Consider the following 72,089-nt stretch of genomic DNA (forward strand, 5'->3'; position numbering starts at 1 on the left):
ACAATTCTTGCAAACACACCATCATGGTTAGCTTGAGGATGGTCCAAGCTGGGCCAGGACAGGCTGTCAGTGATAACTGCTGACTGTCTGGCAGCAATTTCCTTCAACAGCTCATATGCTTCCGTATAAATAAGGTGGTCTATGATATCCTTGAAAAGACATTTCTGCATTTAACAATAAATGTTTTGAACATAAAGCTAAGAATTTTGACACAAGATGTAGCTACATGAACATATAGAATTTTTTATTTTTCATGACACCATTTTTAAACATTCCTGTCAGTTTTTTTGGTAAAATTTCAATATTCACCTAGTGAAGTGTAGAATCATCTTTTAAATTCTTTGCTCATGTAGCAACACAGTTTTACATACAAAGACTTAGTGCGTTGAACTGTGTTTTTTTCTGTTACCATTCAAGAATATTGTGAAATGACATAAAAAAAATTCAATGAAATCTCAACTTGCCTGAATATCTGAAAACATTATCTACAAATTATTTCAATATTCTCAAATGAAATCAACAGAAAAAAAATGCAGCTAAATAAGTATACCTTTCCTGTGTCTTGTACCAAAGTGACATAATCCAGTGATCCCTTCTTCATAAACTTCTTGGTTTAATTATGGTTGTATCCTATTGAAAAAGTAGATACACAATTTAACCACTTTTTAAAACTATTTATGGTCTCTATGTTGTAAATATGTGGTATTATTATCTAATAAGTTTTCTTCGACATTCAGGAAATCAAATCTTGAGGATATTCAAAACAATTGAAAAAAGAGGAATATCCAGAATATTCTTGGCTTTTACAAATATAATGATACATGCATTTCAGATGACCTGTATTTGATTTATTCAAAATACAATGTACTGTTGAAATACACATTTATCAAAATATATACGTGCTTTGCTAAATTAACAAAGAATATAAAGATAAAATATTTTAAATAAAGAAACAATTACATGCACGAAAATAAATTGGGGCAAGTTGTCTCTTGGTTGGAGCAAGTGACCATATGTTTGATGCGAGTTTGTTTTGGGGCGAGTTGGTATTGGGGCGAGTTGTCTGGCGCCAGCTACATGCATTTGATGCCATGAATTACTTAACTGTGTAACTATTTTCAAAAATATTTTGGTTATTCAGTTTATTTATAAAATAGCTGTGCAGAAGAAACTGAAGAAATACATTAACCCTTTGCATGCTGGGAAATATGTCATCTGCTAAATGTCATCCGCTGAATTTCTAAAATTAGCCATTTCTTCGATTTTTCTCAAAGAATACTATCAGAATAGCAAACAGTTTGGATCCTGATGAGACGCCACGTTCTGTGGCGTCTCATCTGGATCCAAACTGTTTGCAAAGGCCTTCAAAATTCGGTTCCAGCGCTTAAAGGGTTAACTATGAGTTTTTGGTTTAAATTAATAACCTACCAGTACCATTCAAATGCATTTTAGTTAATAATAAATGTCATTGTCATATAACACATAATAATGAATATGTCAATAAATGCACAGCATCTTGAATTGCCTGCCAACAAATAATGTTGTCACTGTCAGTTATGAGGAAAGAAAAAGATACTGTAATGTTTAAATGATCTCAGTACTCCAAGGCTAATGATAAATTTAATTTATTTGCGCGAATACTAAAGTTAATTCTGTATTCAACTTGGCTTTTAATTTTAGTCTCTGTCTGTAACTTAAGTGTAAACGAGGGAATCAGTATTTACGCGTTCTGTGATGTATATGCATATACTTATGTAACGAAAACGAATCATTTGATCAGTTATATTATTTTAATCTACTTTTATAAAAAAAAATAATCATACGCACTATTGAGTTTTACAATAAAAAACATATTATACCTTCTTCTTCCGTGTTTGACAATACAGATTACGCCATATTTGTTGTTGTTGTTGTTGTCACAATGCGTGTTTATATTTAAATTTATATTTAAAATCTATATTTAGTCGGGGAATAAACCGATCCAAGGGTTAGTGGTTCGAGCCTTGGTGCGGCTTACTTTTTCTTTTTTATTTTTACTTTATTTTTGTTTTATACTGGAGCACGTTATTTGCGATGTTTAAATTTATGAATTTAAAGCATAAAATGAAAAACTTAAAAAAAATGCAATTTAAGTGTGAACAAGCCACTTTAATTTTGTATCAAAAAGCATTGTTCTTAAATGTGGCATTTTCAATTCGCAATTAGATTTGTAATGACCCTCGTCATGCGAAAATGGGTCTTATTCCATATGCGCCCATTATATAAATAGCCCGCTCAGCTATCTCTCCTTCTGGTAAGGAGAAACATAACATATTGAGTGATTTTATAACGAACAGCATCGCCTATGGCCTGACTGCTCAAAGGCACATGTTGGGTTTAACAAACGCTTGCCGAAACGCATGAGACCCATTTTCGCATGACGGCGCTATTGGCGTGTGATTTAAATGTGTCGAAAGAAAACTGCGTTTAAATCAAATATCAACAAACGATATATTTCGATAGTGAAGAAAGATACAAATAACAAGGCATATGAGGACACATATGAAGTGCTCTCCCGTAGTATATTTTTTATCTACTCACAATAATGTGTGGTTTGACAATGCTAACACACATTTCATGCGGTGAATATGCAACTTACAAGTGAAAAACACAACACATTAGTTTAACTTTTGTTTAATTGAATTTATTTATTTAGAAAAGTAAATTGCAAACTTAATTTCAAAGTCAGCGTATACGCCGACTACATTTTTTAAAGATATTTATTTATCGCCGCTATCTGTTGAGAACCAAAGAACGTTTTCCAGAAATACTCGCTGTAGTAGCATAAACGAGGTTACGAAACAGGTCATTTGTATTGTTATTATAAATTGTTTGTTATATTCGGGTTTAGCGATTATGAAACATTTTTTTGTTTTTGTCTATCGTATCGCTGAAGTTATTGTTGAACTTATGTTCAGCGTTTTATAAATTGAGAATATAAATAAGCGTTAACTTTTTCCCGAATCTATTAATAGCCTCAATTTACGAATGACCTATACTATGTCATTGAGGTGTATGTGAGAGCGTAACCTATTGCGTTGTTATCGCTCGTTGACTTTCCTTTTTTATCGACAGGCGCATCTAATAGCCTCATATTATGAATGGACTGAGCAAAAATACTACGTCAATGAAGACGCTGCAGAAAGTGGACTATTTTATTCATTCATGAACAATCTCCTCCGCGACACGTACAATACGATCATTGTTTATTGATTCTTTTCTATAAAAGCACCGTTCGAAACTATTGCATTTAACACAACATTAATATCATGTTTCCATTTGTGAATGCATATAATTGGAGAACTCAAACCTCTTGCATAAATTATACAACTCTTTCTCGCGCGGATACGCGTAGTAAGCGGGTATTGGGCTCCTAGTAGCTAAGGCGCATAGACCTGAATTTTAGACTTACCACCTTTGCCGGTCTCTAACAAACGATTTAACACGCTCATGTCAATATTGACACCACCATCAAAATGTCAATTTCAATACACATCTACAAAATGGCGTCTCCAAACCATTCGGTGAAGTGTGTCCTTCGATTAAAAAACTTTTTTCTCTATACGAGGTTTAAAATAAGCTATTATTTGCCTCGTCTTTTCGAACGCCGTTGCTACATGTATGTAACGTGTAAAAGCCGGATCAGCAAAATCAGCGTACACATTTAAAATATAAAAAATGGATTGTTTTGCAGATTTTTAGGAAAGTGTGGTATGATAAACAGAATAATAGTTTACTGCCCCATCGTTTTGCAATATATCAGGCTCGGCACGAATAAAATAACGGCTCGGCAAGATTCGCCGTTATATTATTCTTAGCCTCACCTGATATATTACTGTTATTCTCTATAACTAAGTCTTACGTGGGCGTTTATTAACTCTTGTAGAAGAGTTGTTAAAAGTACATGCGTAGCATCGGAAATTCGAACGCTCGCGACATCTTATGAAACTTCATAAATCTGTGTTAGCAATATGCGTATCTATAAAGAATAATTATATTTTTAATATTAAATATTGAAAATAAGTATTTAATTTAACTGAAAAGCATCGTTAATCAATTGTGAAAGCAGTGAATGTTTTTGTTATTAAACGTAACTTTTTTATACTTCAAGGGACATAATAGGTTTCAAAGGGAGATAATAGATCATATTCATGTCAACGTTCTCACATCATTGTGTATAATATGCGGTATATACAACCCAACCAGAAACATTATCGTCGTTATAGTCATTGATAACCATCAAATGAATTACAACTTCTAAAAAAAATAAGAAAAAAAAATAACTTTCCGGCACTTCTTAAAGGTTTTTCCTTTAATGCACGATACTATGAGAAGAACCGATATTATGAGAGTACATTTATGAGGCTACACATCAGTTAAACAAGAAAGATCCAAACAAGTTCTTTTATAATAACTTTCTTATATTTTATATTACCAAAATATATTATTAAAACGGAATTTCATGTTTTGTTTTTATGTTTTGGAGGAATAATTAACATTATATGCTTATTTTACTGATAACATTATTTTTTATTGAACACGCTATATAAATTATTTATTTTAACTCGAATTTCGTTGTTTCATAATTTATTCAGTATAATTATGTGTATTGAGAAATAATCAATAGGATAATTAATATTGAATATATCTGATAAGTAAGAGTCAATAACATTGACTTATTTGCTAACACGTCAATGCCTTTATAAATTGTATTAAGTTGCAGAAAGCAATATTGGTTGACAAGAAACTCAAGAACAAACCAAGAAACATTTGATATTTAATTTCGGATCTCTAGATTTACAAAGAGCCCGCGTATTCGGAAATAACATCAAAGGCGCACTGATTGATGCGTTATTTTTACAATACTATCAGCATTAGCTATATCACTATCTATTTAAATGCGGTAAGTTGTTGAAGTTTTTAGCATAGGTGCAACGCACCTATGCTTAAGGTATATACGACATTTCGAAAACCCACATCGATCGGTTGACCATTATGAAGCCTTACCTGATCAAAAATCTGACGAAATATCCAGGCCCGTACCCAGGCCATGGGCCCAGGGGCCCGGGCCCCCCCCCCAGCTGGCTGTCGAACTATGATTTTTTTTATAATCGGCCCACTGCAATTTGTTCTCTCGTGCAAGGGCCCACAGTACACTTTCCCTCAAAACAAAAGAGCAGCTATGTTTTATTGTCCCTGATAAACAAGGGGATTAACGCTCGCCAATCGAGATAAGCCTCTAGGCAATGTTTTCTTATCGCCTTGTACACACATCCCCGATCATTCCCCCATTGTGATCATGAATGATTCATCTATCGATGGTTGAAGTAACATGTATTTTGATAAGTGCAGCGAATGGAAGCAACTGCTACAGGAGGTCATAGACTATGGTCTGATAATTACCGACTCAAGTTTTTTTCCTTCTTTGAGAAGGCCCTATACGTATTTTTCCCTTCTTAAAGTTTAATTGTGTTTTTTTTAAACCTTTTATTGGGAATTTTTAAGTCCCAATATATACTTTTTGCATTGAGAATAGGGCCCTGAATTTGATCCGGAACAAAAACACTGACAAAGGTATTAAAACTGAGTATTTATAATTTTTGAAAGGAAATCACTGAAAAAGACTACGAGGAGATAGTTAACATGTTTGTTTAAAAGAAAAACAGATTCATAAATTTGCCGAGCAACAGATAAGAATTTGGCAGAATTCAGTATTTAAAATAATTGAGTACCGAGAATTGAGTAATATCAACCTATTAATGGCTCATTGGTAAAAAAATGTCAATTGTAACAACAAATCGATCTCATTATATAAGTTAACCTGATCCAGTGTAGAAAAATATTGTATAAATAAATTATCTCTTTCCTTGAATTTGTTTGAAAACAGTAAAATATGTTAAATTGATTATTTAAGACTTTCATTATTTCCCCCCAAAATTAGGCATTTCGCGCAATGTTTTTCCTCAAAACTGGCAAGGTCTTTCCAAAAAAAATCAGATTACAAAAAACTGTGACGTTATTGATTTGTGAGAAAAAATGGTGGAAGCAATACGAGAGTTGATGTGGATAATCGTCAGTTTAAACCTGTAAGTTTCGGAAATCTAAAGCTTTTAATATTGTTGTGAATTCACACCAATGTTTAAAGCTTAAGACTTCCGAAATGTGCTGGTTTACTTGTTATATTCCATTAATTCATATCACAAAATACGTTTTTTATAAGCATTAAAATTCACCTTGCAAAGTGCCAAATTAAAAAAAGTATATATATAGGGAGGGGGGACACCTCCCAAACCCTCATCGGTTGGGCCCCCCCAGTAAAAAAAATCCTGGGTACGGCCCTGATATCTATTTAATTTAGTATATGGTAATTCTTACAATTTTTTGGGGGGGAAACGTTTTTCTTACGTTTTCTTCCAAGAATATTGCGGACACCGTTTTTAGTGAATTTTTCTAAGACCGTTTTACGTGCTAAAAACCTTCTAAGAAACTAAAACAAATTTCGTTCGTAAAACAATTCTGTTCTTGTTGATAGTGACCTCACACCTAATTTCTATTTCCTTTGTTAACTGTTCTGTGAGAGGTCAAATGTTTACATAACTGAATTCATAAGGCCCTTGTTTAACGATATGTAAAATTTCATCGGTTAATTATAAACAGAAATTAAAACATATTCTCAGCAGGAAGTGGGGCATAAAGCACTTTTATTCTTTGAAAATGTGTAAAAAATGGCGGAGTACGATGAATGTTTTCTGATTTATGACATGGATTCTGACCTGCCTTTCTATGGATTTGATGAAGTAGAGTTTAAAGTAATAGAGATGTGTTAATTGAAGTTAAAATGATTTACTTTGAGCCAGAAATAAACGTTACGAGTAGAGCTAACGGTTTAAATGTGGCATCGGATTTAATGGATTCGCGCAAATTCTGGACGAGTGTTGTGTCTGTAAAATATTAAATGGAAAGCTGTAAATGTATCAAGTCGGAAAAGAAAACGGATGGTTGCATAATGGTATGCGTGAAATAATGTAATTCTACGTATTTATTTTCATAGTTATGTCATTTTGTAACCATTCACATTCGTCACTATTTGGAATTCCCGTTTCTAAAAATAGAACAATTTGGTAACAAGGGGGGCGACTCGTGATGTCAGCAATCGTTAAGGTTACAATATACTAAATAATCGAGTCATGAAGGGCTGTACTCTCTAAACAAATCATCATATTTTCCTCGAAGGCGTTTTATACACTTTAGACTGTTGTTCTGGTTTTATCGTTTGGAGATATTAATAGGGTAAGCATATGTGTTCACTACTAAATCCCTGAAATAGGATAAAGTTGGAGATTAAAGTAAAAATGGCACTGCAAAAGGTAACAATCCACTAGAAAACGGCCGAAAAAAAGGCGCAAAATCAGTCGATTTTGACTAGAGTCGAATTCTTTTTTGGTTTGAACATGACATATCTTTTGTATTGCTTAAATCGATTCAGCTAAGAATGCCCGTCAAGAAAAGGTATGGTTATGGGGGTCTCAATATGCAAAATGTTGTGTTTATTTTCGCTCAAAGTTGTCGCTTTTACATCGAAACATATAAGGAAACTATTTAGTATATTTTGACCTAAACATTTACTTCAGCAGCAACTTCCCTGTATCTTGCAACTATGCTTTCAGCGCCATCGGCGCTCTCGTTTGATATGCTTATACGTTATCTTGATTTATAAATCTTGTTTCATCGTGCCAATATATTCAGTGTTTCGTGAAATTGTGTATAAAAGCAAAACGATTGAAATTATGATACACGGTTATATACATTTTTCGATATAAGTTTTTGCCATTACTTGTGCATTCGAAAAAGCATAATTCCGTCGCATGAACTCGATTTTCGACCGTTATGCATGTATTGTTGAAAAGTCTCCTTTAAATATCGACAAATTCAAAATCTCTAAACTTTTATGGGATGAAGGAACAGTTGTGTAACATAAACTCCCCATACTTATATCTAAGATTTGAATAACTGTCTACATTATGTATTTAACATTCAAATAATAGTATATTGAAAACAAGCCATGTCAATCGGCGTTAATATTGATAAGTCATGCTAATACCTTAATGTGCCACTAAATTGTAGGAGTGATCTGATATAACTATTTATCAAACCACCGCATTGGTATCTGCCTGATATAACGTTGCCTGGTATATTTTTTTATATCATGGTCAACAGATAGTTTTTATATCAGTCAATGTTTGGATGTACGTGGGATTTGCAATAAAGTCAACTAATAAAGTCAACTATTTCTATCAACATGAATCAGGTTCAACAAAACAAACAATATTGATACCAACAACGTACATATTTATTCTAGTTTAAAGTCATAAATCGCAAAACGTTTATTTTAAAAAATCACCACAGCCAGCGCTACAGATGTTAAATGACGTCATCAATGTGACAATAAATCTAAAATATCGATATAGTCATTGCACCCGCAAGTGTTGCACAGAAAGTCTAGACAATATATAACTGTATTCTAATCCTCAACTATTTAAATCAAAGCGCTGAATGCACTGAAGATGTTTAACACGCAATTCATTTTTCAAAATCAATCGCAAGTTGACTTTATCATCCTTATTATTTCATAGAAATAACTTAGACAAAATAAAAACAACATGCTTTTTGGACGTTCTGATAGCATAGAAAGTATGATGAAAATGGTAATGAGAACATAATATAAAGACAATTTGCAGTCTCCACCATATTAAAGGAATATTTTTTTTATATCAAATACCTATCTCACCAAGAATATAAATTCATAATGAAAGTTCCGTGTACAAAACTTTTGATTTTTGACACCATTTACAAATTCAAAATATACAATAATCTTCGTATCTTGTATATGCAGGAATAAAAGTATATAAACATTGCTGTTTATGCTTTTCTTGTTGCCCGAGCAGTTCACACGGTGTCAATAACGCTGACATAAACATAGGTATAGAGCACTAATGCGCTTTTAGGCGTAGCTGTTTGACTCAGTTTTCATCTAAGTGACTTTTACATAACGCATGCAACAGACACGCATGAATATTTTCGAATATTAAATAAGCTGATTCGAGATACAGCATCTGAATTTTTGCTACATCACTGCGTATGTGCTCAATTCAAAGGATGTAGCACTGTTCAGTGTAAGGTATTCCGGACTACTCTCTGCATGCTCAAACGACACAAATTGTGGCCCTGTTACAATTACGCGCTCTCGTTTGATATGCTTATACGTTATCTTGATTTATAAATCTTGTTTCATCGTGCCAATATATTCAGTGTTTCGTGAAATTGTGTATAAAAGCAAAACGATTGAAATTATGATACACGGTTATATACATTTTTCGATATAAGTTTTTGCCATTACTTGTGCATTCGAAAAAGCATAATTCCGTCGCATGAACTCGATTTTCGACCGTTATGCATGTATTGTTGAAAAGTCTCCTTTAAATATCGACAAATTCAAAATCTCTAAACTTTTATGGGATGAAGGAACAGTTGTGTAACATAAACTCCCCATACTTATATCTAAGATTTGAATAACTGTCTACATTATGTATTTAACATTCAAATAATAGTATATTGAAAACAAGCCATGTCAATCGGCGTTAATATTGATAAGTCATGCTAATACCTTAATGTGCCACTAAATTGTAGGAGTGATCTGATATAACTATTTATCAAACCACCGCATTGGTATCTGCCTGATATAACGTTGCCTGGTATATTTTTTTATATCATGGTCAACAGATAGTTTTTATATCAGTCAATGTTTGGATGTACGTGGGATTTGCAATAAAGTCAACTATTTCTATCAACATGAATCAGGTTCAACAAAACAAACAATATTGATACCAACAACGTACATATTTATTCTAGTTTAAAGTCATAAATCGCAAAACGTTTATTTTAAAAAATCACCACAGCCAGCGCTACAGATGTTAAATGACGTCATCAATGTGACAATAAATCTAAAATATCGATATAGTCATTGCACCCGCAAGTGTTGCACAGAAAGTCTAGACAATATATAACTGTATTCTAATCCTCAACTATTTAAATCAAAGCGCTGAATGCACTGAAGATGTTTAACACGCAATTCATTTTTCAAAATCAATCGCAAGTTTGAAATGAACACACGCCATTCAACTTTATAAAGTGTGTGTCATAGCGCATGGGTCGAGTTTTGTGTGCACTTGTTATCATCCTTATTATTTCATAGAAATAACTTAGACAAAATAAAAACAACATGCTTTTTGGACGTTCTGATAGCATAGAAAGTATGATGAAAATGGTAATGAGAACATAATATAAAGACAATTTGCAGTCTCCACCATATTAAAGGAATATTTTTTTTATATCAAATACCTATCTCACCAAGAATATAAATTCATAATGAAAGTTCCGTGTACAAAACTTTTGATTTTTGACACCATTTACAAATTCAAAATATACAATAATCTTCGTATCTTGTATATGCAGGAATAAAAGTATATAAACATTGCTGTTTATGCTTTTCTTGTTGCCCGAGCAGTTCACACGGTGTCAACAACGCTGACATAAACATAGGTATAGAGCACTAATGCGCTTTTAGGCGTAGCTGTTTGACTCAGTTTTCATCTAAGTGACTTTTACATAACGCATGCAACAGACACGCATGAATATTTTCGAATATTAAATAAGCTGATTCGAGATACAGCATCTGAATTTTTGCTACATCACTGCGTATGTGCTCAATTCAAAGGATGTAGCACTGTTCAGTGTAAGGAATTCCGGACTACTCTCTGCATGCTCAAACGACACAAATTGTGGCCCTGTTACAATTACGCGTTATAATCCATCTTCCAGAATTTCACTTTCGCCTCCAAGATGAGAAAACAATCATTAGAGAAATATTACAGTGTCACGATAAGAGAAAATCGTTTAATTATCATACCACAATGTTTGCCGTACTTGGTCAGCACGTCTGGAAATCATTCCTTAATGTGTGGATAGGCTGCTATTATCAACAAGTTTGCTATTTTGAATTCAATTTTGTATCAAAAAGCATTGCTCTTAAATGTGGCATTTTCAATTCGCAATTAGATTTGTAATGACCCCGTCATGCGAAAATGGGTCTTATTCCATATGCGCCCATTATATAAATAGCCCACTCAGCTATTTCTCCTTCTGGTAAGGAGAAACATAACATATTGAGTGATTTTATAACGAACAGCATCGCCTATGGCCTGACTGCGCAAAAGCACATGTTGGGTTTAACAAACGCTTGCCGAAACGCATGAGACCCATTTTCGCATGACGGCGCTATTGGCGTGTGATTTAAATGTGTCGAAAGAAAACTGCGTTTAAATCAAATATCAACAAACGATATATTTCGATAGTGAAGAAAGATACAAATAACAAGGCATATGAGGACACATATGAAGTGCTCTCCCGTAGTATATTTTTTATCTACTCACACTAATGTGTGGTTTGACAATGCTAACACACATTTCATGCGGTGAATATGCAACTTACAAGTGAAAAACACAACACATTAGTTTAACTTTTGTTTAATTGAATTTATTTATTTAGAAAAGTAAATTGCAAACTTTATATAAAAAGGCAGCTTATACGCCGACTACATTTTTTTAAAGATATTTATTTATCGCCGCTATCTGTTGAAAACCAAAGAACGTTTTCCAGAAATACTCGCTGTAGTAGCATAAACGAGGTTACGAAACAGGTCATTTGTATTGTTATTATAAATTGTTTGTTATATTCGGGTTTAGCGATTATGAAACATTTTTTTGTTTTTGTCTATCGTATCGCTGAAGTTATTGTTGAACTTATGTTCAGCGTTTTATAAATTGAGAATATAAATAAGCGTTAACTTTTTCCCGAATCTATTAATAGCCTCAATTTACGAATGACCTATACTATGTCATTGAGGTGTAACCTATTGCGTTGTTATCGCTCGTTGACTTTCCTTTTTTTATCGACAGGCGCATCTAATAGCCTCATATTATGAATGGACTGAGCAAAAATACTACGTCAATGAAGACGCTGCAGAAAGTGGACTATTTTATTCATTCATGAACAATCTCCTCCGCGACACGTACAATACGATCATTGTTTATTGATTCTTTTCTATAAAAGCACCGTTCGAAACTATTGCATTTAACACAATATTAATATCATGTTTCCATTTGTGAATGCATATAATTGGAGAACTCAAAACTCTTGCATAAATTATACAACTCTTTCTCGCGCGGATACGCGTAGTAAGCGGGTATTGGGCTCCTAGTAGCTAAGGCGCATTGACCTGAATTTTAGACTTACCACCTTTGACGGTCTCTAACAAACGATTTAACACGCTCATGTCAATATTGACACCACCATCAAAATGTCAATTTCAATACACATCTACAAAATGGCGTCTCCAAACCATTCGGTGAAGTGTGTCCTTCGATTAAAAAACTTTTTTTCTCTATACGAGGTTTAAAATAAGCTATTATTTGCCTCGTCTTTTCGAACGCCGTTGTATGTAACGTGTAAAAGCCGGATCAGCAAAATCAGCGTACACATTTAAAATATAAAAAATGGATTGTTTTGCAGATTTTTAGGAAAGTGTGGTATGATAAACAGAATAATAGTTTACTGCCCCATCGTTTTGCAATATATCAGGCTCGGCACGAATAAAATAACGGCTCGGCAAGATTCGCCGTTATATTATTCTTAGCCTCGCCTGATATATTACTGTTATTCTCTATAACTAAGTCTTACGTGGGCGTTTATTAACTCTTTTAGAAGAGTTCTTAAAAGTACCTGCGTAGCATCCGAAATTCGAGCGCACGCGACATCCTATGAAACTTCATAAATCTGTGTTAGCAATATGCGTATCTATAAAGAATAATTATATTTTTAATATTAAATATTGAAAATAAGTATTTAATTTAACTGAAAAGCATCGTTAATCAATTGTGAAAGCAGTGAATGTTTTTGTTATTAAACGGAAATTTTTTATACTTCAAGGGACATAATAGGTTTCAAAGGGAGATAATAGATCATATTCATGCCAACGTTCTCACATTATTGTGTATAATATGCGGTATATACAACCCAACCAGAAACATGATCGTCGTTATATTCATTGATAACCATCAAATGAATTACAACTTCTAAAAAAAATAAGAAAAAAAATAACCATCCGGCACTTCTTAAAGGTTTTTCCTTTAATGCACGATACTATGAGAAGAACCGATATTATGAGAGTAATGGACATTTATGAGGCTACACATCAGTTAAACAAGAAAGATCCAAACAAGTTCTTTTATAATAACTTTCTTATATTTTATATTACCAAAATATATTATTAAAATGGAATTTCATGTTTTGTTTTTATGTTTTGGAGGAATAATTAACATTATATGCTAATTTTACTGATAACATTTTTTTTATTGAACACGCTATATTAATTCTTTATTTAACTCGAATTTCGGTGTTTCATAATTTATTCAGTATAATTATGTGTATTGAGAAAGAATCAATAGGATAATTAATGATGAATATATCTGATAAGTAAGAGTAAATAACATTGACTTATTTGCTAACACGTCAATGCCTTTATAAATTGTTTTAAGTTGCAGCAAGCAATATTGGTTGACAAGAAACTCAAGAACAAACCAAGAAACATTTGATATTTAATTTCGGATCTCTAGATTTACAAAGAGCCCGCGTATTCGGAAATAACATCAAAAGCGCACTGATTGATGCGTTATTTTTACAATACTATCAGCATTAGCTATATCACTATCTATTTAAATGCGGTAAGTTGTTGAAGTTTTTAGCATAGGTGCAACGCACCTATGCTTAAGGTATATACGACATTTCGAAAACCCACATCGATCGGTTGACCATTATGAAGCCTTACCTGATCAAAAATCAGACGAAATATCTATTTAATTTAGTATATGGTAATTCTTACAATTTTTTGGGGGGAAACGTTTTTCTAACGTTTTCTTCCAAGAATATTGCTGACACCGTTTTGAGTGAATTTTTCTAAGATCGTTTTACGTGCAAAAAACCTTCTAAGAAACTAAAACAAATTTCGTTCGTAAAACAATTCTGTTCTTGTTGATAGTGACCTCACACCTAATTTCTATTTCGTTTGTTTACTGTTCTGTGAGAGGTCAAATGTTTACATAACTGAATTCATAAGGCCCTGGTTTAAGGATATGTAACATTTCATCGGTTAATTATAAACAGAAATTAAAACATATTCTCAGCAGGAAGTGGGGCATAAAGCACTTTTATTCTTTGAACATGTGTAAAAAATGGCGGAGTACGATGAATGTTTTCTGATTTATGACATGGATTCTGACCTTCCTTTCTATGGATTTGATGAAGTAGAGTTTGAAAGTAATAGAGATGTGTTAATTGAAGTTAAAATGATTTACTTTGAGCCAGAAATTAACGTTACGAGTAGAGCTAACAGTTTAAATGTGGCATCGGATTTAATGGATTCGCGCAAATTTTGGACGACTGCTCCAGCAGCTGGAGTGTCACTTCTTTATATTGTGTCTGTAAAATATTAAATGGAAAGCTGTAAATGTATCAAGTCGGAAAAGAAAACGGATGGTTGCATAATGGTATGCGTGAAATAATGTAATTCTACGTATTTATTTTCATAGTTATGTCATTTTGTAACCATTCACATTCGTCACTATTTGGAATTCCCGTTTCTAAAAATAGAACAATTTGGTAACAAGGGGGGCGACTCGTGATGTCAGCAATCGTTAAGGTTACAATATACTAAATAATCGAGTCATGAAGGGCTGTACTCTCTAAACAAATCATCATATTTTCCTCGAAGGCGTTTTATACACTTTAGACTGTTGTTCTGGTTTTATCGTTTGGAGATATTAATAGGGTAAGCATATGTGTTCACTACTAAATCCCTGAAATAGGATAAAGTTGGAGATTAAAGTAAAAATGGCACTGCAAAAGGTAACAATCCACTAGAAAACGGCCGAAAAAAAGGCGCAAAATCAGTCGATTTTGACTAGAGTCGAATTCTTTTTTGGTTTGAACATGACATATCTTTTGTATTGCTTAAATCGATTCAGCTAAGAATGCCCGTCAAGAAAAGGTATGGTTATGGGGGTCTCAATATGCAAAATGTTGTGTTTATTTTCGCTCAAAGTTGTCGCTTTTACATCGAAACATATAAGGAAACTATTTAGTATATTTTTACCTAAACATTTACTTCAGCAGCAACTTCCCTGTATCTTGCAACTATGCTTTCAGCGCCATCGGCGCTCTCGTTTGATATGCTTATACGTTATCTTGATTTATAAATCTTGTTTCATCGTGCCAATATATTCAGTGTTTCGTGAAATTGTGTATAAAAGCAAAACGATTGAAATTATGATACACGGTTATATACATTTTTCGATATAAGTTTTTGCCATTACTTGTGCATTCGAAAAAGCATAATTCCGTCGCATGAACTCGATTTTCGACCGTTATGCATGTATTGTTGAAAAGTCTCCTTTAAATATCGACAAATTCAAAATCTCTAAACTTTTATGGGATGAAGGAACAGTTGTGTAACATAAACTCCCCATACTTATATCTAAGATTTGAATAACTGTCTACATTATGTATTTAACATTCAAATAATAGTATATTGAAAACAAGCCATGTCATTCGGCGTTAATATTGATAAGTCATGCTAATACCTTAATGTGCCACTAAATTGTAGGAGTGATCTGATATAACTATTTATCAAACCACCGCATTGGTATCTGCCTGATATAACGTTGCGTGGTATATTTTTTTATATCATGGTCAACAGATAGTTTTTATATCAGTCAATGTTTGGATGTACGTGGGATTTGCAATAAAGTCAACTATTTCTATCAACATGAATCAGGTTCAACAAAACAAACAATATTGATACCAAGAACGTACATATTTATTCTAGTTTAAAGTCATAAATCGCAAAACGTTTATTTAAAAAAATCACCACAGCCAGCGCTACAGATGTTAAATGACGTCATCAATGTGACAATAAATCTAAAATATCGATATAGTCATTGCACCCGCAAGTGTTGCACAGAAAGTCTAGACAATATATAACTGTATTCTAATCCTCAACTATTTAAATCAAAGCGCTGAATGCACTGAAGATGTTTAACACGCAATTCATTTTTCAAAATCAATCGCAAGTTTGAAATGAACACACGCCATTCAACTTTATAAAGTGTGTGTCATAGCGCATGGGTCGAGTTTTGTGTGCACTTGTTATCATCCTTATTATTTCATAGAAATAACTTAGACAAAATAAAAACAACATGCTTTTTGGACGTTCTGATAGCATAGAAAGTATGATGAAAATGGTAATGAGAACATAATATAAAGACAATTTGCAGTCTCCACCATATTAAAGGAATATTTTTTTTATATCAAATACCTATCTCACCAAGAATATAAATTCATAATGAAAGTTCCGTGTACAAAACTTTTGATTTTTGACACCATTTACAAATTCAAAATATACAATAATCTTCGTATCTTGTATATGCAGGAATAAAAGTATATAAACATTGCTGTTTATGCTTTTCTTGTTGCCCGAGCAGTTCACACGGTGTCAACAACGCTGACATAAACATAGGTATAGAGCACTAATGCGCTTTTAGGCGTAGCTGTTTGACTCAGTTTTCATCTAAGTGACTTTTACATAACGCATGCAACAGACACGCATGAATATTTTCGAATATTAAATAAGCTGATTCGAGATACAGCATCTGAATTTTTGCTACATCACTGCGTATGTGCTCAATTCAAAGGATGTAGCACTGTTCAGTGTAAGGAATTCCGGACTACTCTCTGCATGCTCAAACGACACAAATTGTGGCCCTGATTACAATTACGCGTTATAATCCATCTTCCAGAATTTCACTTTCGCCTCCAAGATGAGAAAACAATCATTAGAGAAATATTACAGTGTCACGATAAGAGAAAATCGTTTAATTATCATACCACAATGTTTGCCGTACTTGGTCAGCACGTCTGGAAATCATTCCTTAATGTGTGGATAGGCTGCTATTATCAACAAGTTTGCTATTTTGAATTCAATTTTGTATCAAAAAGCATTGCTCTTAAATGTGGCATTTTCAATTCGCAATTAGATTTGTAATGACCCGTCATGCGAAAATGGGTCTTATTCCATATGCGCCCATTATATAAATAGCCCACTCAGCTATTTCTCCTTCTGGTAAGGAGAAACATAACATATTGAGTGATTTTATAACGAACAGCATCGCCTATGGCCTGACTGCGCAAAAGCACATGTTGGGTTTAACAAACGCTTGCCGAAACGCATGAGACCCATTTTCGCATGACGGCGCTATTGGCGTGTGATTTAAATGTGTCGAAATAAAACTGCGTTTAAATCAAATATCAACAAACGATATATTTCGATAGTGAAGAAAGATACAAATAACAAGGCATATGAGGACACATATGAAGTGCTCTCCCGTAGTATATTTTTTATCTACTCACACTAATGTGTGGTTTGACAATGCTAACACACATTTCATGCGGTGAATATGCAACTTACAAGTGAAAAACACAACACATTAGTTTAACTTTTGTTTAATTGAATTTATTTATTTAGAAAAGTAAATTGCAAACTTTATATAAAAGTCAGCGTATACGCCGACTACATTTTTTTAAAGATATTTATTTATCGCCGCTATCTGTTGAAAACCAAAGAACGTTTTCCAGAAATACTCGCTGTAGTAGCATAAACGAGGTTACGAAACAGGTCATTTGTATTGTTATTATAAATTGTGTGTTATATTCGGGTTTAGCGATTATGAAACATTTTTTTGTTTTTGTCTATCGTATCGCTGAAGTTATTGTTGAACTTATGTTCAGCGTTTTATAAATTGAGAATATAAATAAGCGTTAACTTTTTCCCGAATCTATTAATAGCCTCAATTTACGAATGACCTATACTATGTCATTGAGGTGTATGTGAGAGCGTAACCTATTGCGTTGTTATCGCTCGTTGACTTTCCTTTTTTTATCGACAGGCGCATCTAATAGCCTCATATTATGAATGGACTGAGCAAAAATACTACGTCAATGAAGACGCTGCTGAAAGTGGACTATTTTATTCATTCATGAACAATCTCCTACGCGACACGTACAATACGATCATTGTTTATTGATTCTTTTCTATAAAAGCACCGTTCGAAACTATTGCATTTAACACGATATTAATATCATGTTTCCATTTGTGAATGCATATAATTGGAGAACTCAAACCTCTTGCATAAATTATACAACTCTTTCTCGCGCGGATACGCGTAGTAAGCGGGTATTGGGCTCCTAGTAGCTAAGGCGCATTGACCTGAATTTTAGACTTACCACCTTTGACGGTCTCTAACAAACGATTTAACACGCTAATGTCAATATTGACACCACCATCAAAATGTCAATTTCAATACACATCTACAAAATGGCGTCTCCAAACCATTCGGTAAAGTGTGTCCTTCGATTAAAAAACTTTTTTTCTCTATACGAGGTTTAAAATAAGCTATTATTTGCCTCGTCTTTTCGAACGCCGTTGCTACATGTATGTAACGTGTAAAAGCCGGATCAGCAAAATCAGCGTACACATTTAAAATATAAAAAATGGATTGTTTTGCAGATTTTTAGGAAAGTGTGGTATGATAAACAGAATAATAGTTTACTGCCCCATCGTTTTGCAATATATCAGGCTCGGCACGAATAAAATAACGGCTCGGCAAGATTCGCCGTTATATTATTCTTAGCCTCGCCTGATATATTACTGTTATTCTCTATAACTAAGTCTTACGTGGGCGTTTATTAACTCCTTTAGAAGAGTTCTTAAAAGTACCTGCGTAGCATCCGAAATTCGAACGCACGCGACATCCTATGAAACTTCATAAATCTGTGTTAGCAATATGCGTATCTATAAAGAATAATTATATTTTTAATATTAAATATTGAAAAAAAGTATTTAATTTAACTGAAAAACATCGTTAATCAATTGTGAAAGCAGTGAATGTTTTTGTTATTAAACGGAAATTTTTTATACTTCAAGGGACATAATAGGTTTCAAAGGGAGATAATAGATCATATTCATGCCAACGTTCTCACATCATTGTGTATAATATGCGGTATATACAACCCAACCAGAAACATGATCGTCGTTATAGTCATTGATAACCATCAAATGAATTACAACTTCTTAAAAAAATAAGAAAAAAAAAAAACTTTCCGGCACTTCTTAAAGGTTTTTCCTTTAATGCACGATACTATGAGAAGAACCGATATTATGAGAGTAATGGACATTTATGAGGCTACACATCAGTTAAACAAGAAAGATCCAAACAAGTTCTTTTATAATAACTTTCTTATATTTTATATTACCAAAATATATTATTAAAATGGAATTTCATGTTTTGTTTTTATGTTTTGGAGGAATAATTAACATTATATGCTAATTTTACTGATAACATTTTTTTATTGAACACGCTATATTAATTCTTTATTTAACTCGAATTTCGGTGTTTCATAATTTATTCAGAATAATTATGTGTATTGAGAAATAATCAATAGGATAATTAATGTTGAATATATCTGATAAGTAAGAGTAAATAACATTGACTTATTTGCTAACACGTCAATGCCGTTATAAATTGTTTTAAGTTGCAGCAAGCAATATTGGTTGACAAGAAACTCAAGAACAAACCAAGAAACATTTGATATTTAATTTCGGATCTCTAGATTTACAAAGAGCCCGCGTATTCGGAAATAACATCAAAAGCGCACTGATTGATGCGTTATTTTTACAATATTATCAGCATTAGCTATATCACTATCTATTTAAATGCGGTAAGTTGTTGAAGTTTTTAGCATAGGTGCAACGCACCTATGCTTAAGGTATATACGACATTTCGAAAACCCACATCGATCGGTTGACCATTATGAAGCCTTACCTGATCAAAAATCAGACGAAATATCTATTTAATTTAGTAAATGGTAATTCTTACAATTTTTTGGGGGGAAACGTTTTTCTAACGTTTTCTTCCAAGAATATTGCTGACACCGTTTTGAGTGAATTTTTCTAAGACCGTTTTACGTGCAAAAAACCTTCTAAGAAACTAAAACAAATTTCGTTCGTAAAACAATTCTGTTCTTGTTGATAGTGACCTCACACCTAATTTCTATTTCCTTTGTTTACTGTTCTGTGAGAGGTCAAATGTTTACATAACTGAATTCATAAGGCCCTGGTTTAAGGATATGTAACATTTCATCGGTTAATTATAAACAGAAATTAAAACATATTCTCAGCAGGAAGTGGGGCATAAAGCACTTTTATTCTTTGAACATGTGTAAAAAATGGCGGAGTACGATGAATGTTTTCTGATTTATGACATGGATTCTGACCTTCCTTTCTATGGATTTGATGAAGTAGAGTTTGAAAGTAATAGAGATGTGTTAATTGAAGTTAAAATGATTTACTTTGAGCCAGAAATTAACGTTACGAGTAGAGCTAACAGTTTAAATGTGGCATCGGATTTAATGGATTCGCGCAAATTTTGGACGACTGCTCCAGCAGCTGGAGTGTCACTTCTTTATATTGTGTCTGTAAAATATTAAATGGAAAGCTGTAAATGTATCAAGTCGGAAAAGAAAACGGATGGTTGCATAATGGTATGCGTGAAATAATGTAATTCTACGTATTTATTTTCATAGTTATGTCATTTTGTAACCATTCACATTCGTCACTATTTGGAATTCCCGTTTCTAAAAATAGAACAATTTGGTAACAAGGGGGGCGACTCGTGATGTCAGCAATCGTTAAGGTTACAATATACTAAATAATCGAGTCATGAAGGGCTGTACTCTCTAAACAAATCATCATATTTTCCTCGAAGGCGTTTTATACACTTTAGATTGTTATGGTTTTATCGTTTGGAGATATTAATAGGGTAAGCATTGGTGTTCACTACTAAATCCCTGAAATAGGATAAAGTTGGAGATTAAAGTAAAAATGGCACTGCAAATGGTAACAATCCACTAGAAAACGGCCGAAAAAAAGGCGCAAAATCAGTCGATTTTGATTAGAGTCGAATTCTTTTTTGGTTTGAACATGACATATCTTTTGTATTGCTTAAATCGATTCAGCTAAGAATGCCCGTCAAGAAAAGGTATGGTTATGGGGGTCTCAATATGCAAAATGTTGTGTTTATTTTCGCTCAAAGTTGTCGCTTTTACATCGAAACATATAAGGAAACTATTTAGTATATTTTGACCTAAACATTTACTTCAGCAGCAACTTCCCTGTATCTTGCAACTATGCTTTCAGCGCCATCGGCGCTCTCGTTTGATATGCTTATACGTTATCTTGATTTATAAATCTTGTTTCATCGTGCCAATATATTCAGTGTTTCGTGAAATTGTGTATAAAAGCAAAACGATTGAAATTATGATACACGGTTATATACATTTTTCGATATAAGTTTTTGCCATTACTTGTGCATTCGAAAAAGCATAATTCCGTCGCATGAACTCGATTTTCGACCGTTATGCATGTATTGTTGAAAAGTCTCCTTTAAATATCGACAAATTCAAAATCTCTAAACTTTTATGGGATGAAGGAACAGTTGTGTAACATAAACTCCCCATACTAATATCTAAGATTTGAATAACTGTCTACATTATGTATTTAACATTCAAATAGTAGTATATTGAAAACAAGCCATGTCAATCGGCGTTAATATTGATATGTCATGCTAATACCTTAATGTGCCACTAAATTGTAGGAGTGATCTGATATAACTATTTATCAAACCACCGCATTGGTATCTGCCTGATATAACGTTGCCTGGTATATTTTTTTTATATCATGGTCAACAGATAGTTTTTATATCAGTCAATGTTTGGATGTACGTGGGATTTGCAATAAAGTCAACTATTTCTATCAACATGAATCAGGTTCAACAAAACAAACAATTTTGATACCAAGAACGTACATATTTATTCTAGTTTAAAGTCATAAATCGCAAAACGTTTACTTTAAAAAAATCACCACAGCCAGCGCTACAGATGTTAAATGACGTCATCAATGTGACAATAAATCTAAAATATCGATATAGTCATTGCACCCGCAAGTGTTGCACAGAAAGTCTAGACAATATATAACTGTATTCTAATCCTCAACTATTTAAATCAAAGCGCTGAATGCACTGAAGATGTTTAACACGCAATTCATTTTTCAAAATCAATCGCAAGTTTGAAATGAACACACGCCATTCAACTTTATAAAGTGTGTGTCATAGCGCATGGGTCGAGTTTTGTGTGCACTTGTTATCATCCTTATTATTTCATAGAAATAACTTAGACAAAATAAAAACAACATGCTTTTTGGACGTTCTGATAGCATAGAAAGTATGATGAAAATGGTAATGAGAACTTAATATAAAGACAATTTGCAGTCTCCACCATATTAAAGGAATATTTTTTTTATATCAAATACCTATCTCACCAAGAATATAAATTCATAATGAAAGTTCCGTGTACAAAACTTTTGATTTTTGACACCATATACAAATTCAAAATATACAATAATCTTCGTATCTTGTATATGCAGGAATAAAAGTATATAAACATTGCTGTTTATGCTTTTCTTGTTGCCCGAGCAGTTCACACGGTGTCAACAACGCTGACATAAACATAGGTATAGAGCACTAATGCGCTTTTAGGCCTAGCTGTTTGACTCAGTTTTCATCTAAGTGACTTTTACATAACGCATGCAACAGACACGCATGAATATTTTCGAATATTAAATAAGCTGATTCGAGATACAGCCTCTGAATTTTTGCTACATCACTGCGTATGTGCTCAATTCAAAGAATGTAGCACTGTTCAGTGTAAGGAATTCCGGACTACTCTCTGCATGCTCAAACGACACAAATTGTGGCCCTGATACAATTACGCGTTATAATCCATCTTCCAGAATTTCACTTTCGCCTCCAAGATGAGAAAACAATCATTAGAGAAATATTACAGTGTCACGATAAGAGAAAATCGTTTAATTATCATACCACAATGTTTGCCGTACTTGGTCAGCACGTCTGGAAATCATTCCTTAATGTGTGGATAGGCTGCTATTATCAACAAGTTTGCTATTTTGAATTCAATTTTGTATCAAAAAGAATTGCTCTTAAATGTGGCATTTTCAATTCGCAATTAGATTTGTAATGACCCCGTCATGCGAAAATGGGTCTTATTCCATATGCGCCCATTATATAAATAGCCCACTCAGCTATCTCTCCTTCTGGTAAGGAGAAACATAACATATTGAGTGATTTTATAACGAACAGCACCGCCTATGGCCTGACTGCGCAAAAGCACATGTTGGGTTTAACAAACGCTTGCCGAAACGCATGAGACCCATTTTCGCATGGCGGCGCTATTGGCGTGTGATTTAAATGTGTCGAAAGAAAACTGCGTTTAAATCAAATATCAACAAACGATATATTTCGATAGTGAAGAAAGATACAAATAACAAGGCATATGAGGACACATATGAAGTGCTCTCCCGTAGTATATTTTTTATCTACTCACACTAATGTGTGGTTTGACAATACTAACACACATTTCATGCGGTGAATATGCAACTTACAAGTGAAAAACACAACACATTAGTTTAGCTTTTGTTTAATTGAATTTATTTATTTAGAAAAGTAAATTGCAAACTTTATTTAAAAGTCAGCGTATACGCCGACTACATTTGTTTAAAGATATTTATTTATCGCCGCTATCTGTTGAGAACCAAAGAACGTTTTCCAGAAATACTCGCTGTAGTAGCATAAACGAGGTTACGAAACAGGTCATTTGTATTGTTATTATAAATTGTTTGTTATATTCGGGTTTAGCGATTATGAAACATTTTTTTGTTTTTGTCTATCGTATCGCTGAAGTTATTGTTGAACTTATGTTCAGCGTTTTATAAATTGAGAATATAAATAAGCGTTAACTTTTTCCCGAATCTATTAATAGCCTCAATTTACGAATGACCTATACTATGTCATTGAGGTGTATGTGAGAGCGTAACCTATTGCGTTGTTATCGCTCGTTGACTTTCCTTTTTTTATCGACAGGCGCATCTAATAGCCTCATATTATGAATGGACTGAGCAAAAATACTACGTCAATGAAGACGCTGCTGAAAGTGGACTATTTTATTCATTCATGAACAATCTCCTCCGCGACACGTACAATACGATCATTGTTTATTGATTCTTTTCTATAAAAGCACCGTTCGAAACTATTGCATTTAACACGATATTAATATCATGTTTCCATTTGTGAATGCATATAATTGGAGAACTCAAACCTCTTGCATAAATTATACAACTCTTTCTCGCGCGGATACGCGTAGTAAGCGGGTATTGGGCTCCTAGTAGCTAAGGCGCATAGACCTGAATTTTAGACTTACCACCTTTGCCGGTCTCTAACAAACGATTTAACACGCTCATGTCAATATTGACACCACCATCAAAATGTCAATTTCAATACACATCTACAAAATGGCGTCTCCAAACCATTCGGTGAAGTGTGTCCTTCGATTAAAAAACTTTTTTTCTCTAAACGAGGTTTAAAATAAGCTATTATTTGCCTCGTCTTTTCGAACGCCGTTGCTACATGTATGTAACGTGTAAAAGCCGGATCAGCAAAATCAGCGTACACATTTAAAATATAAAAAATGGATAGTTTTGCAGATTTTTAGGAAAGTGTGGTATGATAAACAGAATAATAGTTTACTGCCCCATCGTTTTGCAATATATCAGGCTCGGCACGAATAAAATAACGGCTCGGCAAGATTCGCCGTTATATTATTCTTAGCCTCGCCTGATATATTACTGTTATTTTCTATAACTAAGTCTTACGTGGGCGTTTATTAACTCCTTTAGAAGAGTTCTTAAAAGTACCTGCGTAGCATCCGAAATTCGAACACACGCGACATCCTATGAAACTTCATAAATCTGTGTTAGCAATATGCGTATCTATAAAGAATAATTATATTTTTAATATTAAATATTGAAAAAAAAGTATTTAATTTAACTGAAAAACATCGTTAATCAATTGTGAAAGCAGTGAATGTTTTTGTTATTAAACGGAAATTTTTTATACTTCAAGGGACATAATAGGTTTTAAAGGGAGATAATAGATCATATTCATGCCAACGTTCTCACATCATTGTGTATAATATGCGGTATATACAACCCAACCAGAAACATGATCGTCGTTATAGTCATTGATAACCATCAAATGAATTACAACTTCTAAAAAAAATAAGAAAAAAAAATTAACTTTCCGGCACTTCTTAAAGGTTTTTCCTTTAATGCACGATACTATGAGAAGAACCGATATTATGAGAGTAATGGACATTTATGAGGCTACACATCAGTTAAACAAGAAAGATCCAAACAAGTTCTTTTATAATAACTTTCTTATATTTTATATTACCAAAATATATTATTAAAATGGAATTTCATGTTTTGTTTTTATGTTTTGGAGGAATAATTAACATTATATGCTAATTTTACTGATAACATTTTTTTTATTGAACACGCTATATTAATTCTTTATTTAACTCGAATTTCGGTGTTTCATAATTTATTCAGAATAATTATGTGTATTGAGAAATAATCAATAGGATAATTAATGTTGAATATATCTGATAAGTAAGAGTAAATAACATTGACTTATTTGCTAACACGTCAATGCCGTTATAAATTGTTTTAAGTTGCAGCAAGCAATATTGGTTGACAAGAAACTCAAGAACAAACCAAGAAACATTTGATATTTAATTTCGGATCTCTAGATTTACAAAGAGCCCGCGTATTCGGAAATAACATCAAAAGCGCACTGATTGATGCGTTATTTTTACAATATTATCAGCATTAGCTATATCACTATCTATTTAAATGCGGTAAGTTGTTGAAGTTTTTAGCATAGGTGCAACGCACCTATGCTTAAGGTATATACGACATTTCGAAAACCCACATCGATCGGTTGACCATTATGAAGCCTTACCTGATCAAAAATCAGACGAAATATCTATTTAATTTAGTATATGGTAATTCTTACAATTTTTTTGGGGGAAACGTTTTTCTAACGTTTTCTTCCAAGAATATTGCTGACACCGTTTTGAGTGAATTTTTCTAAGACCGTTTTACGTGCAAAAAACCTTCTAAGAAACTAACAAATTTCGTTCGTAAAACAATTCTGTTCTTGTTGATAGTGACCTCACACCTAATTTCTATTTCCTTTGTTTACTGTTCTGTGAGAGGTCAAATGTTTACATAACTGAATTCATAAGGCCCTGGTTTAAGGATATGTAACATTTCATCGGTTAATTATAAACAGAAATTAAAACATATTCTCAGCAGGAAGTGGGGCATAAAGCACTTTTATTCTTTGAACATGTGTAAAAAATGGCGGAGTACGATGAATGTTTTCTGATTTATGACATGGATTCTGACCTTCCTTTCTATGGATTTGATGAAGTAGAGTTTGAAAGTAATAGAGATGTGTTAATTGAAGTTAAAATGATTTACTTTGAGCAGGGACCTATACAAACAAAGGGATTAGCAACCTCGCGATATCCCGTTACAGCACGCAAAATAAACCGGTGCGCGAGATCAGGGACCTATACTTTAATCTCGATCGATTGGTCCCGGTGTAGCGATAATAAACCGGTGCGCGAGATTTGATAATCTCGATCGATTGGTCCCTGTGTAGCGATAATGCGGCTACACGATATCGATTGCGAGGGATTTCGCTTATTTAACGCGTTACGTTTTTTCGGATTCAAATTATATTATGTTAAATAAACAAGTACCTATTCGTTTAATTGTTGCGTTGTTGATCTCAAAATCAATCATTAATTAGTCTTATTATTACGCAGTATGTCAAATGGGCACCCAATTATCGGACTCTTTGATGAATATTAATTGCCGGTTGTTTCGCCAGGGTTAAATTGCCGTTGTTTATCGCACGTATGTGCATGTAAAAAAGACCGGTCTTTTAATAGAATTAAAATGTTACCATGTTTTGTTTAAAATAGCAACATTATCAAGACATGTTAAGTGCAAACAACTCAAAATGTATAATTGTTCTTTTAACCTCCGACGCAGCAAATTTTCGAATGTCATTTTAATATTTATTTGGACTCCCTTAAGTCATAGTGAACGTTGGAATTCATGGAATTTACTGTAAATGTCTTCTAAACATAAAAATTTCCTTTCATGGGATGACGACATAGATTTAGATTTGGTATAAGGTTATTATACTGATGATGAGGCAAACAATAAATCGCAAGCAAGCACGAAAGAGCTGTGCTATATTTGTCCTGTTTGTGGTGCGGAGTATAAAAGTGTATCAGGATTTCGAGGTCATGTCATAAAAAAACATCAACAGAATTTACGAGGTAATAAATATTGGATGCATTTTTTTAGTTCTGCATTTTGCGTACAAACCAAACAAAAAACAAGAAAGGTTTTCGTGTTTTAGTAGTTCTATATATATATATATATATATTTATATATACTCATGTTTTATTCGTTTTATTATCATATATATCTCGAACAATCAATATATAAAACAACATTAATAAATCAAATCCTCGCACATGCAAGTAAGATATCCAAAACAGTGGACACATGATACGGTGTAATAATGATGAGACAATTGAATCAGGCATTTACAGTTACTACTAAATAGTGTGTACAAAGGAGTTTAGTGTTTTATTCCTTTAATTATTTTCAAAGAAATGAATATAAAACGTGTTGTAGAATGGTTTTAACAAAATTATGGACAAAGATTTAAATGCAGTTAATAGAACATAAAAGTTTATTCTGACTTAAGCATGTTAAGCTAATCGTCATTTACATTACATTTACAATAACAGCATGCTTTTGAAGTAAATACAAATCATGCATCACTTCGAAAAAGTTCCTTTTACAATATAAGGAATAAACATGTTTTCGTGAGAATGTTAATATTGTTAATACATAGTGACCTGTCTGTACCAAAGTTCATAAGTGAAAAATATAATTATTAAATGACTTTTTTTAAACAAGAATTACATACATTAATATAAAATTAGGACACATATAAGAAAAAAATATGATCCCTGCATATAACTGCATAAAGTATATACTTGCATTGTTTTTTCATTCGTAATTTTTTTTTTAGAAATATAGAATTGAGTAATACTGACAATGTAAAAGCTGTATGATATACCTCTACCTATGCTATACTTAATTGTAGTTAAGTATAAGTAAAATCCCTGTGTTGACAACCTATACTAAAGCAAAACTATAGGTTATGTATAGCGATATGGTTCCTTAGAGTATATAAAGTACAATCATTTTATTTAGAGAGAAATCTATAAGTAAAATTAATAACTCCATCTATATAAACTAGTTAATTTCATTTATCTATATCCCTACATCGACTATCTATGCGAAAAAAAAATAATTGAAAATTCCACCTCAGGATTTCCTATGCAGACATCAAATTTTAACAGTCTTTCCTATAACACCAGAACATAAGCAACGCGATTGATATGTTGTGGCAGTCCAGTCCATATTTGGTGAGATCTCGGAATGCATTTCCGATGCACATAGACAGAGCACGTAAAATCACTCTTAATTTCAACCGATAACTTGATTGCTGTCAGACTGTCATTTGCGTACAACTGTAACATTTGAATTGATTGCTCTAATTCCTTTACAACGAACTGAGATGAAAAATTTTGCAGTTTAAGTTCCACAGCAAAGTCTGAGAAGGTTGTCGTCTCCACCTCCATTTCTAGAAGCCCTGAACTACATTCCATCACATCAGCTTCAGGCTTATCATTGTTTGTCTCCTGGAAGGAGTCAAGCTCATATGTGGAGTCTTCATCAATAGCATAACTATGATCACTTGTGAACTGCACATTTTCACTTTCTGACTGGGTAGAAGAATCTGTTGTAGCTTTAATGTTCACCAGGGGTTCACTGGCAACATGGTTTTCTTCCTTTGGCTGTTCAGATGTTATGTAGTGGTACTTGCGTTTCACCGTAAGGGATCCTCTTTTGCGTTTTCTAGGCATTCTAAAAGCATAAAACAAAACATATTCTAAAAATCAGTTAATAAAATGTTTACACAGTCACCATCATTTATTGAAAACATGGCTTGCCACCATAGGAAGACTAATAGACTATGCCACCTTTTTCCACATTTTTCGAAACGTTAACGCAAAACCTAAACGCAAAGTGTGACGGAATTTCAGACGACCAGACAGATGGACATAAAAATGTACTTAGTTGTATCAACATATTAATAAAATTAATTGACATATTTATGTAAGAATTCCGATTTTTTGCATTAATTGAATAACAATTATCTACACATTTCAGAAATTCTTAATAGAGGCATTAACAATGTGGAAACAAACTCTTGAAAATATCTCAGAATAAATGTTTTCTCCAATGATAAAGAAATATGACCTTTGCAATTTTTCTATTTTTTTTTCTAGAATAATAGTTATTAAATTTATATTAAAAAAAAATGGCCAAACATTCTGTGAATGAGAACGATTATATGTCTCGTGTTTTGAGAAAACTTGGCATAATGCATGTGCGTAAAGTGTCGTCCCAGATTAGCCTGTGCAGTCCGCACAGGCTAATAAGGACGACACTTTCCACTTTTATGACATTTTTTGTTGAAATGAAATCTCTTCTTAGCAAATATCATTGAACATTCCACCTCAGGATTTCCTATGCAGACATCATTTTTTTTTTTTCAAAAAATGCATTTAAAATATGCACCATACATTTCATTGAAATGTAACATTGGTACAAACACAAACAATAATAGAGCTTGTATTGATCAATCCCTAAGAAAAAGCGGAGACAAATGTTAATCTCAATTGTTTTTTTTAAATAATTGATTAAGGACTAATATTGTATCATCATTGAGCTTATACAAATCAAGAACTTTGCAAATAATGCAAATTAAATGTACACCACACAATGCACTGAAGTGTACAATTTGCTAATCCTTAGCATGCTGGGAAATTTGTCGTCTGCTAAAGTGTTGTCTGCTGAATTTCTAAAATTAGCATTTTCTTAGATTTTTTTCACAGAATACTTTCAGAATAGCAAACAGTTTGAATCCTGATGAGACGCCACGTTCTGTGGCGTCTCATCTGGGTCCAAACAGTTTGCAAAGGCCTTTAAAGTTTGATTCAAGCGCTGAAAGGGTTACGATACCAACATGAATAATATAGGGCTAGTATTTACAGAGCCTTGGCCCTTACGCAAAAAGCAATGACATATGTATACAAAACTGAAAGCGGTCTAACAATTAGAAAATGACTAAAGTTATACATGTGTATTGTCCTTTAGCTTATACAAAGTTATGAGTTAGTAAATAATGCAAATTAAATGTGAAACACACAATGCATTGAAGTGTCACATATCTAAAGATACCAACATGATTATCATAGGTCAATTATTGACCGAGCCTTTTGAAAAGAGCATTGACATACACATTCAAAACCGAGACTGGTTAAAAAAAAATGACTAAAATTGTATAATCTCTGAGCTAATACAAAATTATGCCTTTGCAATTCATGTAAATAAAATGTGCACCACACAGTTTATTGAAGTGTAACATTTGCAAAAATACCAACATGATCAAAATAGTGCTACTATTGATGGAGTCTATTGAAAAAAGCCTCAACATATGTTGATAACACGTTTAACTAAAAAAATTAAAAAATAACTGAAATTATATCATCTTGGAGCTAATACAAAATTATGCCTTTGCAAATAATACAAATAAAATTAGCATCACACAATGCGTTGAAATGTAATGTTTGTAAAGATACCCATAAGATTAATATAGGGCTAGTATTGACTGAGCCTTTCGAAAAGAGCCACGACATATGTTGATCAAACTGATAGTGATTACAAAATAAAAAAAATTACTAAAATGGTATTATCTTTGAGCTAACACAAAATTATGCCTTTGCAAATAATGCAAATTAAATTTGCACCACACAATGCATTGAAATGCAACGTTTGTAAAGACACCAACATGATATATATAGGGCTAGTATTGACTGAGCCTTTCAAAAAAGAGCCACGACATATGTTGATGAAACTGATAGTGGTAAAAAAATAAAAAAATGACTAAAATTGTATTGCTTTTGTGCTAATTCAAAATCATGAATTTGCAAATAATACAAATAAAATTAGCATCACTTAATACGTTGAAATGTAATGTTTGTAAAGATACCAATAAGATTAATATAGGGCTAGTATTGACTGAGCCTTTCGAAAAGAGCCACGACATATGTTGATCAAACTGATAGTGATTACAAAATAAAAAATGACTAAAGTTGTATAATCTTTGAGCTAATACAAAATTATGCCTCTGCAAATAATACAAATAAAATTAGCATCACTCAATGCGTTGAAATGTAATGTTTGTAAAGATACCCATAAGATTAATATAGGGCTAGTATTGACTGAGCCTTTCAAAAATAGCCACGGCATATGTTGATGAAACTGAAAGTGGTAAAATATAAAAAAATGACTAAAATTGTATTGCCTTTGTGCTCATTCAAAATCATGAATTTGTAAATAATACAAATAAAATTAGCATCACTCAATGCGTTAAAATGTAATGTTTGTAAAGATACCCATAAGATTAATATAGGGCTAGTATTGACTGAGCCTTTCAAAAAGAGCCACGACATATGTTGATGAAACTGATAGTGGTAAAAATTAAAAAATGACTTAAATTGTATTGCCTTTGTGCTCATTTAAAATCATGAATTTGCTAACAATACAAATAAAATTAGCATCACACAATGCGTTGAAATGTAACGTTTGTAAGAATACAAAAAACAATAGTATAGAGCTTTATTTGACCAAGCCTTTTGAAAAAAGCCACGACACACGTTTCTCGGATTATGGAAGTGTAAACAATGATACGCATGATTTGGTGAAAATACCCACCGTTGTTTTATAAGTAAATACAAAGCATAGTCGAAAACAAATGAAACAATAAGATGTATCAAACTCAACAAACCTTTGCAATGAATACTTCTGTGTTGGCAACACTTGGTTAATTTGTACTCTTATTATTTCTCGATTGCTTTGTCACGGTCTCGCTTTGTCAAAATGGCGGCTGTTAAAATTTGCCTCGAAGCGCGAAGCCTCGTTGGGTCGCAAGTCTCGTTCCCTTTTGCGTAACAACGCGATAGCTTGTTCTTCGGTTCAGTGAGTGTCTCATCCCTTTGTTTGTATAGGTCCCTGCTTTGAGCCAGAAATTAACGTTACGAGTAGAGCTAACAGATTAAATGTGGCATCGGATTTAATGGATTCGCGCAAATTTTGGACGACTGCTCCAGCAGCTGGAGTGTCACTTCTTTATATTGTGTCTGTAAAATATTAAATGGAAAGCTGTAAATGTATCAAGTCGGAAAAGAAAACGGATGGTTGCATAATGGTATGCGTGAAATAATGTAATTCTACGTATTTATTTTCATAGTTATGTCATTTTGTAACCATTCACATTCGTCACTATTTGGAATTCCCGTTTCTAAAAATAGAACAATTTGGTAACAAGGGGGGCGACTCGTGATGTCAGCAATCGTTAAGGTTACAATATACTAAATAATCGAGTCATGAAGGGCTGTACTCTCTAAACAAATCATCATATTTTCCTCGAAGGCGTTTTATACACTTTAGACTGTTGTTCTGGTTTTATCGTTTGGAGATATTAATAGGGTAAGCATAGGTGTTCACTACTAAATCCCTGAAATAGGATAAAGTTGGAGATTAAAGTAAAAATGGCACTGCAAAAGGTAACAATCCACTAGAAAACGGCCGAAAAAAAGGCGCAAAATCAGTCGATTTTGATTAGAGTCGAATTCTTTTTTGGTTTGAACATGACATATCTTTTGTATTGCTTAAATCGATTCAGCTAAGAATGCCCGTCAAGAAAAGGTATGGTTATGGGGGTCTCAATATGCAAAATGTTGTGTTTATTTTCGCTCAAAGTTTTCGCTTTTACATCGAAACATATAAGGAAACTATTTAGTATATTTTGACCTAAACATTTACTTCAGCAGCAACTTCCCTGTATCTTGCAACTATGCTTTCAGCGCCATCGGCGCTCTCGTTTGATATGCTTATACGTTATCTTGATTTATAAATCTTGTTTCATCGTGCCAATATATTCAGTGTTTCGTGAAATTGTGTATAAAAGCAAAACGATTGAAATTATGATACACGGTTATATACATTTTTCGATATAAGTTTTTGCCATTACTTGTGCATTCGAAAAAGCATAATTCCGTCGCATGAACTCGATTTTCGACCGTTATGCATGTATTGTTGAAAAGTCTCCTTTAAATATCGACAAATTCAAAATCTCTAAACTTTTATGGGATGAAGGAACAGTTGTGTAACATAAACTCCCCATACTAATATCTAAGATTTGAATAACTGTCTACATTATGTATTTAACATTCAAATAGTAGTATATTGAAAACAAGCCATGTCAATCGGCGTTAATATTGATATGTCATGCTAATACCTTAATGTGCCACTAAATTGTAGGAGTGATCTGATATAACTATTTATCAAACCACCGCATTGGTATCTGCCTGATATAACGTTGCCTGGTATATTTTTTTTATATCATGGTCAACAGATAGTTTTTATATCAGTCAATGTTTGGATGTACGTGGGATTTGCAATAAAGTCAACTATTTCTATCAACATGAATCAGGTTCAACAAAACAAACAATTTTGATACCAAGAACGTTCATATTTATTCTAGTTTAAAGTCATAAATCGCAAAACGTTATTTTAAAAAATCACCACAGCCAGCGCTACAGATGTTAAATGACGTCATCAATGTGACAATAAATCTAAAATATCGATATAGTCATTGCACCCGCAAGTGTTGCACAGAAAGTCTAGACAATATATAACTGTATTCTAATCCTCAACTATTTAAATCAAAGCGCTGAATGCACTGAAGATGTTTAACACGCAATTCATTTTTCAAAATCAATCGCAAGTTTGAAATGAACACACGCCATTCAACTTTATAAAGTGTGTGTCATAGCGCATGGGTCGAGTTTTGTGTGCACTTGTTATCATCCTTATTATTTCATAGAAATAACTTAGACAAAATAAAAACAACATGCTTTTTGGACGTTCTGATAGCATAGAAAGTATGATGAAAATGGTAATGAGAACTTAATATAAAGACAATTTGCAGTCTCCACCATATTAAAGGAATATTTTTTTTATATCAAATACCTATCTCACCAAGAATATAAATTCATAATGAAAGTTCCGTGTACAAAACTTTTGATTTTTGACACCATATACAAATTCAAAATAAACAATAATCTTCGTATCTTGTATATGCAGGAATAAAAGTATATAAACATTGCTGTTTATGCTTTTCTTGTTGCCCGAGCAGTTCACACGGTGTCAACAACGCTGACATAAACATAGGTATAGAGCACTAATGCGCTTTTAGGCCTAGCTGTTTGACTCAGTTTTCATCTAAGTGACTTTTACATAACGCATGCAACAGACACGCATGAATATTTTCGAATATTAAATAAGCTGATTCGAGATACAGCCTCTGAATGTTTGCTACATCACTGCGTATGTGCTCAATTCAAAGGATGTAGCACTGTTCAGTGTAAGGAATTCCGGACTACTCTCTGCATGCTCAAACGACACAAATTGTGGCCCTGTTACAATTACGCGTTATAATCCATCTTCCAGAATTTCACTTTCGCCTCCAAGATGAGAAAACAATCATTAGAGAAATATTACAGTGTCACGATAAGAGAAAATCGTTTAATTATCATACCACAATGTTTGCCGTACTTGGTCAGCACGTCTGGAAATCATTCCGTAATGTGTGGATAGGCTGCTATTATCAACAAGTTTGCTATTTTGAATTCAATTTTGTATCAAAAAGAATTGCTCTTAAATGTGGCATTTTCAATTCGCAATTAGATTTGTAATGATCCCGTCATGCGAAAATGGGTCTTATTCCATATGCGCCCATTATATAAATAGCCCACTCAGCTATCTCTCCTTCTGGTAAGGAGAAACATAACATATTGAGTAATTTTATAACGAACAGCATCGCCTATGGCCTGACTGCGCAAAAGCACATGTTGGGTTTAACAAACGCTTGCCGAAACGCATGAGACCCATTTTCGCATGACGGCGCTATTGGCGTGTGATTTAAATGTGTCGAAAGAAAACTGCGTTTAAATCAAATATCAACAAACGATATATTTCGATAGTGAAGAAAGATACAAATAACAAGGCATATGAGGACACATATGAAGTGCTCTCCCGTAGTATATTTTTTATCTACTCACACTAATGTGTGGTTTGACAATGCTAACACACATTTCATGCGGTGAATATGCAACTTACAAGTGAAAAACACAACACATTAGTTTAACTTTTGTTTAATTGAATTTATTTATTTAGAAAAGTAAATTGCAAACTTTATTTCAAAGTCAGCGTATACGCCGACTACATTTTTTTAAAGATATTTATTTATCGCCGCTATCTGTTGAGAACCAAAGAACGTTTTCCAGAAATACTCGCTGTAGTAGCATAAACGAGGTTACGAAACAGGTCATTTGTATTGTTATTATAAATTGTTTGTTATATTCGGGTTTAGCGATTATGAAACATTTTTTTGTTTTTGTCTATCGTATCGCTGAAGTTATTGTTGAACTTATGTTCAGCGTTTTATAAATTGAGAATATAAATAAGCGTTAACTTTTTCCCGAATCTATTAATAGCCTCAATTTACGAATGACCTATACTATGTCATTGAGGTGTATGTGAGAGCGTAACCTATTGCGTTGTTATCGCTCGTTGACTTTCCTTTTTTTATCGACAGGCGCATCTAATAGCCTCAAATTATGAATGGACTGAGCAAAAATACTACGTCAATGAAGACGCTGCTGAAAGTGGACTATTTTATTCATTCATGAACAATCTCCTCCGCGACACGTACAATACGATCATTGTTTATTGATTCTTTTCTATAAAAGCACCGTTCGAAACTATTGCATTTAACACGATATTAATATCATGTTTCCATTTGTGAATGCATATAATTGGATAACTCAAACCTCTTGCATAAATTATACAACTCTTTCTCGCGCGGATACGCGTAGTAAGCGGGTATTGGGCTCCTAGTAGCTAAGGCGCATAGACCTGAATTTTAGACTTACCACCTTTGACGGTCTCTAACAAACGATTTAACACGCTCATGTCAATATTGACACCACCATCAAAATGTCAATTTCAATACACATCTACAAAATGGCGTCTCCAAACCATTCGGTGAAGTGTGTCCTTCGATTAAAAAACTTTTTTTCTCTATACGAGGTTTAAAAGAAGCTATTATCCGCCTCGTCTTTTCGAACGCCGTTGCTACATGTATGTAACGTGTAAAAGCCGGATCAGCAAAATCAGCGTACACATTTAAAATATAAAAAAATGGATTGTTTTGCAGATTTTTAGGAAAGTGTGGTATGATAAACAGAATAATAGTTTACTGCCCCATCGTTTTGCAATATATCAGGCTCGGCACGAATAAAATAACGGCTCGGCAAGATTCGCCGTTATATTATTCTTAGCCTCGCCTGATATATTACTGTTATTCTCTATAACTAAGTCTTACGTGGGCGTTTATTAACTCCTTTAGAAGAGTTCTTAAAAGTACCTGCGTAGCATCCGAAATTCGAACGCACGCGACATCCTATGAAACTTCATAAATCTATGTTAGCAATATGCGTATCTATAAAGAATAATTATATTTTTAATATTAAATATTGAAAAAAAGTATTTAATTTAACTGAAAAACATCGTTAATCAATTGTGAAAGCAGTGAATGTTTTTGTTATTAAACGGAAATTTTTTATACTTTAAGGGACATAATAGGTTTCAAAGGGAGATAATAGATCATATTCATGCCAACGTTCTCACATCATTGTGTATAATATGCGGTATATACAACCCAACCAGAAACATGATCGTCGTTATAGCCATTGATAACCATCAAATGAATTACAACTTCTAAAAAAAATAAGAAAAAAAAAATAACTTTTTACTTCTTAAAGGTTTTTCCTTTAATGCACGATACTATGAGAAGAACCGATATTATGAGAGTAATGGACATTTATGAGGCTACAACATCAGTTAAACAAGAAAGATCCAAACATTCATTTATAATAACTTTGCTTATATTTATATACAAAATATATTATTAAAAAGGAATTTCATATAAGGTTTTTATGTTTTCGGAGAATAATTAATATTGTTATGCATAATTTTACTGATAAAGTTTTTTATTGAAAACGCTAATATTAAATGACTTTTTTTAAACAAGAATTACATACATTAATAAAAATTATTCACAATAAGAAAAAATATGATCCCTGCAATAATCATATAGTATAACTTGCATTGTTTTTTATATCGTGATTTTTTTTTAGTAAATATAGATTGAGTATTACTGACAATGTAAAAGCTGTATGATATAACCTATGTATACTTAATTGTAGTTAAGTAATATCCCTGTGTTGACAACCTAACTAAAGCAAAACTATAGGTTATGTATAGCGATATGGTTCCTTAGAGTATATAAAGTACAATCATTTTATTTAGAGAGAAATCTATAAGTAAAATTAATAACTCCATCTATATAAACTAGTTAATTTCATTTATCTATATCCCTACATCGACTATCTATGCGAAAAAAAAATAATTGAAAATTCCACCTCAGGATTTCCTATGCAGACATCAAATTTTAACAGTCTTTCCTATAACACCAGAACATAAGCAACGCGATTGATATGTTGTGGCAGTCCAGTCCATATTTGGTGAGATCTCGGAATGCATTTCCGATGCACATAGACAGAGCACGTAAAATCACTCTTAATTTCAACCGATAACTTGATTGCTGTCAGACTGTCATTTGCGTACAACTGTAACATTTGAATTGATTGCTCTAATTCCTTTACAACGAACTGAGATGAAAAATTTTGCAGTTTAAGTTCCACAGCAAAGTCTGAGAAGGTTGTCGTCTCCACCTCCATTTCTAGAAGCCCTGAACTACATTCCATCACATCAGCTTCAGGCTTATCATTGTTTGTCTCCTGGAAGGAGTCAAGCTCATATGTGGAGTCTTCATCAATAGCATAACTATGATCACTTGTGAACTGCACATTTTCACTTTCTGACTGGGTAGAAGAATCTGTTGTAGCTTTAATGTTCACCAGGGGTTCACTGGCAACATGGTTTTCTTCCTTTGGCTGTTCAGATGTTATGTAGTGGTACTTGCGTTTCACCGTAAGGGATCCTCTTTTGCGTTTTCTAGGCATTCTAAAAGCATAAAACAAAACATATTCTAAAAATCAGTTAATAAAATGTTTACACAGTCACCATCATTTATTGAAAACATGGCTTGCCACCATAGGAAGACTAATAGACTATGCCACCTTTTTCCACATTTTTCGAAACGTTAACGCAAAACCTAAACGCAAAGTGTGACGGAATTTCAGACGACCAGACAGATGGACATAAAAATGTACTTAGTTGTATCAACATATTAATAAAATTAATTGAAATATTTATGTAAGAATTCCGATTTTTTGCATTAATTGAATAACAATTATCTACACATTTCAGAAATTCTTAATAGAAGCATTAACAATGTGGAAACAAACTCTTGAAAATATCTCAGAATAAATGTTTTCTCCAATGATAAAGAAATATGACCTTTGCAATTTTTCTATTTTTTTCTAGAATAATAGTTATTAAATTAATATTTAAAAAAAAATGGCCAAACATTCTGTGAATGAGAACGATTATATGTCTCGTGTTTTGTGAAAACTTGGCATAATGCATGTGCGTAAAGTGTCGTCCCAGATTAGCCTGTGCAGTCCGCACAGGCTAATAAGGACGACACTTTCCACTTTTATGACATTTTTTGTTGAAATGAAATCTCTTCTTAGCAAATATCATTGAAAATTCCACCTCAGGATTTCCTATGCAGACATCAATTTTTTTTTCAAAAAATGCATTTAAAATATGCACCATACATTTCATTGAAATGTAACATTGGTACAAACACAAACAATAATAGAGCTTGTATTGATCAATCCCTAAGAAAAAGCGGAGACAAATGTTAATCTCAATTTTTTTTTTTAAATAATTGATTAAGGACTAATATTGTATCATCATTGAGCTTATACAAATCAAGAACTTTGCAAATAATGCAAATTAAATGTACACCACACAATGCACTGAAGTGTACAATTTGCTAATCCTTAGCATGCTTGGAAATTTGTCGTCTGCTAAAGTGTTGTCTGCTGAATTTCTAAAATTAGCATTTTCTTAGATTTTTTTCACAGAATACTTTCAGAATAGCAAACAGTTTGAATCCTGATGAGACGCCACGTTCTGTGGCGTCTCATCTGGGTCCAAACAGTTTGCAAAGGCCTTTAAAGTTTGATTCCAGCGCTGAAAGGGTTACGATACCAACATGAATAATATAGGGCTAGTATTTACAGAGCCTTGGCCCTTACGCAAAAAGCAATGACATATGTATACAAAACTGAAAGCGGTCTAACAATTAGAAAATGACTAAAGTTATACATGTGTATTGTCCTTTAGCTTATACAAAGTTATGAGTTAGTAAATAATGCAAATTAAATGTGAAACACACAATGCATTGAAGTGTCACATATCTAAAGATACCAACATGATTATCATAGGTCAATTATTGACCGAGCCTTTTGAAAAGAGCATTGACATACACATTCAAAACCGAGACTGGTTTAAAAAAAATGACTAAAATTGTATAATCTCTGAGCTAATACAAAATTATGCCTTTGCAATTCATGTAAATAAAATGTGCACCACACAGTTTATTGAAGTGTAACATTTGCAAAAATACCAACATGATCAAAATAGTGCTACTATTGATGGAGTCTATTGAAAAAAGCCTCAACATATGTTGATAACACGTTTAACTAAAAAAATTAAAAAATAACTGAAATTATATCATCTTGGAGCTAATACAAAATTATGCCTTTGCAAATAATACAAATAAAATTAGCATCACACAATGCGTTGAAATGTAATGTTTGTAAATATACCCATAAGATTAATATAGGGCTAGTATTGACTGAGCCTTTCGAAAAGAGCCACGACATATGTTGATCAAACTGATAGTGATTACAAAATAAAAAAATGACTAAAATGGTATTATCTTTGAGCTAACACAAAATTATGCCTTTGCAAATAATGCAAATTAAATTTGCACCACACAATGCATTGAAATGCAACGTTTGTAAAGACACCAACATGATATATATAGGGCTAGTATTGACTGAGCCTTTCAAAAAAGAGCCACGACATATGTTGATGAAACTGATAGTGGTAAAAAAATAAAAAAATGACTAAAATTGTATTGCTTTTGTGCTAATTCAAAATCATGAATTTGCAAATAATACAAATAAAATTAGCATCACTCAATACGTTGAAATGTAATGTTTGTAAAGATACCAATAAGATTAATATAGGGCTAGTATTGACTGAGCCTTTCGAAAAGAGCCACGACATATGTTGATCAAACTGATAGTGATTACAAAATAAAAAATGACTAAAGTTGTATAATCTTTGAGCTAATACAAAATTATGCCTCTGCAAATAATACAAATAAAATTAGCATCACTCAATGCGTTGAAATGTAATGTTTGTAAAGATACCCATAAGATTAATATAGGGCTAGTATTGACTGAGCCTTTCAAAAATAGCCACGGCATATGTTGATGAAACTGAAAGTGGTAAAATATAAAAAAATGACTAAAATTGTATTGCCTTTGTGCTCATTCAAAATCATGAATTTGTAAATAATACAAATAAAATTAGCATCACTCAATGCGTTAAAATGTAATGTTTGTAAAGATACCCATAAGATTAATATAGGGCTAGTATTGACTGAGCCTTTCAAAAAGAGCCACGACATATGTTGATGAAACTGATAGTGGTAAAAATTAAAAAATGACTTAAATTGTATTGCCTTTGTGCTCATTTAAAATCATGAATTTGCTAACAATACAAATAAAATTAGCATCACACAATGCGTTGAAATGTAACGTTTGTAAGAATACAAAAAACAATAGTATAGAGCTTTATTTGACCAAGCCTTTTGAAAAAAGCCACGACACACGTTTCTCGGATTATGGAAGTGTAAACAATGATACGCATGATTTGGTGAAAATACCCACCGTTGTTTTATAAGTAAATACAAAGCATAGTCGAAAACAAATGAAACAATAAGATGTATCAAACTCAACAAACCTTTGCAATGAATACTTCTGTGTTGGCAACACTTGGTTAATTTGTACTCTTATTATTTCTCGATTGCTTTGTCACGGTCTCGCTTTGTCAAAATGGCGGCTGTTAAAATTTGCCTCGAAACGCGAAGTCTCGTTGGGTCGCAAGTCTCGTTCCCTTTTGCGTAACAACGCGATAGCTTGTTCTTCGGTTCAGTGAGTGTCTCATCCCTTTGTTTGTATAGGTCCCTGCTTTGAGCCAGAAATTAAGGTTACGAGTAGAGCTAACAGTTTAAATGTGGCATCGGATTTAATGGATTCGCGCAAATTTTGGACGACTGCTCCAGCAGCTGGAGTGTCACTTCTTTATATTGTGTCTGTAAAATATTAAATGGAAAGCTGTAAATGTATCAAGTCGGAAAAGAAAACGGATGGTTGCATAATGGTATGCGTGAAATAATGTAATTCTACGTATTTATTTTCATAGTTATGTCATTTTGTAACCATTCACATTCGTCACTATTTGGAATTCCCGTTTCTAAAAATAGAACAATTTGGTAACAAGGGGGGCGAATCGTGATGTCAGCAATCGTTAAGGTTACAATATACTAAATAATCGAGTCATGAAGGGCTGTACTCTCTAAACAAATCATCATATTTTCCTCGAAGGCGTTTTATACACTTTAGACTGTTGTTCTGGTTTTATCGTTTGGAGATATTAATAGGGTAAGCATAGGTGTTCACTACTAAATCCCTGAAATAGGATAAAGTTGGAGATTAAAGTAAAAATGGCACTGCAAAAGGTAACAATCCACTAGAAAACGGCCGAAAAAAAGGCGCAAAATCAGTCGATTTTGATTAGAGTCGAATTCTTTTTTGGTTTGAACATGACATATCTTTTGTATTGCTTAAATCGATTCAGCTAAGAATGCCCGTCAAGAAAAGGTATGGTTATGGGGGTCTCAATATGCAAAATGTTGTGTTTATTTTCGCTCAAAGTTTTCGCTTTTACATCGAAACATATAAGGAAACTATTTAGTATATTTTGACCTAAACATTTACTTCAGCAGCAACTTCCCTGTACCTTGCAACTATGCTTTCAGCGCCATCGGCGCTCTCGTTTGATATGCTTATACGTTATCTTGATTTATAAATCTTGTTTCATCGTGCCAATATATTCAGTGTTTCGTTAAATTGTGTATAAAAGCAAAACGATTGAAATTATGATACACGGTTATATACATTTTTCGATATAAGTTTTTGCCATTACTTGTGCATTCGAAAAAGCATAATTCCGTCGCATGAACTCGATTTTCGACCGTTATGCATGTATTGTTGAAAAGTCTCCTTTAAATATCGACAAATTCAAAATCTCTAAACTTTTATCGGATGAAGGAACAGTTGTGTAACATAAACTCCCCATACTAATATCTAAGATTTGAATAACTGTCTACATTATGTATTTAACATTCAAATAGTAGTATATTGAAAACAAGCCATGTCAATCGGCGTTAATATTGATATGTCATGCTAATACCTTAATGTGCCACTAAATTGTAGGAGTGATCTGATATATAGAGAATACTAGGTTAGCGTTAAATACAGAGAAGTTTATGTTGCGAGGCTTAGAACGCCGGAAGCGCGAGCCTTGGCGAGCGCTTTCGGTGTTCGAGCCGAGCAACATAAACTTCTCTGTATTCAACGCTAATCCTAGTATTCTATTTATCCCATTTGATTTTTTCAACGTGACATTTAACATAAATAGATCTAATAACCTTAACAATAATTTTAATTCAGTCATAAAAGCGCTTAAAATCTAACAAATGTAACCATGCGTAGTGATATACATGTATTTGTTCTGGTACGCAAAATAGTCTTTAAAAAATTCACACACAAACTGTAAAACAAGTAAAAATATCACCATATGCCTACATTCTATTTTACGCAGTATGCGAATTTTAACACAGTACGACCTCGAAAAGAAGATTTTACTTTACTATAATTTATTTTATTTACGAAAGAAAATTATCAAAATCCAATATGGCGGCCATTACTCCTGACAAAATGCTGTCGATGTCAACATACATGTAGGACTACACCATCGACGACCTAGTTCTGGCTACCATAACTTTAAATGTCGCTTTTTATGATTTTTGACTGACGCGACTTTGTACAGGGATGTCAATACTAAATAAACTGTACGCTGAAGTTTCTTTAGCTATCGAAAACCTTGACAATTTTGACAGACAATTGCAGCGACTGACACTTTATTTGACAAAATATACAGGGCAATACGTTTTCCGACTTCGGACGACGAACTTAAGGACGCGCAGAACGTGTTTTTTATATAATGTTATGGGAATGCCGTGTGTGATCCGATGCATCAATGGCGCCCATGTTAAAATCATTTCCCCGAGAACAGGGAACGACAAAAGTACAAACAAAAATCAAAACATTTAAGAACTAGTATCTTACCTTTAATTATCCTTTAAAATCCATCTTATAATCCATTTAACTCAATAATTGACGATTTTGCATCTAGGGTCTTTAATAATTATTTTAGCATAAAAATAAGGACCCTTATGCCATTCTATCACTTTATTCAAATGAGTTTATGAACGCGATAAACTTTCTTCTTCGTCACACGCTACGTCATGTACTCTACATTACTGCTGTTCAAATGAACCGGAGCAGTTTATCTAATAATAGCCGTTGGTAAACTCGGTTGCATTTGCAGATTTCTGCATACAAACATAATTATGTTTAAACTTGCACAATGTTTTATTTATCTATGGTAAATGCCCTTAATGTACGAGAAAATAATCTAATATATAAATACACAAAGAATGGAAAACATTCCAGTACACAACAGATAAATGAGTACAAAATACCCGTGTATAAAATGGGACGTTCCCAATTCCAGTGTGGTGCTATTTTTACTATCTTATACTTTACACAGCTCTATGCCTAACGTGAATTAAATAGGAACGCAAACATAGCAGATTATTCATGAACTGTGCGATATGTGTATGGCTTGTTGTACATTCTTAATATTTAAGTTGAATGTCAAAAGTATATGCTTTGGTTATAAACAATGCACATTACACGAAATAAGGAAAATGTGATCAATTGACAATTCAGAAAGTTCGACATACAGTACATGTAGAAAACATGTGAAATAAGTCGCGTTTATAATAAATCGTCAAAACAATGGGGAAAATGACGCAATAAGTATGTCATTTTATAACGCCATCAATCAGCTGATTCATTTTACGGATGGCGAAAAATTATGTCATATGACTATATTTCAAGGTTGAAGGTCGTATAATTTTGAAGCTTAAGTTTTGTCGACTTTGTTTCTTATGGAAAATCATTCAGTGGTAAAGACTAAAGTAAATATAAATAAAAAAAATAACAAAACAAAAATCGTGTTATTTTATATATTATTTCAGCATTTCTTTTGGTGAATATGTCATAAATATATATTTCTGCAAAATATGCACATTTTCTTCTAATGGGTGACCTTAAAATTCGATAAATGAACCAAACAATATCGACCTAATTTTAGCGCATATCGCATGACGTCATTTAAAAAGTAGTCCGTGCACGCGATAGGTATATTCCACAGTGTTGAATACAAGCAAGTATATTCCACAACGTGTTATACCGTCAATGTCGCGGTGAAAATGGGATAAAACTATTTATCAAACCACCGCATTGGTATCTGCCTGATATAACGTTGCCTGGTATATTTTTTTTATATCATGGTCAACAGATAGTTTTTATATCAGTCAATGTTTGGATGTACGTGGGATTTGCAATAAAGTCAACTATTTCTATCAACATGAATCAGGTTCAACAAAACAAACAATTTTGATACCAAGAACGTACATATTTATTCTAGTTTAAAGTCATAAATCGCAAAACGTTTATTTTAAAAAATCACCACAGCCAGCGCTACAGATGTTAAATGACGTCATCAATGTGACAATAAATCTAAAATATCGATATAGTCATTGCACCCGCAAGTGTTGCACAGAAAGTCTAGACAATATATAACTGTATTCTAATCCTCAACTATTTAAATCAAAGCGCTGAATGCACTGAAGATGTTTAACACGCAATTCATTTTTCAAAATCAATCGCAAGTTTGAAATGAACACACGCCATTCAACTTTATAAAGTGTGTGTCATAGCGCATGGGTCGAGTTTTGTGTGCACTTGTTATCATCCTTATTATTTCATAGAAATAACTTAGACAAAATAAAAACAACATGCTTTTTGGACGTTCTGATAGCATAGAAAGTATGATGAAAATGGTAATGAGAACTTAATATAAAGACAATTTGCAGTCTCCACCATATTAAAGGAATATTTTTTTTATATCAAATACCTATCTCACCAAGAATATAAATTCATAATGAAAGTTCCGTGTACAAAACTTTTGATTTTTGACACCATATACAAATTCAAAATAAACAATAATCTTCGTATCTTGTATATGCAGGAATAAAAGTATATAAACATTGCTGTTTATGCTTTTCTTGTTGCCCGAGCAGTTCACACGGTGTCAACAACGCTGACATAAACATAGGTATAGAGCACTAATGCGCTTTTAGGCCTAGCTGTTTGACTCAGTTTTCATCTAAGTGACTTTTACATAACGCATGCAACAGACACGCATGAATATTTTCGAATATTAAATAAGCTGATTCGAGATACAGCCTCTGAATGTTTGCTACATCACTGCGTATGTGCTCAATTCAAAGGATGTAGCACTGTTCAGTGTAAGGAATTCCGGACTACTCTCTGCATGCTCAAACGACACAAATTGTGGCCCTGTTACAATTACGCGTTATAATCCATCTTCCAGAATTTCACTTTCGCCTCCAAGATGAGAAAACAATCATTAGAGAAATATTACAGTGTCACGATAAGAGAAAATCGTTTAATTATCATACCACAATGTTTGCCGTACTTGGTCAGCACGTCTGGAAATCATTCCGTAATGTGTGGATAGGCTGCTATTATCAACAAGTTTGCTATTTTGAATTCAATTTTGTATCAAAAAGAATTGCTCTTAAATGTGGCATTTTCAATTCGCAATTAGATTTGTAATGATCCCGTCATGCGAAAATGGGTCTTATTCCATATGCGCCCATTATATAAATAGCCCACTCAGCTATCTCTCCTTCTGGTAAGGAGAAACATAACATATTGAGTAATTTTATAACGAACAGCATCGCCTATGGCCTGACTGCGCAAAAGCACATGTTGGGTTTAACAAACGCTTGCCGAAACGCATGAGACCCATTTTCGCATGACGGCGCTATTGGCGTGTGATTTAAATGTGTCGAAAGAAAACTGCGTTTAAATCAAATATCAACAAACGATATATTTCGATAGTGAAGAAAGATACAAATAACAAGGCATATGAGGACACATATGAAGTGCTCTCCCGTAGTATATTTTTTATCTACTCACACTAATGTGTGGTTTGACAATGCTAACACACATTTCATGCGGTGAATATGCAACTTACAAGTGAAAAACACAACACATTAGTTTAACTTTTGTTTAATTGAATTTATTTATTTAGAAAAGTAAATTGCAAACTTTATTTCAAAGTCAGCGTATACGCCGACTACATTTTTTTAAAGATATTTATTTATCGCCGCTATCTGTTGAGAACCAAAGAACGTTTTCCAGAAATACTCGCTGTAGTAGCATAAACGAGGTTACGAAACAGGTCATTTGTATTGTTATTATAAATTGTTTGTTATATTCGGGTTTAGCGATTATGAAACATTTTTTTGTTTTTGTCTATCGTATCGCTGAAGTTATTGTTGAACTTATGTTCAGCGTTTTATAAATTGAGAATATAAATAAGCGTTAACTTTTTCCCGAATCTATTAATAGCCTCAATTTACGAATGACCTATACTATGTCATTGAGGTGTATGTGAGAGCGTAACCTATTGCGTTGTTATCGCTCGTTGACTTTCCTTTTTTTATCGACAGGCGCATCTAATAGCCTCAAATTATGAATGGACTGAGCAAAAATACTACGTCAATGAAGACGCTGCTGAAAGTGGACTACTTTATTCATTCATGAACAATCTCCTCCGCGACACGTACAATACGATCATTGTTTATTGATTCTTTTCTATAAAAGCACCGTTCGAAACTATTGCATTTAACACGATATTAATATCATGTTTCCATTTGTGAATGCATATAATTGGAGAACTCAAACCTCTTGCATAAATTATACAACTCTTTCTCGCGCGGATACGCGTAGTAAGCGGGTATTGGGCTCCTAGTAGCTAAGGCGCATAGACCTGAATTTTAGACTTACCACCTTTGACGGTCTCTAACAAACGATTTAACACGCTCATGTCAATATTGACACCACCATCAAAATGTCAATTTCAATACACATCTACAAAATGGCGTCTCCAAACCATTCGGTGAAGTGTGTCCTTCGATTAAAAAACTTTTTTTCTCTATACGAGGTTTAAAAGAAGCTATTATCCGCCTCGTCTTTTCGAACGCCGTTGCTACATGTATGTAACGTGTAAAAGCCGGATCAGCAAAATCAGCGTACACATTTAAAATATAAAAAAATGGATTGTTTTGCAGATTTTTAGGAAAGTGTGGTATGATAAACAGAATAATAGTTTACTGCCCCATCGTTTTGCAATATATCAGGCTCGGCACGAATAAAATAACGGCTCGGCAAGATTCGCCGTTATATTATTCTTAGCCTCGCCTGATATATTACTGTTATTCTCTATAACTAAGTCTTACGTGGGCGTTTATTAACTCCTTTAGAAGAGTTCTTAAAAGTACCTGCGTAGCATCCGAAATTCGAACGCACGCGACATCCTATGAAACTTTATAAATCTGTGTTAGCAATATGCGTATCTATAAAGAATAATTATATTTTTAATATTAAATATTGAAAAAAAGTATTTAATTTAACTGAAAAACATCGTTAATCAATTGTGAAAGCAGTGAATGTTTTTGTTATTAAACGGAAATTTTTTATACTTCAAGGGACATAATAGGTTTCGAAGGGAGATAATAGATCATATTCATGCCAACGTTCTCACATCATTGTGTATAATATGCGGTATATACAACCCAACCAGAAACATGATCGTCGTTATAGTCATTGATAACCATCAAATGAATTAAAACTTCTAAAAAAATAAGAAAAAAAAAATAACTTTCCGGCACTTCTTAAAGGTTTTTCCTTTAATGCACGATACTATGAGAAGAACCGATATTATGAGAGTAATGGACATTTATGAGGCTACACATCAGTTAAACAAGAAAGATCCAAACAAGTTCTTTTATAATAACTTTCTTATATTTTATATTACCAAAATATATTATTAAAATGGAATTTCATGTTTTGTTTTTATGTTTTGGAGGAATAATTAACATTATATGCTAATTTTACTGATAACATTTTTTTATTGAACACGCTATATTAATTCTTTATTTAACTCGAATTTCGGTGTTTCATAATTTATTCAGTATAATTATGTGTATTGAGAAATAATCAATAGGATAATTAATGTTGAATATATCTGATAAGTAAGAGTAAATAACATTGACTTATTTGCTAACACGTCAATGCCTTTATAAATTGTTTTAAGTTGCAGCAAGCAATATTGGTTGACAAGAAACTCAAGAACAAACCAAGAAACATTTGATATTTAATTTCGGATCTCTAGATTTACAAAGAGCCCGCGTATTCGGAAATAACATCAAAAGCGCACTGATTGATGCGTTATTTTTACAATATTATCAGCATTAGCTATATCACTATCTATTTAAATGCGGTAAGTCGTTGAAGTTTTTAGCATAGGTGCAACGCACCTATGCTTAAGGTATATACGACATTTCGAAAACCCACATCGATCGGTTGACCATTATGAAGCCTTACCTGATCAAAAATCAGACGAAATATCTATTTAATTTAGTATATGGTAATTCTTACAATTTTTTTTGGGGAAACGTTTTTCTAACGTTTTCTTCCAAGAATATTGCTGACACCGTTTTGAGTGAATTTTTCTAAGACCGTTTTACGTGCAAAAAACCTTCTAAGAAACTAAAACAAATTTCGTTCGTAAAACAATTCTGTTCTTGTTGATAGTGACCTCACACCTAATTTCTATTTCCTTTGTTTACTGTTCTGTGAGAGGTCAAATGTTTACATAACTGAATTCATAAGGCCCTGGTTTAAGGATATGTAACATTTCATCGGTTAATTATAAACAGAAATTAAAACATATTCTCAGCAGGAAGTGGGGCATAAAGCACTTTTATTCTTTGAACATGTGTAAAAAATGGCGGAGTACGATGAATGTTTTCTGATTTATGACATGGATTCTGACCTTCCTTTCTATGGATTTGATGAAGTAGAGTTTGAAAGTAATAGAGATGTGTTAATTGAAGTTAAAATGATTTACTTTGAGCCAGAAATTAACGTTACGAGTAGAGCTAACAGTTTAAATGTGGCATCGGATTTAATGGATTCGCGCAAATTTTGGACGACTGCTCCAGCAGCTGGAGTGTCACTTCTTTATATTGTGTCTGTAAAATATTAAATGGAAAGCTGTAAATGTATCAAGTCGGAAAAGAAAACGGATGGTTGCATAATGGTATGCGTGAAATAATGTAATTCTACGTATTTATTTTCATAGTTATGTCATTTTGTAACCATTCACATTCGTCACTATTTGGAATTCCCGTTTCTAAAAATAGAACAATTTGGTAACAAGGGGGGCGACTCGTGATGTCAGCAATCGTTAAGGTTACAATATACTAAATAATCGAGTCATGAAGGGCTGTACTCTCTAAACAAATCATCATATTTTCCTCGAAGGCGTTTTATACACTTTAGACTGTTGTTCTGGTTTTATCGTTTGGAGATATTAATAGGGTAAGCATAGGTGTTCACTACTAAATCCCTGAAATAGGATAAAGTTGGAGATTAAAGTAAAAATGGCACTGCAAAAGGTAACAATCCACTAGAAAACGGCCGAAAAAAAGGCGCAAAATCAGTCGATTTTGATTAGAGTCGAATTCTTTTTTGGTTTGAACATGACATATCTTTTGTATTGCTTAAATCGATTCAGCTAAGAATGCCCGTCAAGAAAAGGTATGGTTATGGGGGTCTCAATATGCAAAATGTTGTGTTTATTTTCGCTCAAAGTTGTCGCTTTTACATCGAAACATATAAGGAAACTATTTAGTATATTTTGACCTAAACATTTACTTCAGCAGCAACTTCCCTGTATCTTGCAACTATGCTTTCAGCGCCATCGGCGCTCTCGTTTGATATGCTTATACGTTATCTTGATTTATAAATCTTGTTTCATCGTGCCAATATATTCAGTGTTTCGTGAAATTGTGTATAAAAGCAAAACGATTGAAATTATGATACACGGTTATATACATTTTTCGATATAAGTTTTTGCCATTACTTGTGCATTCGAAAAAGCATAATTCCGTCGCATGAACTCGATTTTCGACCGTTATGCATGTATTGTTGAAAAGTCTCCTTTAAATATCGACAAATTCAAAATCTCTAAACTTTTTTGGGATGAAGGAACAGTTGTGTAACATAAACTCCCCATACTAATATCTAAGATTTGAATAACTGTCTACATTATGTATTTAACATTCAAATAGTAGTATATTGAAAACAAGCCATGTCAATCGGCGTTAATATTGATATGTCATGCTAATACCTTAATGTGCCACTAAATTGTAGGAGTGATCTGATATAACTATTTATCAAACCACCGCATTGGTATCTGCCTGATAAAACGTTGCCTGGTATATTTTTTTATATCATGGTCAACAGATAGTTTTTATATCAGTCAATGTTTGGATGTACGTGGGATTTGCAATAAAGTCAACTATTTCTATCAACATGAATCAGGTTCAACAAAACAAACAATTTTGATACCAAGAACGTACATATTTATTCTAGTTTAAAGTCATAAATCGCAAAACGTTTATTTTAAAAAATCACCACAGCCAGCGCTACAAATGTTAAATGACGTCATCAATGTGACAATAAATCTAAAATATCGATATAGTCGTTGCACCCGCAAGTGTTGCACAGAAAGTCTAGACAATATATAACTGTATTCTAATCCTCAACTATTTAAATCAAAGCGCTGAATGCACTGAAGATGTTTAACACGCAATTCATTTTTCAAAATCAATCGCAAGTTTGAAATGAACACACGCCATTCAACTTTATAAAGTGTGTGTCATAGCGCATGGGTCGAGTTTTGTGTGCACTTGTTATCATCCTTATTATTTCATAGAAATAACTTAGACAAAATAACAACAACATGCTTTTTGGACGTTCTGATAGCATAGAAAGTATGATGAAAATGGTAATGAGAACCTAATATAAAGACAATTTGCAGTCTCCACCATATTAAAGGAATATTTTTTTTATATCAAATACCTATCTCACCAAGAATATAAATTCATAATGAAAGTTCCGTGTACAAAACTTTTGATTTTTGACACCATATACAAATTCAAAATAAACAATAATCTTCGTATCTTGTATATGCAGGAATAAAAGTATATAAACATTGCTGTTTATGCTTTTCTTGTTGCCCGAGCAGTTCACACGGTGTCAACAACGCTGACATAAACATAGGTATAGAGCACTAATGCGCTTTTAGGCCTAGCTGTTTGACTCAGTTTTCATCTAAGTGACTTTTACATAACGCATGCAACAGACACGCATGAATATTTTCGAATATTAAATAAGCTGATTCGAGATACAGCCTCTGAATGTTTGCTACATCACTGCGTATGTGCTCAATTCAAAGGATGTAGCACTGTTCAGTGTAAGGAATTCCGGACTACTCTCTGCATGCTCAAACGACACAAATTGTGGCCCTGTTACAATTACGCGTTATAATCCATCTTCCAGAATTTCACTTTCGCCTCCAAGATGAGAAAACAATCATTAGAGAAATATTACAGTGTCACGATAAGAGAAAATCGTTTAATTATCATACCACAATGTTTGCCGTACTTGGTCAGCACGTCTGGAAATCATTCCGTAATGTGTGGATAGGCTGCTATTATCAACAAGTTTGCTATTTTGAATTCAATTTTGTATCAAAAAGAATTGCTCTTAAATGTGGCATTTTCAATTCGCAATTAGATTTGTAATGATCCCGTCATGCGAAAATGGGTCTTATTCCATATGCGCCCATTATATAAATAGCCCACTCAGCTTTCTCTCCTTCTGGTAAGGAGAAACATAACATATTGAGTAATTTTATAACGAACAGCATCGCCTATGGCCTGACTGCGCAAAAGCACATGTTGGGTTTAACAAACGCTTGCCGAAACGCATGAGACCCATTTTCGCATGACGGCGCTATTGGCGTGTGATTTAAATGTGTCGAAAGAAAACTGCGTTTAAATCAAATATCAACAAACGATATATTTCGATAGTGAAGAAAGATACAAATAACAAGGCATATGAGGACACATATGAAGTGCTCTCCCGTAGTATATTTTTTATCTACTCACACTAATGTGTGGTTTGACAATGCTAACACACATTTCATGCGGTGAATATGCAACTTACAAGTGAAAAACACAACACATTAGTTTAACTTTTGTTTAATTGAATTTATTTATTTAGAAAAGTAAATTGCAAACTTTATTTCAAAGTCAGCGTATACGCCGACTACATTTTTTTAAAGATATTTATTGTTATAAATATATTTAATATAATATATTTAGTTGTTTTCGGGTTTAGCAATTATAAAGCATTTTCGAGGTTGCCTATAGTATGCCTGTATTCATTCATGAACTCATATCCAACTGTCTATGTATTGAGAACTGTGAATATAAACAAGCTTAATCTTCTACTAACCTTCTACTATTGCGTTGCTAGCACCCGTAAATACAAAAGATCGCCGCTATCTGTTGAGAACCAAAGAACGTTTTCCAGAAATACCCGCTGTAGTTGCATAAACGAGGTTACGAAACAGGTCATTCGTATTGTTATTATAAATTGTTTGTTATATTCGGGTTTAGCGATTATGAAACACTTTTTTGTTTTTGTCTATCGTATCGCTGAAGTTATTGTTGAACTTATGTTCAACGTTTTATAAATTGAGAATATAAATAAGCGTTACATTTTTCCCGAATCTATTAATAGCCTTAATTTACAAATGACCTATACTATGTCATTGAGGTGTATGTGAGAGCGTAACCTATTGCGTTGTTATCGCCCGTGGACTTTCCTTTGTTTATAGACAGGCGCATCTAATAGCCTCATATTATGAATGGACTGAGCAAAAATACTACGTCAATGAAGACGCTGCAGAAAGTGGACTATTTTATTCATTCATGAACAATCTCCTCCGCGACACGTACAATACGATCATTGTTTATTGATTCTTTTCTATAAAAGCACCGTTCGAAACTATTGCATTTAACACGATATTAATATCATGTTTCCATTTGTGAATGCATGCAGTTGGACAACTCCAACCTCTTGCATAAATTATACAACTCTTTCTCGCGTGGATACGCGTAGTAAGCGGGTATTGGGCTCCTAGTAGCTAAGGCGTATAGACCTGAATTTTAGACTTACCACCTTTGACGGTCGCTAAGCGACCATCTAACAAACGATTTAACACGCTAATGTCAATATTGACACCACCATCAAAATGTCAATTTCAATACACATCTACAAAATGGCGTCTCCAAACCATTCGGTGAAGTGTGTCCTTCGATTAAACAACTTTTTTCCTCTATACGATGTTTAAAATAAGCGATTATTTGCGTCGTCTTTTCGAACGCCGTTGCTACATGTATGTAACGTGTAAAGGCCGGATCAGCAAAATCAGCGTACACATTTAAAATATAAAAAATGGATTAATTTGCAGATTTTTAGGAAAGTGTGGTATGATAAACAGAATAATAGTTTACTGCCCAATCGTTTTGCAATATATCAGGCTCGGCACGAATAAAATAACGGCTTCGCAAGATTCACCCTATATTATTCTTAGCCTCGCCTGATATATTACAAAACGATGAGACAGTACGTGTTATTCTCTATAACAAAGTCTTATCACATGGGCGTTTATTAACTCTTGTAGAAGAGTCCTTAAAAGTAAATGCGTAGCGTCCGAAATTCGAACGCTCGCGACATTCTATGAAACTTCATAACTCTGTGGTCAGCAATATGCGTATCTATAAAGAATAATTATATTTTAAATATACAATATTGTACAATAATACAATACAGTATTTAATTGAACTGAAAAATACCGTTAATCAATTGTGAAAGCAGCGAATGTTTTTGTTATTAAACGGAACTTTTTTATACTTCAAGGGACATAATAGGTTACAAAGGGAGATAATAGATCATATTCATGCCAACGTTCTCACATCATTGTGTATAATATGCGGTATATACAACCAAACCAGAAACATGATCGTCGTTATAGTCATTGATAACCATCAAATGAATTACAACTTCTAAAAAAATAAGAAAAAAACATTAACTTTCCGGCACTTCTAAAAGGTTTTTCCTTTAATGCACGATACTATGAGAAGAACCGATATTATGAGAGTAATGGATACATATGAGGCTACACATCAGTTAAACAATTAAGATCCAAACAAATTCTATCCCATTTTTAAATGGCTTTTATAATTACTTTCTTATATTTTATATTACCAAAATATATTATTAAAACGGAATTTCATGTTTTGTTTTTATGTTTTGGAGGAATAATTAACATTGTATTCTTATTTTACTGATAACATTTTTTTTATTGAACATGCTCTATTAATTCTTTATTTTAACTCGAATTTCGTAGTTTCATAATTTATTCAGTATAATTATGTGTATTGAGAAATAATCAATAGGATATATCTGATAAGTAAGAGTCAATAACATTGACTTATTTGCTAACACGTCAATGCCTTTATAAATTGTATTAAGTTGCAGCAAGCAATAGTGGCTGATAAGAAACACGAGAACAAACCACGAAACATTTGATATTTAATTTCGGATCTCTAGATTTACAGAGAGCCCGCGCATTCGGAATTACATCAAAAGCGCAATGTATTGATGCGTTATTTATACATTATTATCAGAATTCGCTATATCACTATCTATTTAAATGCGGTAGGTTGTTGAAGTTTTTTGATATGCAAATACGTTATCTTGATTTATAAATCTTGTTTCATCTTGATTAATAAATCTTGTTTTATCGTGCCAATATATTCAGTGTTTCGTGAAATTGTGTATAAAAGCAAAACGATTGAAATTATAATACACGGTTATATACATTTTTCGATTTAAGTTTTTGCCATTACTTGTGCATTCGAAAAGGATGATTCCGTCGCAAGAACTCGATTTTCGACCGTTATGCATGTATTGTTGAAAAGTCTCCTTTAAATATCGACAAATTCAAAATCTCTAAACTTTTATGGGATGAAGGAACAGTTGTGTAACATAAACTCCCCATCCAAATATCTAAGACTTGAATAACTGTCTACATTATGTATTTAACATTCAAATAATAGTATATTGAAAACAAGCCATGTCGTTAATATTGATATGTCATACTTATACCTTAATGTGCCACTAAATTGTAGGAGTGATCTGATATAACTATTTATCAAACCGCCGCATTGATATCTGCCTAATATAACGTTGCCTGATATATTTTTAAAATCATGGTCAACAGATTGTTTTTATATCAGTCAATGTTTGGATGTACGTGGGATTTGCAATAAAGTCAACTATTTCTATCAACATGAATCAGGTTCATCAAAACAAACAATATGATACCAAGAACGTACATATTTTATTCTAGTTGAAAGTCATAAATCGCAAAACGTTTATTTAAAAAAAATCACCACAACCAGCGCTACAGATGTTAAATGACGTCATCAATGGGACAATAAATCTAAAATATCGATTTAGTCATTGCACTCGCAAGAGTTGCACAGAAAGTAAAGACAATATATAACTGTATGCTAATCCTCAACTATTTAAATCAAAGCGCTGAAGGCACTGAAGATGTTCGCTATTGCATAATTTAATGTAACACTGGCAGCTCCAAAATGTGGGGGCAGAATCCCAACAAAGGCACTGACAGTTACAAGTTTATTGAGTGGATTTATAATAAATAAACGAGCGTTGAAACTGATCTGTAACTGACCGTCCTGAAAATATACAAATCATCAATACGCATATTTAATAATAAGGTTACAAATTATAGATGGTTACCGTGGTAACCATACTCAATAATTATACATACACATCAAACTCATATTCATCTTTAAAACATAATGGTATGCTGTGTGGTGGTTCCAATCAACATATTAACATACAAATGGCATATTAAGATAACATTAATTATCTTAAAACATAGGTATCTTGAAAACAACACAGTGACAATAACAATAGTGTTTATACATCGTTACTTTGACAAACTGCACATCTTACTTACGGAGTATAAGCTACTCTCGACCTGGTCTCTCTCAGCCTTGGGGGAGGTTAGCACTGTGACTGCTGTAATATTAATATTTCAAGGTGAAAGTGATGTGCAACAACCAATGTAAAAGTTATTGACAGCCCAAGAGTTTTATCAAAAAAGGAAAGAAGAAAATTGAAGCGAGTTGGGCCATAAATGCAGGAAATACACAGGGACAGATACCTTTAAACAAAGATCACCATACCTGGCACAAAGATGTCATAAAACATGCAAGATTCCAATTGATATTTGAACCGTCAATCTCAAAACGTAAAACCAAGTTTTATAAACCGGAACTTCTGCGTGTCTAACTAATCACAACCGATACACCACCTTACACATTGTGTCACACCGGTCTTACTGACCTGTGTGAATGCGCGCTAAGGATTGTGGGAAACGGACTTTTTTCCATCATGGCGTTGGTAAACATAATAAACACGGAAGTGAAAAATGGTATAGAGGATATTTGTTGGTTTCGGTAGCATATCGAATTTAATTCACGAGTGATCATAGAAATTTATATTTTCACGAGTGGCGTAGCCACGAGTGAAAATATTTTTTTCTATGATCACGAGTGAATTAAATTCGATATGCTACCGAAACCAACAAATTTTCTTTTTATTTTATGCTTATTTTTGTAGTTTTGTTAATTTTCCGAATTTGCCTCATTAAGTTTCCCCGTGGGGTGCCTCAATTTTTAGAACGCACAAAGAACTTACTACACAAGAAAATAGTTCACATCTGTAAAAAGTGTATTACTATTAAAATCAATGTTTTATTCAACATATATCTTTTTCATACTTTATACATTCAATATTATTACAAACAATAGTTTAATTTAAATTATTATGAAATTAATAGTGTTGCATATACTGGCGTAGTAATTTGTGTATTCAACTGATCTCAAAGTTACGAAAGTGCTCGCCATGTTGAACAACACTTTTACGACTTGCTGGATTAATAACACATAACTGGATTAAACTAGGAACGCAAACATATTTCAACAGTGTTTTTGTGCTAAATGGTTTCGATATCAATCACTGTCACTCTCTGCAATAAGACGGATTCGCTTGTAGTGTCGCTGTACAGGGGAATCTGCGGTTACCGCCGGTGTACGGGATGGAGATTGCCTCTGGTGATTGACTACGTTCTGTGTCTGGGAAAGGCCCATGTAAGATTCAGAGTTGTGAAAATTAAATGTTACATTGCCCTGGAAATGTGAGTTGACAAAAAATCCTCGGGCCATCGGAAAATCACTTGATGCAGGTGTGGCTGACGCAGTGGCAGTGGCTGTGCGGTTGTGCTTTTCAACTGACTGGTTTGAATGAGAAAGTATTTTTGAAATATTTTTTGACTGTTCCTTGTTCAAACTGCTGTAATTATTTAAGCTGTTAATATTTCTGTGCCCTGAAATCTGTATTATTTGATGAGCAGGAACATTCTCGTCATTCAGCTTCTGAATCAAGTGCTTTCTTGCACTGAAAAAAGTTTATTTCTATGGTAAAAATAAAATCGATATTCAACGGTACACATGACATATTACATAAGATATAAGTTGTAATTGTTTTGTGTGCTCTTGAAACACTTCAATAAATACATGGTGGTCTGTCAAGTACTGGATGTAATGGAACCGGAAAGTAGAGGAATAGTACTAGTCGAGTACAGGAGATTTTATGAATTAAAATTTTGAGTGTTGTAGCATGTAAATTGGACAAACAACACCTACTTAATAAATGGGAGGTAAGTGATTTTTATTATATATTTTAGTCTTGTTATGAAAGTAGTGTATATAATATGGGGTTTTGACCTGTATGGGGTGATTCTTGGCTCTTGAATACCAGCATCTGTTTTCATCTCGGTCATTATGCTGTATAGCTTGTTTATTCCCATGGCAGACTTCCTGAACCAGCATTGCTGTGTCTTGTTGCCAGGAGTTAAGAAGAAGGGGCTGTCTTCTGTCATCATGTCAACAGGGCGTTTGTCGGCATATAGCTTGTAGAGATGCACCGGATCTCTGTCAGGTTGTTCGGGAACTGCATATGCCCGTGGCTTGACTTTCCTATGAATAGTTAAAATGTGTGTTGCATTAAATGTTTTGTTTAAATTAAATACTATTCCAACAAAAGTGAAGTCTACTGTATATTAATAATACAAATAAGAATTATATTGTAAAAAAAGGTCTATAAATTCACTTGTGATAATAGAAAATATATATTTTCAATTGTGGCTTCGCCACTCGTAAAAATAATAATTTCTATGATCACTCGTGAAATAAAATCAATATTCTACCTTAACCAACACATATCCTCCATGTTTGTATTATTTTTACTAAAGAAAAATTCCATTTAAATATTTTATAAACAGTACCAGTTTTTATATAAATAAAAAATTATCAATTCAGATTTGTGTACAAATATATTAAAGTAGGAAAATCACCTTATATCCCTAGGATTTTCACCAGTACGGGTTTTTGTCTGACGCTCAGTGTCGAAGGTGATGAATTCTTCACCAGTTTCAAAATCGATTCCAAGGCTGACATCACCCCAGCATAGGGTGTGAATTTCCTTGCCGGTTCTCATCCCAAAATGGGTTGTACATATAAGCCACAGTGAGTGTAATAGAGCTCTTGGGCTTGATTCTCCCAGAGTTTTAGCTGCGTACATAGCTTCAATATGTTCATTTGTTAATGCCTGGGCTTGATGCGGTTTATTTCCATAACCTTCTTTTTTCAGAGCTTTTTGTTTACTTTTTAATACTTCCCTCACTTTGGCAAATTCAGGGTCATTTATCAAAGAGTGCTTGTAGTTCATGTGCCTTAAATGCCTGTCGATTGAGCTTAAAAATGCCCTCAAAGATGTGGGTTCATACTCTGATCCATCTTTTTTAGTCACACCCAACAAAAACTCGCAGACCAGAGGGTTCAATTCATGAGGAGGTATATTTTCAATATTTCTTGCCTCATTTTTGTGACTTTTTAGGAAAGTTTTGAAAAGTCTGATGTCATTGTCGGTTTTCTTTTTTGTATTTAAATTTTCGTTTTCAAGCAGAAAGCTATCCACACTTACAGATCTGAAATTCCTTGTTGGTGTTGATGTTGGGTTTTGTTCTTTTTCTTCCTGTGTTGATGCTGTTACCAGTGGATGTGGGGCTGATGTTGCTGCTCCTGCTGTTGGTGCTGCTGATGTTATTTCTTGTGATTTTGAAGCGCTGTCATCATCTTGTTCATTCATTTCATTAAAAAAGTCATCAAAGTCAAAGATATTTGAGAAAAGAAGATTTATTTCATTGTTTTCCAATTCATCCATTGTTGTTAAAGAGTTAAGCAGCAGACGAAATAATTATGTTTAAGGGAGGTAAATGTGTGTTTCAGGTTCAAGTAGACTAGTCTCCCTTGAATGAAAATTGCAATTGAGGCTCACCATGGGGTTATTGGGGAAGTAGTTCCAGTATCTAACTGAAACAGTGAAAAATAACGATATTTTTCACTGTTATGTTTCACTGTTTGAAACAGTGAAATACCACTTTTATTTCACTGATATTTCTCTATAAACCACCGGAAAGCATAAAATAAAATTAATTATTATCAAAAACAGGCCCCATCAAACCGGGCCAGCTGTAATATATACATGGATGCAGTTTGTGCTTCAAAAGGAGCCACTTTTTATGTCAGTCTATTGTTTGTAAGAATCACTAAACACGTAACTTAGACTAACTAAACACGTTGCAAGACTGTATCTTCGAAATAGTAAATAAATCAAAATCATGTAAAATTTATAATTAAATACCTGCTAAAATTTGAGAACGTAAACAATTTAAAATAAACGCTGTGAACATTACAAGGAATCTTACATGTAGGCCTCATGTGTGAGAGGATTAATCAGGGATAAAATAAATGGAGTTCAAAGGATCTAACATTTTGAGGAGGACGTCATGGTATCTTGGACATTTGGCACTTTCATATATTTATTTAGTAGATACTGAAAATGCTGAATGTGCTAATTGCAACATCAAAGACGAGCAGGTGAGATTTTTACAGCTTTATTTTTCTTGACAATGACATAATGTATGTTTTCCATTTAATTTATATGGCGCTCTAGTCTTATTTATAAGACGCGAACAGAATTTAGAGAAACTTTTTATATGGGCTAAATTCTTTGCTACAAACATTACCCATATAAAAAGTAGCTTAATATTTAAGAGCGTCAAAAAATTGGACTAATGGCGCTCAATTTTAGCTCGGCTGTTTTCGGGGAAAACCCTAGGTATTGTCATAGACAGCTCGTCGTCAGACGTCCGCGTCGTGCTAAAACCTTTACATAGGCTCAAAAATCAAAGTGCTTCCACCTAAAACATTGAAACCTCACATGTATATGCACCTTGATGATTTCTACACACCACACCCATTTTGGGGTCACTCGGTCAAAGGTCAAGGTCACTAACCTCTAAAAATTCTTTAAATAAATTTCATTTATTCAAAACTGCACCGCAGCCTAGCTTGGCACACATAATGTGGTGCTCTTGTTTATATATAATTTTAAAAATGTATTAATAACCAGAATAGTTGATGCATGTATAAATAAAAAGATACAGCCATGAACAGTGTGTTTTAATTTTTAATAAATATGCTTTGATTGCGTATATGCAAAACAATGAAGTCCATATATTGTTAACTGATTTTTAAAATGTTGAATGTCACACATTACGTACCAGTCCGTTTATGTACCGACACTTTATGTACCACTATCTGACACTTTATGTACCATAGTTATAATATAAAGAGGTAACTAATTTAATATGAATGTGTGTTATTGATGAAATGTATTTTGTGTGATAGTATTTATGAATTTAGACTTATAGATCTATATTGGCCATAGATTTTATATTTTGTCAGATTGTCTAAGTGTCACTGAGTGTCTTAGTTTAATTTATTAGCCCAAGTACATGTAGTACTTAATAAATGATTTATTAGTCTTACCTGAAATTGAAGTAAATTATAAAAATTCATTTGTCTCTTATCTTATCCTGACTAAGGATTATAAAGTCTAAAATGTTTGTATTATATTGTATAATTGAAATGTGATACTTTGAAGAGAAGAGAGAATGACCTTAATGTTCAAACTGTAAACAAATCAAATTATTTCCTTCTTTAGACTTTAATCATGTTTAGAGAATGACCTTAATTCATTAGGACTGCTATGAATGAATGGAAATAACACCTATATTTTATGTAGGTGGTACGTAAAGTTTCAAAGTGCCGGTAGTACATAAAAGGTCTGGTACATGTACATAAGGTGTTACACCCTAAAATGTTCATGGTATCAGTGTTTCAATAATGTAGTGTTTCTTATTATGTATTGCTTAGGTTGTTTTGTTTAAAATTTCAAATTTGCATTTATTTTAAAGCATTTTCATTCATTTTGTGCATTCCATGTTTTGTGTAATAAGGTGAATTATGTTGTACATGGCATCAAATATTAATTCATGGTCGCTATGGTGTAGAGAATGATGTCCGCTGGGTAGTAGACTAGTAGTAGTAGACTAGTAGTAATAGAAGTAAGATCAGTAGTAGTAGTCGTAGTTGTTGTTCTTGTTGTAGTAGTAGATAATTAATTAATTAGTAGTAGTAGTAGTAGTAAGAGTTGTAATGGTTGTGTTTGTATTTGTATTGAATTCTGATAATACAACACAATGATGCTGCTGCTAACGATGATGATGATGATGATGAATATGATAATGCTGCTGCTGATTGTGATGAGGATTATATGATGGGACTTTGGTATTATAAAATGTGTGAGGTTCAAACACAAAACCTGTTGGTTAATAAAACTTCTCATTTAATGACAAAAGAGCTAGATTGTAGAGTAAAAAATAAGTATAAAATTCCCTAATAGGAAAGCTACCATTAAAGGACCATGACTTGTGGGCTTCAACAAAAGCAATTCATGAAACAGTTATATCTCTTTCAAATGCATTCAATATTGCTGTTCCAATTGATATGCTCAGAAATGCTTCTGGATGGGCATACACCAATAAGTACTTTCCTTCAGTTATTTCTTCTAAAGACACATTAACAACACTGTCCCCCTAAGCAGGAATTCCGGACGCCCGCCCTAAGATGTTCCCTCCCCAGACATTTCCCCCATTTTAGTTTTAGTGCTTACATTACCCCCCCCCCCCCCCACCCCACAATAAATTTATAATGGTTTGGTTGAAGTATAATCTTGATTTATTATCAAAATGATTATTTTGCTTATGTAATCTTATGTAATAAACTTTTTATATGAAGCAGCTTGTTTGTTGTTTTCTTTGGATTAATCATTCATCATTTTTGTTAAACTGTTTAAGGAGTGCATGTAAATCATTAGAAAGACGTGCATGTTGGTGTACTAGAGGAATACTAGAGGAATACATGGGATATTCTCAAAATCTTACACATGTTGTTTTTAATATAATTAAATAGGATCAATTGATGAATTAATTCAGTTTGAGTCAACTTGGGCTGGGTTGTAAAACTATAGTTTTTTGTTGTTTTTAATCCAATTAAATAGGGTACTATGTAACTGTCAAAGAAAATATGCATTCATACGCATATAAGCCAAGTTTTGGATGTCACTGATATTTTCAATTTTACTAGTACCTAATTAAGACTAATTAAAACAGAATTGGACTTTCCTTGCAAAGTATTTATTATTAATAATATAATAAGCTAATGTAATCAAAACATATTGATATTTTAATAATTTAACTCAATTATATTAATAATATTTAAATTTGCCCCAAAAAACAAGGGCAGGTAGATAGGAAGGATTTTTTTTTTTGGAAAACCAGCAGTGTTGTCAGTGTAAAATATTTGTAAAGCTTCTTCAATTTCAGTTTTACATTTTATGACCTGCAACATATTCTATGCTACTTTATTTTACTATGGTAAGTCATTAAAGTGTTATTTATTTTTCAACTATGTAATGTGCTAATCTCATATAATGAATTACTACCCCATTTAAAGATGACACCTAATCTAAATTCATTAATACAATAGTTATAATTGTTTTATTGTAACATACTATTCCACTAAAAAATGACCATCATAGAACATCAATGCTGTGCGTTTACTAAAATTTTCATTGATCTCAATTATTTAAAGAAAAAAATCTATCAGGCACTTATAAAAAAATATATAATTAGGGTGTAAAATTTAACAAACTGAACAAGTCAATTTGAACTTCTCTTGCAATTCAAATGGAGCCACTTGAAATACCAAATTGTTCCCATACTAGTCGGCAATATAGCTATGACATTGTGTCTATTCATAACATGCATCAGATACACCTTCTGAAACTTTTTAAGCGGTTTTGAAAACGGTATTTCATTGCAAACTTTCGTCAATAAAGGATACATGTTGTTATACAACCGAAAGTGAAAGTACAGTTTAAAAAAAATGAATAAAGAGCGAAATTGTTGAAAACTTACGAAAATTTTAATTGATACTTACATAAGACCGTAAGACTGAACAAAATTATACTTAAATTTTAAATCATAACATGAAAGTTTACTTATAAAGCAAATTCTTCATTCATCCGCGGACTTCTTTGTGTCGTAGTCATAAATGCCTCCAAATGGAGGTGCGTGATGCGTCTAAGTATAGAGGTGATAATAACGTAGTGACGTCACCATCTATGTTTGGAATGCCACCTTACATACAAGAAATTGGTTACAAAACACTAATTTTATAGACCTGTTACATTAACATGCAATTCATTTTTCAAAATCAATCGCAAGTTTGAAATGAACACACGCCATTCAACTTTATAAAGTGTGTGTCATAGCGCACGGGTCGAGTTTTGTGTGCAATTTTTATCATCCTTATTATTTCATAGAAATAACTTACACAAAATAAAAACAACATTCTTTTTGGACGTTCTGATAGCATAGAAAGTTTGATGAAAATGGTAATGAGAACTTAATATAAAGAAAATTTGCAGTCACCATCATATTCAAGGAATCATTTTAAAATAATGATTCAAGTAGAACGGCCATCAAAATTAATTTGAAATTTAGAACATTTAATATTCGTATCAGTTACAATAATGCAACATCCGCATGAACGGTTATTAGGAAAATTCCAAACATAAAAGTATTCATTTGATATTAAATTTTCTATTTGTTTAGACAATTTGTAATTATCTATATAAGTTTCTTGTATGCATAATATGTTTATTTTATTAATTGAAATATAATATTTAATGAAAGTTTGCTTTTGTTTGGATCGAAATCCGTTTATATTTATAGTTTCTATTTTTAACTCCATGTTCTAGTTTGTAACTCAGGTTGTCAGGAAAAAGAAAAGATGGCGGCGTCCACGATTTAGTGTTAGGATAGAAATACCGATAATATTGTTTAAAATATTTAAACCAGTTAGAAAAGAGACTAGGCTAACGATTTTGTAAACTCGCTGTAATGAGTGTACTACGTACCGAAGTAATGTTGCAAATAGATAAATGCGCTCAAGAACGTACATATTTTATTCTAGTTGAAAGTCATAAATAGCAAAACGTTTATTTAAAGAAAATCACTACAGCCAGCTCTTTCTCGCGCGGATACGCGTAGTAAGCGGGTATTGGGCTCCTAGTAGCTAAGGCGTATAGACCTGAATTTTAGACTTACCACCTTTGACGGTCTCTAAGCGACCATCTAACAAACGAATTAACACGCTAATGTCAATATTGACACCACCATCAAAATGTCAATTTCAATACACATCTACAAAATGGCGTCTCCAAACCATGCGGTGAAGTGTGTCCTTCGATTAAACAACTTTTTTTCTCTATACGATGTTTAAAACAAGCGATTATTTGCGTCGTCTTTTCGAACGCCGTTGCTACATGTATGTAACGTGTAAAAGCCGGATCAGCAAAATCAGCGTGCAAATTTAAAATATAAAAAATGGATTGTTTTGCAGATTATTAGGAAAGTGTGGTATGATAAACAGAATAATAGTTTACTGCCCAATCGTTTTGTAATATATCAGGCTCTGCACGAATAAAATGACGGCACGGCAAGATTCGCCGTTATATTATTCTTAGCCTCGTCTGATATATTACAAAACGATGAGACAGTACGTGTTTTCCTCTATAACTATGTCTTATCACTTGGGCGTTTATTATTATATTATTCTTAGACTCGCCTGATATATTACTGTTATTCTCTATAACTAAGTCTTACGTGGGCGTTTATTAACTCCTTTAGAAGAGTTCTTAAAAGTACCTGCGTAGCATCCGAAATTCGAACGCTTGCGACATCCTATGAAACTTCATAAATCAATGGTAAGCAATATGCGTATCTATAAAGAATAAATATATTTTTAATATACAATATTGCAAATAAGTATTTAATTGAACTGAAAAACATCGTTAATCAGTTGTGAAAGAAGTGAATGTTTTTGTTATTAAACGGAACTTTTTTATACTTCAAGGGACATAATAGGTTACAAAGGGAGATAATAGATCATATTCATGTCAACGTTCTCACATCATTGTGTACAATATGCGGTATATACAACCCAACCAGAAACATGATCGTCGTTATAGTCATTGATAACCATCAAATGAATTACAACTCTTAAAAAAATAAGAAAAAAACATTAACTTTCCGGCACTTCTTAAAGGTTTTTCCTTTAATGCACGATACTATGAGAAGAACCGATATTATGAGAGTAATGGATATATATGAGGCTACACATCAGTTAAACAAGAAAGATCCAAACAAATTCTATCCCATTTTTAAATGGCTTTTATAAGTACTTTCTTATATTTTATATTTCCAAAATATATCATTAAAACGGAATTTCATGTTTTGTTTTTATGTTTTGCAGGAATAATTAACATTGTATGCTTATTTTACTGATAACATTTTTTTTATTGAACATGCTATATAAATGCTTTATTTTAACTCGAATTTTGTTGTTTCATAATTTATTCAGTATAATTATGTGTATTGAGAAATAATCAATAGGATAATTAATATTGAATATATCTGATAAGTAAGAGTCAATAACATTGACTTATTTACTAACACGTCAATGCCTTTATAAATTGTATTAAGTTGCAGCAAGCAATATTGGTTGACAAGAAACTCAAGAACAAACCAAGAAACATTTGATATTTAATTTCGGATCTCTAGATTTACAGAGAGCCCGCGCATTCGGAAATAACATCAAAAGCGCAATGTATTGATGCGTTATTTATACAATATTATCAGCATTAGCTATATCACTATCTATTTAAATGCGGTAGATTGTTGAAGTTTTTTGATATGCTAATACGTTATCTTGATTTATAAATCTTGTTTCATCGTGCCAATATATTCAGTGTTTCGTGAAATAGTGTATAAAAGCAAAACGATTGAAATTATGATATACGGTTATATACATTTTTCGATATAAGTTTTTGCCATTACTTGTGCATTCGAAAAAGCATAATTCCGCGCACGAACTCGATTTTCGACCGTTATGCATGTATTGTTGAAAAGTCTCCTTTAAATATCGACAAATTCAAAAGCTCTAAATTTTTATGGGATGAAGGAACAGTTGTGTAACATAAACTCCCCATACTAATATCTAAGACTTGAAAAACTGTCTACATTATGTATTTAACATTCAAATAATAGTATATTGAAAACAAGCCATGTCAATCGGCGTTAATATTGATATGTCATGCTTATACCTTAATGTGCCACTAAATTGTAGGAGTGATCTGATATAACTATTTATCAAACCACCGCATTGATATCTGACTAATATAACGTTGCCTGATATATTTTTATATCATGGTCAACAGTTTTTATATCAGTCAATGTTTGGGTGTACGTGGGATTTGCAATAAAGTCAACTATTTCTATCAACATGAATCAGGTTCAACAAAACAAACAATTTGATACCAAGAACGTACATATTTTATTCTAGTTGAAAGTCATAAATCGCAAAACGTTTATTTAAAAAAAATCACCACAGCCAGCGCTACAGATGTTAAATGACGTCATCAATGGGACAATAAATCTAAAATATCGATTTAGTCATTGCACTTGCAAGTGTTGCACAGAAAGTCAAGACAATATATAACTGTATGCTAATCCTCAACTATTTAAATCAAAGCGCTGAAGGCACTGTCGGACCGTATTTGGTACAAAAACGAATATGGTACAAGTTTGTACCATATTCGGCCGAATATGGTACAACTGTCTAATTGTACCATATACGTATCTGCAGTTTTGGGGTAAAATGCCTGACCGAATATGGTACAAACTTGTACCATATTCGGATGAAAAATGTACCACATTCGTTCCGAATATGATACACACTCATCATCGTAATCATCATCATCATCATCATCGTTATCTCATCATCATCATCATCATCATCATCATCGTTATCTCATCATCATCATCATCATCATCATCATCATCATCATCATCATCATCATCATCACATCAATTACCAACACCCCAATGATCATCATCGTTGTTATCTTTACCAACACCACCATCATCATCACCATCAAAACCAACATCATCATATCCATTATCATGATCGTAATGGTGATCACAAAAGTTTTTTTTGTGATGATAATGACAGCGATGTTTTCGGTCGATAATGAGGATGTTGTGATGATGATGACGACGATGAGAATATCATCATCATCATCGGCCAATAAACATCGCCATCATCATCATCACAAATATTTTGTTATCATCATCATCATTATCATCATCGTCGGCCGATAAACATCGCCGTCATCATCATCTAAAAACTTATCATCATCATTATAACCATCATCATCGTCCGATAAACATCGCTGTCATCATCATCCCAAAACGTTTGTTATCATCATCATCATCATCATTATCATCATCATCATCATCATCACCACAATCATCAAACCCCAATCATCATAACCACTGTCATCATCATCACCACCACCATCATCATCACAATTTTTTTACCATCATCATCATCACAAATGTTTTGTCATCATCATCATCACATATTCATTTTACATTTTGTATTTTATAATTTGTTTCATTCAAGAGATTCAACAAACTTGTACTTTTTTCATTTATTGGTATACTGACAGGATTTTTCAAAGTAATATTGAAGAACATAGAACAGCATTTAAATTTTAATCCAACTGTAGCATTTTGACAAGACATAATATACATATATACATTCATTTTAGTAGCAGCCAAAATATCCCAAATGTGCTTCGTAAAAAGTTACCAGTAAATGAGCAAATGACAACAAAATTCCGGTAGAAGAACATAATCATCAATCACAAAAATAACATAACAGGTTTCCAAACACCGATATACATGTATATTTCACCTGTAATGTCTGTACATGACATCTATGATATCATACCAACCGATTCCACTAACACGCAAACGCAGCCATGCGTTTGCCCATTTTGGCCCCTTGATGATTTCATTTATTGCCGAAATAAGACCGCTGTTTCTGCCCGCTCTTGTTAATAGGAAACGAACGCTAACAGGATTTCTGTTACTAGTATCTAGTCCAATATCCGGCCGAATGTGAATTCTAGGTGTTTGCAAACTCATTGACCTTATTAAATCTCTAAAGGGTTTGCCGACCTTCGCCAACACAAACTGGATTGACGGGTTTGATTGTATGCAGAACTTAAAAATTTCAACTTGAATGTGAAGTGGTAACATCAGAAATGGAAAAGTCGTTCGCTTCTGTGCCCTCCTATTGTTTATCATATCTTGAAGCTCTTTCAGGGCTGAACACACAGAGACGTCACCGTTGTCGCCAGAGTCACCGTTGTCGCCGGAGTCACCGTTGTCGCCAGACGCAGCGTTGTCGCCGGAGTCACCGTTGTCGCCGGAGTCACCGTTGTCGCTGGAGTCACCGTTGTCGCCGGAGTCACCGTTGTCGCAAGAGTCACCGTTGTCGCCAGACGCAGCGTTGTCGCCAGATGCAGTGTTGTCGCCAGACGCAGCGTTGTCGCCGGAGTCACCGTTGTCGCCAGACGCAGCGTTGTCGCCGGAGTCACCGTTGTCGCCGGAGTCACCGTTGTCGCTGGAGTCACCGTTGTCGCCGGAGTCACCGTTGTCGCAAGAGTCACCGTTGTCGCCAGACGCAGCGTTGTCGCCAGATGCAGTGTTGTCGCCAGACGCAGCGGTGTCGCCGGAGTCACCGTTGTCGCCAGAGTCACCGTTGTCGCCAGACGCAGCGTTGTCGCCTGACGCAGCGTTGTCGCCAGACGCAGCGCTGTCGCCAGAGTCACCGTTGTCATACGACTGTTCTAAGCGTGATATTATGTCCTTGTACACGCGTTGATTGATACGGATACTAACGTAATGCATGCCAAATCCTTCTGGGAAATACCCCAATGCAATTGTTCCAACATCACCATCGAACTTTCCATCTGCTGACACAATTGATGAGTGTTCTAGTCCTCGGGTAGAAACTACCAGGCACTGCAAATTATATTCTCTCATAAGTGCAATGAGCGTGAGGTTGTCGCCGTATGTCCCATTCTTAGACATATTCTTAACGTATTCATCAAATGTTTCATCATAGACAACAGTTTCATAGAAATATCTGTTTTCTACAATGTGATGGACTGCTTCCTTACGTAAAGCATCTACGTCTTTGTATATACCAATTTTACCAAGTTGATGCGATATAGCAGCAAATTGACAATTTCCATCCGGATTTGGGTCCATGGCAATATTCACCCCATCCAACAACTGCAGATTTTCATGGTGTGTTAAAACATGATAGTACTTAGTTCTGTGATTTTGTTTCTCTGAGCGGTTCTGTTTTAATGAATGTTTTTTAATTTTTCGTTGTTTCTCTAACGCAACAGTTAGGCTAGTCATGTTTTCGACCCCAACCGATTTGCTTACGAATCCAAGTTCGGGTTTGTTCGGTACTTGAAATGACACGATATAAACACCATTTCGTTTTACTTTTTCTACCTTGCCTTCGATAACATATCTTTTGGTTGGCACCCTGGATTTTCGAAAGGGATAGCGAATTAATACTGTCTCTCCTACTTTGTACTTGCTTGGGGAAGTTGCGTTTTTCAACAGCGACCTGTAAGCCTTTTTATTTGCTCGCCGTATGGTTTTCTTTATTTCACGAGAACTATGACGTTCTTTGGTAAAAACATGACTTCTTCCGTAGTAGGCTTCAAAGGGCGTGAGACCCCCAAGAACTCGTTTGAAACTTGTGTTTATGGCATAGGCTAAATCTTGAAGCCCTTCGACCCAGTTAAATCCACGTTTACTTTTTGTTGCAAATAGAATCTTGGCCTTTATAACACTGTTTGACCTTTCACACTTGCCCTGTGATTGAGGATGATACGGCCTACTATTGATCATTTTGATGTTGTACTTGTTCAACAAAAGTTTCATACTAGGGCCTTTAAATTCCAGTCCGTTGTCACATTGGATGATGTCAGGGGCAAGGTTAACCATCAACACGTCCTCTAATGCCTTTGCAACTTCACGCGAACTCTTCGTTTTCAGGGGTTTTGGCATAACGTACCTAGAATAAACGTCCACGACTTGTAGAATATAACTGTATGTGGACCCCTTGTAGCTAACACTTTGATTTTTCATGTTAATTATGTCAATCTGCCATCTTTTGCCTGGTTCCTCTTCTGTAATTGTCTTTGGCTTTGGCTTGTTTGTAAATCTCGGATACTTCTCATGGTAATACTTGCTATTGTACAGTATTTCAAGGATAGCTTGTTCCGAGAACCCCGTGTAATTTACTTTCAGTTTGTTGTAAATAACCCTTGCTCCACATCCTTTGTTTTCCATGAACATCTTCTCAACAAATCTAGGAAGATCTTCTTTCACAAGGACTTGCTTTCCGCCACACAATAAAGAACCCCGGTCACCAAGCTCGAAGTCCTTACGTTTTCTA

The 72,089-nt window shown here is 33.4% G+C and overlaps 2 protein-coding genes and 1 long non-coding RNA gene across 3 annotated transcripts in view; all 3 read right to left on the minus strand.

Annotated features, from left to right (window-relative positions):
• The window catches only part of LOC127859034 (uncharacterized), a 2,702-nt gene extending 813 nt beyond the window's left edge, over positions 1-1,889 (minus strand). The window contains exons 1-3 of the long non-coding RNA XR_008039244.1: positions 1,860-1,889; positions 551-630; positions 1-149 (exon numbers count right to left, since the gene is read on the minus strand). The exon at positions 1-149 is cut by the window's left edge and continues 73 nt beyond it. This is a non-coding gene — a long non-coding RNA (uncharacterized LOC127859034). The remainder of the gene's footprint in view (positions 150-550; positions 631-1,859) is intronic.
• Positions 1,890-27,898: 26,009 nt separating this feature from the next.
• LOC127858447 (uncharacterized) lies at positions 27,899-32,376 on the minus strand. The gene is made up of 2 exons (XM_052395621.1): positions 32,250-32,376; positions 27,899-29,260 (listed from the first exon to the last, which is right to left on the minus strand). The coding sequence occupies exon 2, from the start codon at positions 29,257-29,259 to the stop codon at positions 28,699-28,701; it is 561 nt and encodes a 186-aa protein (XP_052251581.1). The 5' UTR covers position 29,260; positions 32,250-32,376; the 3' UTR covers positions 27,899-28,698.
• Positions 32,377-37,855: 5,479 nt separating this feature from the next.
• Positions 37,856-41,718, minus strand: LOC127858446 (uncharacterized). Its single transcript, XM_052395619.1, has 2 exons — positions 41,600-41,718; positions 37,856-38,614 (listed from the first exon to the last, which is right to left on the minus strand). Exon 2 carries the CDS (start codon positions 38,611-38,613, stop codon positions 38,053-38,055), a length of 561 nt encoding a protein of 186 aa, XP_052251579.1. The 5' UTR covers position 38,614; positions 41,600-41,718; the 3' UTR covers positions 37,856-38,052.
• Between the last annotated feature and the right edge of the window lie 30,371 nt (positions 41,719-72,089).

Source organism: Dreissena polymorpha, chromosome 14, assembly GCF_020536995.1.
Source record: "Dreissena polymorpha isolate Duluth1 chromosome 14, UMN_Dpol_1.0, whole genome shotgun sequence".
Taxonomy (NCBI): domain Eukaryota; kingdom Metazoa; phylum Mollusca; class Bivalvia; order Myida; family Dreissenidae; genus Dreissena; species Dreissena polymorpha.

What these genes read in the sequence shown, in the direction of transcription:
- LOC127858447 (XM_052395621.1), bottom strand. Translation starts at nt 29,259, where the DNA reads ATGCCTAGAAAACGCAAAAGAGGATCCCTTACGGTGAAACGCAAGTAC.
- LOC127858446 (XM_052395619.1), bottom strand. Translation starts at nt 38,613, where the DNA reads ATGCCTAGAAAACGCAAAAGAGGATCCCTTACGGTGAAACGCAAGTAC.